The 72,089-nt window shown below is 37.0% G+C and overlaps 1 protein-coding gene and 1 long non-coding RNA gene across 6 annotated transcripts in view; both read left to right on the forward strand.

Annotated features, from left to right (window-relative positions):
• The window catches only part of LOC135773203 (uncharacterized), a 16,954-nt gene extending 8,920 nt beyond the window's left edge, over window positions 1–8,034 (forward strand). The window contains exons 2-3 of one of the 2 annotated variants that reach the window (XR_010543470.2): window positions 4,530–4,724; window positions 7,798–8,034. This is a non-coding gene — a long non-coding RNA (uncharacterized lncRNA). Of the gene's footprint in view, window positions 1–4,529; window positions 4,725–7,556; window positions 7,671–7,797 lie in introns of those variants that run through there. The other variant, XR_010543469.2, reaches the window with a different exon arrangement.
• Window positions 8,035–27,971: 19,937 nt separating this feature from the next.
• nr2f2 (nuclear receptor subfamily 2, group F, member 2) lies at window positions 27,972–52,488 on the forward strand. 4 transcript variants are annotated; one of them, XM_065279095.2, is made up of 4 exons: window positions 27,972–27,996; window positions 28,361–28,453; window positions 47,668–48,195; window positions 49,995–52,488. In XM_065279095.2, the coding sequence occupies exons 2-4, from the start codon at window positions 28,387–28,389 to the stop codon at window positions 50,267–50,269; spliced, it is 870 nt and encodes a 289-aa protein (XP_065135167.1). In that variant the 5' UTR covers window positions 27,972–27,996; window positions 28,361–28,386; the 3' UTR covers window positions 50,270–52,488. The 4 variants fall into 4 exon arrangements, with proteins under 4 accessions (XP_065135167.1, XP_065135168.1, XP_065135165.1 ...); XM_065279096.2 differs by lacking the exons at window positions 27,972–27,996; window positions 28,361–28,453 and adding an exon at window positions 38,032–42,887; XM_065279093.2 differs by lacking the exons at window positions 27,972–27,996; window positions 28,361–28,453 and adding an exon at window positions 45,334–46,605 and having other exon boundaries at window positions 47,650–48,195.
• The last annotated feature ends 19,601 nt before the right edge of the window (window positions 52,489–72,089 follow it).

Raw genomic sequence — 72,089 nt, forward strand, 5'->3', positions numbered from 1 at the left:
AGCCTGGGGGTAAATTCGGCAGATTGTATCAAAGCTCTGGTGCAGAGGAGAGGGTGGAAGCAGGTGGGGGGAACGGACAGATTCGGGGTCTGGACACCGGCCATGTGGCTTTCCCACATTACCACACAACATGCTCGCTACAAACATGTGGTCAAACGCAGATTAGATGCTGTGTCTCTAGGCTGAGTGATATGTTGCGGTGGTAAAATACCAATGCAACGTGTCGTATGGTATGCATATTCACTGCTTTTTAAACCCTCTAAGATAGGTACAAAGGTTGTCACTTGGGCGGTACCTTTTCAAAAGTACACATTTGTACCTAAAAGTTGCAAATTGGTACCTCAAAGGTACATTAGAGGTACATACAGTTCTGGTAACTCTAAATGGTACATATTAGGACCTCTTTAAAAGGTACTGTCCCAGTGACGACTTTTGTATGTGTGTTGAGATTTTTACATTTACATAACATTGGCACATTTGTCAGGTGCTGTTATCCAAAGCAACTTTTTTCATTGCATAGTACCCCACGGTTTGGGTTGGGTCACCTTACTTTTGGGGGCTTTTCCACTGGGTGCAGTACGTAGCACCCAATTTTTTTTAGTACCACCTCAGTCGGGGTTCCAAGCGACCCAAGCTGATAACAAAACATTATGCTGAAACACTGTAGATCACTGATTGGTCTGAGAGAATCAACACTACCAGCGTCATCGCTATAATGTAAAAGATTTGCTTTACCTTCATGCTAGCTTGCGCTGTCTCGAGTAAACCTGTTGTCATCTGTGCTCTGCTATAAGTTCCCAAACTCCCTTTTAGGGATGAAAAACATCCACAGGTTGAGAATCAGGAACACCATAACAGTTTTTTTCCAGACTTGCAGTTTGTGGCGCACGTCCGCATATATGCTTAAATGCAACTTAAATGAGGCTCAGCGGAGCGCGTCGATTGACGCCCAGGTGTCATGTGAGACAGAGGTAGTGATAATTGTGATGTGCAAACATCTATTTGTGGTGATTAATTTTAATTTTGTGGCAAACTGAGAAATAAATAAATGTATGGGGATGTACAACGACGCTCTCACTTGTATGATGTCACAGCAGTAGGCAGCGCAAATATAACGACACGCCTATAATCCCTCCCACTCTGAAGTGTTACTAAACTCGATGGAAAAGCTAACCAAGCCAAGTGAGTTGAGCTGATCCGACCTGACCCAAACCAAACCGTGGGGTACTATGCAATGGAAAAGCGCCATTACAGTGCATTCAAGCTTTTGTGCTGCTAATGCAATGCTCAGCTGAGTTACAAAAATGGTATGCGATTGAGATATTAGGATATTTAGTAATTATAAGTAACTCAAAATAGACTATTGATCCAATTTATGTCAACCCTAAAGGTGTAAGACGTACTGCTCTCTTGGGAGTGTCTTAGGAGGAGTAGATGATTTCCCAAAAGATTCATTATATCCTTAATAAGTCTTTTAAGGTTTTAGACTGTATTATTTTCCACTGTATTGATAGGTGCTAAAACTCAGGGGATAAGCACTGCCGCTAAGGAAGCCCCTCTCTCTACACACACACACACACACACACACACACACCTTTTACGTCCCATCTCTTCTTGAGGAATTAGAGACGAGACAAAAGGCTGAACATTCTTTAAGTCCCGTTGGGCGGTGAATAGGAGCGTTTCACGTGTCAGCGGAGTGGTGTTTCCTATAGATTCATTAGCCTCTTCAATCCCCCCTCACCACCCTCCATCTCCCCCTTCCTTGCTGGGCCCCTTTCACTTTCTGTCACTTTTCTCTCTCACCCTCTCGCTCCCCCAGCTTTTTCTTTTTGTTTGCCGTCTACAAGTGGGGTTTTAGCACAAGCAGTGTTTGTAATTAGCTCCTAGTGCTGTGCCGGAGCATGTTGAGGTGGGTGTTTATACGATGAGCAGGTCCTTTTTCTCACAGCGACTGTGAAGCTAAAACAAAGGTCTGCCTTTTTTCTTGGACAGGGTGAGGAAGAAATGCAGTGTTACACTATGTCACAAGGGGCCCTGGAAAATATTACTAAAAGGTTATGTGAAAGCAAGCAGAGTTTGCTACCTAATTGGAACTTATGTAGTAATGAATAGCAAGCTCTCGAAACTTTCCGAGGCATCGTGGTAATGTTAAAAATCTTTGTTATCTCCCATATCAAATTTACTTGCGTAATGCTTTTTTTGTATCATATATAAGATTTCCCACACAATATACTTTATACAATGTGCCACTTCCTAACGTATGGTCTGTCTTTGTTTTGTTGCAGACACATTTAACAAATTTCCATCATCCCTCTTTAGGTCATAGTTCACTCTCCCTGGGAAAGCTGTGGGCGTCATTCTCAAACCCTTTTTTAAAATCCACTGTTTTTTCTTCCTACTTTTTGTCTTCTTCCTTTTTCACAAGCATTGCATTTACCACAGCGTTGCCGGAGCAATCCATTATTGTGTCATGGTTCTTGCTCCGTTGCGGCCCAGCAGCATGGCATTACAGCTTGTTTCAATTTTAGCCGGGGAAAGCCAGGACCAGCGCTTCAGTCCCCCGCTTCTCCAGATGTGCCTTGATCAAGGGAAGTTGACTAAGCGCTTTGTGTCCTTTAAGACACTAATGTGATTATGTCACATATTTGCAGCTGATTCCCATCGCTATTGGACTTTGTGTGGGGTCTCCTGCTCAATGGTCTCTATCAGGCCTGCAAGCGGGGAGATTTTTCTCTTTGCAAAGTCTGGTTCCTAGCCAACCTGCGTAAATCGAGGGAGAACGTGCGCATGTGCGTTAGCGCGTGTGAGTTAATGTGGATTGTTTCGTAGGCAAAAGTTTCTTTTTTAGATCGTAGTTGTGTGCATAACATTTTATTAAATATGTAACTAAAATGATTTACGTCAAATTTTTAAATCTCAAAAAATGTCATTTGTAGTCAATACTTGAGGTTAATGATAAGCCAGTTTCAAGCTAAACCTAACTAATTACCACCTGGGTGTGCAGCCGTGTTTATTTACATTGCAGTGCAGTGTGGGTGTCAAGTATCTGTTGGGACAAGGATGTTTATGAAAAACAAGAGCCTCCAGCGGTCGCCCCGGAAACCATGTGAAACATTAAGTGAAGGTCTGAGAGTGGGGAGATGAGTGACCCATCCTGTTACATCAAAATCTCTGGAGATAACACAAATTACATTCCACAAATTAATGTCTTTGTTACTAAGTATTTGTGTCTCGCTTTTCAGTATAAATAAAAAAAAATACTTTAATCGAGATATATTTACTTAAATATACCCTCCCCCAACCTAAAAAATGCACTTTTAAATGTGTTTCCATCAGAAAATGAGTCGCCTGTGTGTGTGCAGAAACATCCTGTTATTATACAAATCCATCTATTCTTCTTTGTGTAATCTCCTTTAAACCGCAACAGTCACACAAAACAGGCTGTTGGGGATCCCCTATCAATGTGATGTCACATTGATTATGCCCCAAGCATAACCGCTCACAAACTCCGCCTATGAGAGCATAGTTCAACCTTTTGTCAGAGACACGTTTTGATGTAGTCCAAAGCTCTACCCCCTACTTTGCAAATGGGTAGAGGAACAGAAGCTTTCTTTGCATTTAAAGAGACACACACAAAAACAGCAAATGTTTCATTGCAGCCACAAATGGCCGTGTTCAACATCGTATAATGAAACATATGTGGTGTATTTTGAGCGGAAACTTTACAGACACATTCTGGGGATACCAAAGATTATTTTAATAATGCTGAAAACACCTAGGTTAGGGGCCCTTAAAGGTATAGCAGAAGATTTTCTTTTTCCGGGTGGATCATCAAGACTATTGGTCATCCCAGTTGTCAATCATTCTGGTGATATGTTGACGTAAGGCTGTCGTACGTGCTCGTCCCTAGGATCGCTTTCTGCACGTGCACACTTTCAGGTGTATAGGTGTGGTGGGCTACGGTTTCAGCCTTTCATTGAAGCTTGCGTTCTCATCGTGTTTTTTCAAAATGTCTGGTCGCAAGAGAAAGTGTCTACGAATTGTATGACAAGTAGAGATAGGCCTCTGAAGAAAGAAACAAGACCAGAGTGTTTTTGGGAGACTATTTCACATGCTGGGGTGCGCTAAAAGCACAGTTTGGGCTTCCCACGCAAAGTTTCTACTCGACAGGTAAAGTTGCTATTTGGAGAAATCTATTTAAAATCACTACTAGTAAAAGCAGTAAAAAGTTGATGTAAGCTATGATTAGCGATGCTAGCCCTGGCACAACTAGGCTCGTGCATGCTCTCTCTCTCTCTCTCGTGCACGCGTTTAATAGGCGTTCCCTCTCTGGAGCAGGTAGAGTGTTGCGCATGTACATTTTTTTTAAAAAGTGGAGGGGTGGTTCTTTTTAAAAATTCTGGAAAATCTTCCACTATACCTTTAAAGAGCCACTATGATGGTTTATGGTTCAAAAAACACATTATTTTCTGAGAAAGCATGGTGTGTTCTGATTGGCCAGCTATTCATTGTGTTGTGATTGGCAGATTACCTCAAGCTTGTTCTGGAAATGATGCTCCTTGCCATATTTGGAAGATCAGCTCACAAAAGGAGATAATATCGTCTTTACCACCTTATCAATACGAGCCCAAATCTGATGTCGAAAATGCAGATGACCAAGCTGATCAATCAACATTGCCCTACTCAATCATCTCTTGCATAGAACGTAACAGATTTATAAGGTAAGGATACTAAAGCATAAAACCATATCTGCATTTCTGATCGTAGAAAAGACAAACAACAAGCTTTACTCTACACAACAAGAACCCAAAACTTGTGTTTGAATAGTAAGTAGCAAATTCTTTAAATTTGAATATAGGCTACTTACAGGCTGTGAGTCAGAATTACGATAATGTGCATCGAGTCCATGTCAACTCACTGCATAAGTAAACTGTTGCCTACAATCCTTGAGTTTATTGTAGTCCAAGAAAAGAGATTTACTTTGGAGATGATAACTCGCGTCATTGTAGACTTTGGGATTTGTAACTTTGCAAATCATTAACATGTACTAACAAACACTTAAGTCTAGGGTTGGGAATCGAATTTCGATTTCGATTCTGGAATCAGATCCATAAGAACGTAATCGGATCCTTTTTAAAAACAATTACATTTCGATTCCACTTATCGATTCCGGACCACACAGTCACATTATTTTACATTATCTGCCAGGACCTGAGTCACATGACCTATAGCAATCTGTGCACAGTGCACAGGACCATTCGCTCAAAAATTTAGTGAGCTCGCAAAAGGACCGTGGTGAAGGGCACTTTAGAGTGTGGCTGCAAAATCAGAAAAGTGTCATTTTTTTGTGACAAACTATTATGTTGCAAGATGGGTGTCACCAGCAATATGGCAAAGCATCTGCGGTTGGTTCATCATATCGAATAAAAAAGCACCCTGTTTAATGCGTTGCCCATCCAGAGTGCCGACTCTGCCGAGTGCTCTTCATTAGTCGCCGCCAACAGTAGTGCGGCTGCAGCGCTGGCACATGCTACACATAAGACCCCTTCTCCCTCGCTTTGAAGTAAGGCACACACAGGAAAAAAAACTGAGGAGTGTGACAGATAGCAAATCACAACATTTATAGTGAAAGGGCTGCATGCATTTTTCTGTTGTTGAGTCGCCGTCATTTAGATAGGTGTTACGTTACTTATTTTGAGTAGCCTAGCCATGTTTATGTTTTGTAGCTCCTAAATAAGTTTTTATGTAGCTTTCTTTATTGTGTTCAGCTGTAGTGGCACAAAATAAATTTTGATCTATAAAGGCTTGACTGTTATTGCTTTTCACCTCTTTGGGATTGAAACCAAGAATCGTTAGGAATCAGATTCAAAAAGCGGAATTGATCAATTTGAAACGATACCCAACCCTACTTAAGTCCAATTTATAGTTGGGCATAAGGTCTACACTTAAGGTTATTCGTAGCCTCTGCGTAGCTTGACGTGCACCTCACCAAATTTTTAACAGCGTGTCAGTTCTACGCGGACCGCAAGCTCTGTGATTGGTCCGCTAGAACCCCTCTCATCAGGTTAAAAAACTGTGTCATCATAGGTATTTCCGTTTGCGACAGTGAGAACAAAGATGGGCAAAGTTGAGGGGTGATTTAACTGAAACTGCAACATTAGTCGCTGTTTATTTACTTCCATCATTGCTGGTCATCTCAAAACATACACAAGTTGCTGTTTCTTCTTTGCTTGTGGGTTAAACTTTCCAAGCTGCTTCTTCACTGCATAGATATGTACACTAGATGTCGCCTTGGCTACGGCAGTTCATTGGACCAAATGCGTCAAATAGAGCCGCCATCTTGAAACTGGAACCCGGCATTAGCGTCATTGTAGGCAATGGTGTAACAGAAATAAAATCACCATATATCGTCATGAATGTGATTTTCTTGGTTTTCTTTTGGTTTGTTTCAACAGTCAGACATGTATTTAGCATTGAGTCCAGAAAAAAAATTAAGTTTTGATATTTGACGCATGCTTAGAACCCCAAGGCGACACCTAGTGTATATGAAGGTCGTGCTGCTAATGCAGTAACACGTGGATACTGCCTACCAGTGGTCTGCATGTGTGTTTGCACGTCGACCCGGATGACGACATAAAAGTATAAATGAAAACCGAAACCTAAGCTATGAGATCGCAGGTACACCATAGGGCCTACGCACAACTATAACAAGCCCTTTACACACCAAAAGAAATGTTAAATCATGAAATGGAAAATAGGGGCTTTTTAAGAGTTTAAGGGCGACAAAGGCGGCGACAAAGTGTTTCTTGCTAGTTTCAGTCTGATGCAGTTATAATTTTTTACGTCCAGGCGGTCCAGCACCACTTTGTTTGAAGAGCCAGTGCACTTGCACCCATCTGTTCGCCTATAGGCGAAAATGCTGGTCTGAAAGTGAGGTGTGTTCAGGCACATTGTTTTTATTTAGTTAAAGGCCACGTTAGTAATCTAGGCGAGTGCACAACATGCGCGCACTCTGTTCATTACAAACACAGGCATGCACAACAGCACACAAACATATCAAATCTTCAAAATGAAAGAACTACAATGTAAAAGATTATTATGGTGTACGTAAAGATAAAAATTGCCTACATGTCATAATTTGATAGTCATTGCATCTGTCAGAGTGACCTATTTTCTGTAATTACGAATTAAATTGATTTTCTCTCTGAAGAAGGATTCAGTCATTGTTCTTGAAAATTCTGCCCTGTTAATAGCAAATTTGCCATGGTGCAAGTGCAACTGGGAATGGGAGATGAGACTCTGATTGGTTTATGATAGGTACATCCCTTTGGATCATGTGCCTGGCATGCCTTTTTTCGTTGTTAAACTATAGCAAAACTATAACATGCCGTAAGGGCACTTGTGGCATGTAGTTTAGACCATGTGCTGAGATTGTTACAATAGGGTCCAAAGCCTTTTTTTTTCGTAAACAGAGAAAAGAAAAATAATAAATATTATGATTCAAACTGGTACTAGAAGAATCTGCCTATTTAAGCATTGCTTTAATTTTGCAGGTTTATCATTAGTCTGAACAGAACATTCTGACATGCTTGTCAATGGGAACGTAAGCTTTCTGTTTTTAAGATTAGTTGAGTGTCTGAAACCTAAGATCAATTAGTCACAACAAGGATATGCATTTGAGTACTCTCATACATTTCAGTAAGTGTCTTGGCTTGATTATGAAAATCAATAATAAATAATAAATTTAATGTATTAATGCATTTTAAACACACAGCTGTTTATTGTTGTTTATAGACATGGCTGAAATGATCAAGGTCACTGATGAAAAAGCATGCGAACAAAGATATGTGCACTGCAAGACAGACTCTGGATCTGACCAGTGCCAGAAGAAAGTGCATCTGGAGTGACTCATACATCATAAAACAGTTCAGTTTAATGCAGATAAGAATGGGGCCACCAACAAAGGTAACCATTACAGGTTTACTACAAGATTTTCCTCTTCCGTTCTGTCTATATAATTATTTACTTTTTGGAAATTCTACTGGCACAAAGGAATTGCTTAATAAATGACTCTTACGGGATAAAGAAAAATCTAAATGTATTATTTTAAACATGGGTGCTTGAATTTTAGAGGGAGATGTGTTGTACATTTTAAATGAAGCAAGTTAATGGCATTTTGACCTGTCTGAGCTTTTAAATATTTAAAGGTGTCAGGTCACCATTCTCAAAATGATGGGACTGATCCCTAATGTGGTGTTTTTTTGTTTAAATGTGATATGTGTAGGAGTGCAGCTCACTACATTTATGCAAACAGTGAGGACCCATAGCTTTAAAAAAACGAAACCTTACAGTTTAAAGGTCTTTTTCTCAAATAAAAGCTATTGAGCAGTTCCTGAACCATTCCCCCGTCACACATACACTTTGGCTCATCCATTAGGTTGGATGGGGGGTGCTCTCAATAGCATCCACCAATGAATATTAGTGCATAACACTTCAGAAATGAAATACAGAAATGAATACCGCAGTTGCAGGATTACGTGTCCATTTACAACAAGATACCTCGCATTTTAAGACGAATCCCTCATTGTATGAAGTAAGTGTCTTCCTCTCAAGGTTGTTTTTTGTATAACCCGAATTGTTCTTCAGACATCTCGTAAATAGGTACAGAACAGATCCACGCAAGCAACCTCTCTCTACATCAATTCATTTGTTGAATTAAAATACATTTCTAAGTGTGTCATCATTCTATAAATTCAACTAAAAATGTAAGTGCAAAGGGTAATTTATCAGGTCTTTTTTTTTCAAAAAAAGAAAGTATTCTCTCGTGGCCTTCGTTTATTTTTTCACGTGTTCAAGCATTGTACACTCTGCACAGTCATCATAGGTTAAGGTTCATGTTGCTGTACATAAGAGAACAGCAGTTCGATATTTTGGTCACATATGATTTACCATACCAGCGCTTCTGTGAAGAATTGTACATGTTTGCAGCGAATAAGCTCTTAGATATTGGTTTGCGACTGAGAGGAGAGGTCAGTGGGGATTTGCGTTGTGCGTGACAGAAGTGTGCTAGCTCTGTGTTTCTGTCATTAGAACAGAGGGATAAAGTGATCAGTGCCTGTGTCACAGACTGGGGGGAATGAACATGGATGAATGGATAAACACAATTCTTCGGGCCATGCTTGTGCTTATTGAGTGCAAGGCACCCGGCACGTGTGTCATCGAGACATTGGGATTACAGCTGCTGCATTCTGAACTTTGCATCGCCGCAAACTGGATAATCCATCCGTGGACAGTTTGTTAACCGCAAGAGCCACTTTCCGGGTTCATCAGTGTTGGGAACAGATTAGCGCTGGGTAGTGGATCTCATATGCCCTGGTCAGAGGCCATCCCTGAAGGGCTTAAGGGATTACGGCACAATGAATTTTCTCTCTCGCTCATTCCAATTCCAGCTGATATTTAGTCAAACTAAGACCTTACGGGATGAAAAATCGGAATATAGGAAAGGTTTTATTGAGTACAGTCGTTTTAAAATTAAGGTAGCCCTGGTCTTGTCTGTGGAGGCAGGTGTCCATAAGAAAATAAATTACAGATTCGCATATTCTGTATTAGATATCCACTAACACCACAGCCATCATACCTCCAGCATCGTGGCTGATTTCCAGTCAGAGCAGTTGTCCAGCTGGACTCCTCCCTGTTTGACTACCTCCGGTAGTTTCCCTACTCCGATCATATAGAGTTGGAGGAGTGGTGGTTGGGGTCGGAGGCTAAGTCTCTGTTTAAAGACAGCACGAGCTCGCTGCATCAACAGACAGGCCATTTGAGCGGAGGGCCTGGGATGAGATGTAATTTCCCATCTGCTTTATGGGCAGTTTTGATCCCTGGGCTCTTGTCAGCGAAGCCCTCGGTAAAGATATCATCAGTAATATAAGGAGGACTCTGGCAATACTCAGGGCCTTAAAAGGCACTTTGCTTTTGCCGGCTCTCTTGAATGGCTTAAGGAAAGAGAGAGCACAGGTCATGAGTAAACGGTTTGCAAACACTATATCGGATTGCACACATTAAGTGGCTTAAAAGAGAGCTCAGACATTCAACTACAAATATGTGACTTCCGTTTGAAGTGCTCGAAATATTACGCTGCCCTTAATTATTTCCTGAAACGCGACGAGTCGGTACGGAGACCGTTCCGGCCAGATTGAGGTTTATGGGATGGTACAAATGTGTCTTTTTAGACAGATGAAGCGTTCATTGCTCATCACCTTTTGAAACACTCTGAGTCCTTCCTGAAGTCCTTCATGAAGTTTTCAAACAGGGAGCCCTGTGTGTACTATAAATGTCAGTCGAGAATATACAGTCATCCTTTGAATCAAGTCCATTAAAATACTAGCAAATCAATTCTTAAAGGCAGCAGTTGATGAAAATCCTTGGATTTGTAAAGCCGGTGCACCCTGTAATAGATTTTGAAATGTTTACGAGTTGGAATATTTGGAAAGAGCTCCTGCAATTGTCGTCTATAAGCGGAGCGCTTTTTTTTGCTCGAGACTGGTCTTTTTTGTTTCGCTCATTACTGACCAGCAGAACTTTGGCATGTGTAATGACTTATGAATACCTTGTTAAGTAAAGTACGTACTAAACAGCATGGGTTCTGGCCTGGCAAGTGGTGCGGGAGCTCTATAATATAAAACATTAACTTGGCTGAACCGCAGCATCACAACACATGTAATTGTTTGTTGCCAAACGGCTCTTTAATTGAGAACAACAGTAAATCTGAGGTAGAGTAATTGGCAGACTAGTTGGGAACATGTGTTCACATCCCATGTTTAAGTTTGCATGGGTTGGTTTTCGTATTGCCTCTGATGCTATTTGGGGCTTCATTTTGAACTACTGGAGGAAACGTTACAGCAAACATGCTGTGCAGAATAAGTCAACAAACGTATTGTCCCAATTTATGTTATTTTTATAGGTGGTCATAGTTTGTTGGTCCTGAGAGGTCATACTTGTTGGGGTAGCAATTGCTGCTTGTCTGGCATTGGGAAAACTGAGGATGTGCACATGATTTCTCTGCGGTTTAGCGGTTGTGTTTGTTTTCCTGAACCCAGGCCTCTTCCTGAGAGCTCTGACCAAGATAGATAAAACGTGGAACTGTCATAAGATTATTCCACAATGAGTAAATATGAGCATTATTTGCACAGGTGACTTCATTTTCTGGCTTTCAGATGTCTTCCTGGAATTTGCTTCCATCCCGTTTCAGTTCATCTCATCTCACAAATCAGAGCCATGCATCCCTTTTCCTGCCTCTCTCACATTACATTTCCGCTTATTTTGGCGACTATCTCTCTCGTTTGTTTTCCTAAACCGCCAACACTCCCCCTCCCTTCACGCTGTTGCAATGTTTCATTATTAGTTCTTCATAATCTCTCCTCCTTGGCCCTGATCTTGATCTTGTCCATCTTGGTTTTCCACTGCTTTTTTTACTCACTTGTTTCATGGCTCTCTTCCCAGCAACTTCTCTTGAGTTTATATTCCTCCTTCATATTCTCTAAAGAAAGCCATCCCTCTCTCCCGTCATCCTTACCAGTCGTTCTGCTTAGGAAACCCAGCTGTTTCCTGCTGTCCTCTGAATCTTACTCTCTCCCTCTCGCTCTCTGGCTCGCTTTCAAATGGGAGGATTGCACTTAGAGCAATAAAAAATCTTTTGGAGCTAGATGACTCTTTGTGTGAGTGCATACCCAGATGTGTCTTCTCAGCCATGATACATTTCTTGTGTAAAACATTCTCATTAGTTACTCAACACTCCTCATTCCGGGCCGACAAGGGTTTTCTGATGACAGTTTCCCCACCCTTTCCACTCTCCAACGAACCTCCCACCATGAGCCGTGATTTCTCTCTTCTCTCTCTCTTTCTTTTCTATTGCTCTCTGTCCCCCAGCACCCCTCTGTATGGCAACCGTAATGGCCCAGCTCCTGCCATCACCCAAGGAAACAGAAACATGTTGGTTAGGTCCTTCGTATGCAGTTAGCCAAGTCAATTTAGTTGGGAGCCTTAAAGATAGATTTAGACTATAATCCTCTTTGAGTTTCACTATGCTATTGACATCATGGAAAAAGGTCCGCAAAGCCAATGGCATCATTTGATGTTGCTTAACTGTTTCACTGACACTTTGGATACCAGCGTAATGATTTGAAACCTGGTCAAAGCACTTATTTTTCCATGCACTATGGTAGAAAGTGCTTTTGCACCATTCAGGAAGATAATATTGGCAGATAATATTGCCTATTTAACCTTCTAAGACCCGAGCTTTAGTTTGACTTTTTTTCAGCTATTTTGGGGTTAGGAAGAACTAATAAATATAATAACCAAATACTTTTCTTTGAAAATGAAGCAGTGTAATGTCCACGTTTTTGTACAACAGGTTCCAGTTACACCGAATTAAGTATTATGGTGCAAACGACAAAAAATGTGTTGTCCGCGTATGTGGACGCACCAGGTCTTAGGAGGTTAAGTTATTATTTAGTTAGAACGACTTTTTGCATCGTTTCAACATCAGCATATTTAAAAGTGTGCAAATACTAAAATGGAAATCCTTTATTTAATGTATGCAAAACAATGAGAATTTGCAATAAACATATAACGTTCCTCCCAATTAAAACAGTTTGTTTTTAATTAAAATTAAAAGTTTTTTTTAGTTTCTTGTAGTCAAGGTATCAACCCAATCTAAGTCTAGCTGATGAGATCTCAAAAGGGTGGCCTGTCCTTCTATATGACATTGAATAAGTCCAGGACAGAGGTACGATACATCACAGGCTGCCTGCCAACCATAAACTATGATTAGATGACTCCCCTCAACCTCCAATATTGTGTGTCCTCTGAACTTTGACAGTGGGTTTCAAATCTGTGCTTTTCTTGAGACTGCAAAACGAACAAGTAAAAGTTAAGTATTGGTTTGTATTTCTCCACCACTCATTCTTTATTATTTATTAGATTGCTCCCTACTTCTTGATAGTACTTCTAGATAGATTTCTTGATAGGGCTTTAAAAACATTTCGACGGCACCTCAACCAAAGACTCTTTGCTTTGTAATTTATGCGGCATCTTTCATACTGTGCGCAAACTCTTCTGATTTTTATCCACTTTTGATGGTGCGCTGGACTGTGCGCAGAGGTCTCCCCACCCCACCGCCGTCGCAAGATCCATTTCAGGAATGCAAATGCCTAGGGCTCTGACAGCCCGTGATTTATCTTCTCATCTATCCTTGCACACATCTGCCTTTGCCCTTGTGTCTGCCTGTTGCTCATTCCACCCTCCTTCTTCTCTGCTCTCCCTCTCTCTCTCCCTCCTTCTTTGCTCCCTCCCTCTCCCAGGAGGCCAGGGACTCCCCTGCTTGCCCTCCGAGTTCGCCCAGGGCAGCGTTACTGACCCCGCCACCCACCGCTCCTCGCCCGCCGTCCTGCCAGGGTCAGACGGTGCAGTGGCAGGATGGAAAGGTCTCTTTTCCCAGTGGAGAGGTGCCCTGAACCGCCACGGCTCTGGTGTGAGTCTGGACACCACAGCCGACTGTAGCCGCTAAGTGCTTTACAGTACAGCATGAAAACACAAGTGACCTAATATCCACACTCGCTCTCTGTCAACAAGGATTACGCTCTGCCCAGAGTGAAAGGAGGCTGCTGGCGGCCAGGCAGCCGGTGCTGTTTGTGTGCCTGTGTGTGTGTGTGGACAAACAGAGAGCGTGTGATGAAGACGATACTGGTTAGTTTTCGTCCTGCAGGAGAGCATCAAAGCGGCAGAACGGCCATGGCCAACCTGCCGTCGACCCTCCCGACGGATCATGCTCGAAAGCTTTAAACAACTGCTTGCAATTCCACCACGTCTGCTCTGATCCTCGCTCAACAGGCAGTGCAAGCAAGGACGTCCAATGTTTGTCTCATCTTCGTGCCCTCTGGCCTCACACAAACACATACACACACATACGCTTCTCAAAAACAGAGCCCCCTCGCACCTCACGCACCACCGCTGCCTACCCCATCCTGATTTCTCATTTACTAGTCCACACTTGTGCACGGACTGCTGAGAAATGGGCGCCTGGTGTGAGGTCAGGTGTTATTCATCACGCCGCGTCTGGGCGAAGCGTTGACATTCGTAAAGGCACTCGCTCTGCTGCCATTGTAATTGAGTCTCCTTGTCTTTTCTAGGACACAAGCAAATATAACTATGTCAGGACGCCTCACAGCTATATATTACCCAGCTCAGTAAGAGAGACAAAGGGCGAGTTATCATTTGGACGGCAGCTAAAGAGAGGGAGGGAGAGACATGTGGACATGTGCAAGGTGGAGTTTTGAACACTGGGGTTGGGGGGCGGGCTGTTTTTTAAAGTGGGGTCGATGTAATAAATGAAGCTCAAGTTCAAACGAAACTCAAACGTTGGGAAGATATAGAAGAATGCATTTTAGATAGACTCGTGTGTATTGTTAGTCACTGTAGCATTGGGGTTTAAAAGTCTTAAAATAAAGCCAGTAAATACTAAAGAAATAAGCCATGAGAGGATGTCCATACAAGGCATTCTTAGTAACGTGAAGCTGAGTTGAGTCGCTTATTGCTTTTATAAAACAGCAGCAACTGCATTGTGATTAAGTTTAATATGCAGTTCAATTTATTATTAATAATATTATGAATAAACAATTCATCCGCCGAGTAATATACTTTGCTGTTTGCGGTTGCTAGGCAACATGGGATCTTGGTGCATTAATACAGAATGCGCTTGTACTAGTTGTGCATTTATAGAAAATTTTACAACAGCTTAAAGCTGGGCTCCGATCTGAATTCAGCATCAGAGTTATCCATTTAAAAAAAAAAAGAAAGATAAACCGTAAATGTCTTTCCCTTATCATGTTTACATTTGTGCAGCATTTTTGCTTTTCAGAGGTTGACCCTCGGTTTGACTGCAAAGTAATTTTGTGCTGTTTTCAAACTTCCATCAGAGTTTTTTCAAGGCAAAAAAATGTGGCCTTGCTAGGTCAAGACCACAGCTGGGTCATGAAGTGAAAAAGAAAAAAGTAAGGGAGAATGAAATCAAGCCTGTGTTGACATTCACGGGGCAAAGGGCCTGTGCACATTTGCAGAGGTCATCGGAAAGTAAACACCTATTAATGGTTACCTGCTTGACGAACAGATAAGCGGGTCGCGGTAATGATTAAGCCACAGCTTGCTGGGTTACAGGCCATGTGTGTACAAAAGCATGTTAGGCGAATTCAGGTCCGCGAGGGTGCTAAAGAAACAAATAGTAATCGCTATAGGACAACAACCTGTGAGCTGTTCTGAATCCAACCACCAGTTCTGTAGGAGAGACACACACCTGTGTTAGTCCAGTAAACCACACTTGTCAACAGCCATTAGCACATTCATGCAGGTACTGCACTGTACTGTGGGTGGCTTGTTGACTGTACAATGCAGGTTAGAGCGAGCGAGAGAGAGAGAGGGGCAGAGAGACATAGAATGAACGAAGGAAAAGAAAAAAAAACACTGAAGTTCACAAGGTCATTTCCAGCCCAGGGATAAAGTAAACTGAGCGAAACTGCACAAGCTGCAACTTATCAGCCCGCCTGCATGCCAGAGCTTTCTCTTCTGTGAGTGTGTGTGTGTGTGTGTGAGCGTTTCAGAAAACAAAACAGAACAAGCTGATAGTTTTTGGTTCAAGTACTTGTATCTTCCTCTGCTCAGAAACTGCAATCATGAACTTTCTCACGATTCAAACTATTATTAATGGAAATTTAAATCTGTTTGACTTAACCAAGTACTGTTGTAGATATTCGTGAAATGTAATTAGAAATTAGACTTCATAACCTCCACTATTAGGAATAAATCTTAAACTATGTCCTTGAAGGAAGCAAACATTCACTTTGGGTTTTTTTTTTAAGGGAATTGTTGTTTTGGTGCATTCATCAAATCGTGTGATGTGATCAAACATTTTCAGCGTGTCTTAATGAACGCGATCTTAGTCGTAATGAAAGAGATTCAAGGCTACTTTAAAGCTCTTCACTTAGTAATGGGAAACAGACAATTCCTCTTCACACTAAGTTTATTTTTTATTAATCTTGTCCTTGGCAGTCTTTAAGGGTTAATCAAAAGCATCATGAAAAAGGGTTTTATATAAGGAAATATGTTGAGCATTTACGCTGGTGTAACTGAGATATTTATGAATTAATTCTTTTCTAAACAATTTTTTAAAGAATTTAAAGAGATACCATTTGACCTTTCTTCATCAATTACTTTGAGGTGTTTGAGCTGTGGACATTCAGAAATTCCAGACAATGACAGTAACAGCTTATATATTAACACTGCAGCATTTAAACTAGTGCTTTTAATATTACAGAAGCATGCGCCGCACTTTTAAACACATAAGAATAAATTCAAAACGTTGTTAACATTTCTCTCTTACTGGTGGAATTTAATTGTTTGTTTTCCCCAACACTTTTCTAGAGGTCACTTATTGTAATATGGCTTTCATACTTTGTAGTGCTTGTAATTCAGGGTCTACTACTTAAATCTTCTGCCATTCAGTTAAAGCCTGTGTTTCTCAAGAGTGCTTTAAGTAAATCTGTGCTATTTGCTATCTATTGCTGTGCTTATTCCAAAGGTCAGGGGTAACCTTAGCAACTCAGGTCGATGTTAATTAAGAAATGATTTTATTGTTCACCATCCCTAAAGCTCCATTACAATCCCGAAACCTCCCTCAAACAAATATCCGATAGATACTTCTGCTGAAGTGAGGAAATCCAACAGCCAAAAACCTAGGAGTGGGAGAGCTGTCTATCTCACCTCCCAAAAAATAGTTTCTTAAAAAAAATGGAGAGAAACGAATGGTCATCTGGTTTCCATTAGAAAGATAAAATGGTTCACTTGGAGCCTTTTACCAGCCTCTTTGTTTCTGGGAGGCGTCCATGCTTCTCTCTCCATCATCAACCGGTTGACACAACATTAAAGGCTTCAAACGGCCAAGCGGTCCCCTTAATCAAAAACTAATTGTAATAGATATCAGAGGAGTCCTAACACTCTGACCGCTTGGGCTGGTATCAGTGGTCCAAAGCTTGAGATGCCATTAAACACAACACAGACCTGATAGCTGCCACAGGCTAAACGAGGGAGGGGGGAAAACGTGCTAAGTGCTACATGTGGCTGAAAAGACACATGCACTGTGAAACCACACTCCTTAAGATAAGTTCACCACCGTCCTGTCAAGCTGTGTTAGTTAGCAACAAAAAAGGAATTTGAAAACAAAACATGAAAGTGGTCCTATCGAGGCGGTTGGGAATGAGGCTGAAAGGCCGAGAGAAAATGTCAGTTTGGACGAAAAAAATCTTAAAGGCCTGAGAGTCTTATCAGTCCCAGGAGGGGCACTGCATATTCTTTTACTCTAAATATTTCTGAAGAAGTCCCGGGAGAGCATACCATGACACATTTCTTTGTATTTTTAATGTGTAAATGATCTAAAAATGGATACGTATGTATTTTTGTGAACTTTCGAAATGTGATTCAGCTTTAGTTCTCATATTATTTTATGCAAAACGTATTTTTGTAAAAACACAGTGAATTCAATGATCACAGTAAAAGTTTTTTTTTTCTCATTTTATCTTGTGTGGGTTACTGTATATGAATAAATGAATTCATGAGAAAGTTTATGCTACAGTTTTTTTTGTATTACTTAATGTAGGTTCTGTGTTTTTGCTTAAAAATGCAATGTGTTTAAATTAGACTATCCTGAAACACAACTTTAATATTATAGATAGATAGATAGATAGATAGATAGATAGATAGATAGATAGATAGATAGATAGATAGATAGATAGATAGATAGATAGATAGATAGATAGATAGATAGATAGATATACACTCTTAGAAAGGATTTACACATATTTGTGCATTAAGCTTTTAACACATTATGTGTAATTTTGTGTTGATTTTGCATAAAAATATAACCCAAGGTGTGTTAAAAGTAACACAAAATGTGTTGTTTCAATAATAACACAGAGATGGGTGGATTCTGGGACAACACATTTAGGGCCCTATTTTAACGATCTGAAACGATCTTGGGCGCTGTTGCTATTTTCCCGGCGGGAGAAATAACTCTTGCGCCGGGTGCAAATCAATAAGGGGTTGGTCTGAAGTAGGTTCATTATTCATAGGTGTGGTTTGGGCGTAACGTCAAATAAACCAATCAGAACGCTATCCAACATTCCCTTTAAACGCAAGGGCGCAAGTTCCATGGCGGGTTGCTATTATTATGACGGATTTACCAGGAGTAAGCCAGGAGTGGTTCACAGCTGAGGAGACCGACGTTCTTGTTAGAGCAGTCAAAGACAGATGAGTTGTTTTGTGTGGGGATGGGAGAAACCTGCCCAAATCAGCGTCGGTTAAACAGGCGTGAGAGGAAATAGCCACAATCTCATCAGCTGGCATCCCCATCGTTGCGCCAAGCGCTACAATGATGTCAGGAGACGGGGGAATCCCAAGCTAGCATAAATCGGGCACGCCGTGTAACGGGAGGTGGATCTGCCTCTACACAGACGCCAGCAGAGGACACCCTGTGTCCACGCTGTGTCCACCCTCACCGCTGAAAGGGTTTGGGGGCTTTGAAATCGGACCCAAGAAACGCAAGCAAGGTCCAACCCCAAAAAGAAAACTTACAAATCAAGTTCATATACATTAAGGTTTCTTATGAAAACATTTTAATTATTATTTACATAAAATAAACGTAATACAGCCACACAACAAACTTATGAAAATATGATTCCCCTTATCTCGTGTATTAATATTTTTAAGTGTAACAATTTATGATTTGCAAAAATAACTGTTGCATCTGTGTAGATTAGATGCAAAGTGTATGCGCGTTGTGCACGCTATACATTATGGTCAAGCATGCGCTTTTAAAATAGCATAATGAACAACGCGCAACGCGCCACTGACTTTAAACTTTTTTTTTCTGGTCAGTGGCGCAATTGTTTTTTGAAACTGCAAAATAGCATCAGGGATGGTTTGCGCCGGAACACGCCTCTTTTTTTGCGCTGAACCGCCCAGGGAGCGCAAGTTCATTCCCTAGTTTGCCGACGTGGGTCTGTGGAGGGAAAAACCCGCTGTGCGCCGGTGCAAAATACGAATGATACATGCGTCACTGACAAAGTCAATTGCGCTGGCTGCAAGATAGGGCCCTTAGTGTGTTGTCCCAGAATCAACACTAATGTGTTGTTTTTAACACATTCGCTCTAAGAGTGTAAAGACGGTTTCAGCAGGAACAACATAAACAAGCGGCTGTCGTGGCCCATAGGTAGCTAAGAATAAATAACAACAAAGTCCTTTAAACGTAGTTTATTAATATGACAAGGAAAAAACAACACATAGATTACCTAGGAATCCAAAACATTTGTTATTTTCAATAAGGCATTTGTTCAAGAGATCAGTTTAGCAACTAGTCAGACCATTAAAAAAAACGAAACTGGAGGTAAAGTTCGGATCCAGACGTGTATCGTGTCAGCGCACATGCATTCGATGAAACCTATATATATATATATATATATATATACCTTCTATATATATATGAAGAGTCTGGTTCCAAAACACGATAAAAGTCAAAATTAGTATTGTATCAGGTCAGTATTAAAAAGGAAATTCTTAATTCTACACAAAATCCGATATCCGGCATGTTATTTTGTCATCTTTTCTCCCTTTTTTCAAACCGCGACAATCGCCACTCTTTCTTCTCTGCAGAATGCAATATATCCGCTCAACCAATCACAGCACACCATTCCACGCTTTGTAAACAATGATGGCGGTGCTTTGAATACACACGGAATCCTAGTTTTCCTCATCTACTTTGTACTTCGTGATCAACAAACAAAAAGGCTAAATAATACTTTTGATGGCATTGATATATCTGTGGTGTTATTCTGTGGCGGGGAAAAAACCGTAAACCATCAAAATCGAGTACTAGTCAATAATGAAAATCGAGCAGGACCAAAACATTTTACTGCTGATTGCTGTCAAAAAAGTTAGTGATGACTTCCCAAGGATGACAGCAGCAATGACAGTGTTCTTAATACGACAAACTGTGTTTTAATTAATGCTATTCATGTTTTTTTTTATCAGTGTATACCACTAGTCAACTAAATGAATATAACATGGCAAAGATTATGCACATTTATATATTGATTCAATAGATTTATAGCATTTTGAAAAAGAAAATTATTGCATTTAATCAGTTTTTTGAAATAAATCTTTAAAAATCAAATTATGGATTTGAATTTTTTATGTTATTATAACCAAAAGATGCTATGTGAAAGTTTGTAACATAAAATATTGGTTTTCATCTTCTAATTTTTTTGGTATAGAAAACATATTTTTACTTAAATTAGTCAAAATGGATTTATTGCGTTTTGGAACCAAACTCTTCATTTATATTAATGATCTTTTTCAATATGTCATACACAATCATACATTAGTTTTGATTGTTTGAACAGTATTTCTACCAGTATAATTTTGCCTGGTCTGGTGTGCATATGCCTGTGTTGTATGTTTGTGTGTGTGATTGAGAATTACTCGGTGACCTTTAACATTGGAAGTCAGTATGTGTTGCCAGATTTAATTAAACTAATTGATTCCTTTGCATTTTTATTAGCAATGCTCATTAGAATATCTAGACTTTCAGACAGGCAAGACAGATAGGAACTTTAAGGAGCTCTTTCTCATGTATATTAACCTCTCTGACACTCTACTGCTTAGCATATTGGAATCTCTGTCGAAATTCGTGTCCAAGACTGGGGCGGTCTGTCTTGTCAGAATGATCCATAATGCAATTCACATCGCGAGCAGATGATTGAGTTAAGAATTAGGACTTCAGATACACTTGTCTTCCCTGCACTTGCCTTGACTAAGGGCAAGGCCCATTCCTCAGCAGTTAGTTAGGCAATCTCTTAATAAATCACACTGGTGAAAAGTAACTGTGAAGTTATCCCAGATCAAATTGAGATTGGTGGGCTCTATAGAAGTGATGCTAAGAATGCATTAAGAATTTGATAATGTTATCTGTGTAAATTGGATCGAGAATGATGGTAGAAAATATGTCATGGGACATGCCATGTGAAACTATTAAAAACACTAATGTCTAACACTAAGCTTATTCTATCTTATATAAGACAAAGCTCTGCCACTAATTTAGAGTTGTAGAATTTTCTTTGGTCCTGTCAGTCAGCTGTCTTTAATAATAATCTAGCCGTGGGTCTCATAGTGTCTGTGTGTTTACAAATGGCATTCTCACTCTGTCGCAGGGTCACACAGAGTGACATTTCAATAGCTCAGAGTTGAAGGGCCAGTAAACCCCAAAATAAACACTAATTAGGTGCTTGTGTCACCTGACCAAAGAACTTGAGTCTCTCCCCAATTATTGCTTGTCATATTGAATTATCATGTTGACTGCTGGAGGCATTACATTTTGTAAAAGCACTTCATGTAACAATATGACTAATAAGCAAGTTTAATTGTGGTCAATAATACGTTTCACACTAGTATTTCAGCTCTTGGTCTACTGAAATGTGCAGGTCACAGGTTGTTTTGATTATATTGTAAAGAACCTTTCATGCACTCTTAAAAGTAAAGGTGCTGTACAAATTGCCTGTGTGATTTCATAAAAAAACTGTAACAAATGCCATCTTGTTGCACAAAAGGTACACTGTAAAAAATACTTTGCTGCCTTTAAAATTTTTGTTAAATCATCTCAGATTTACACGTCATGTCAATTTACTATTATTTATCTTGACGAGACATGAAGTTGACTTTTTCAACTATATTTTATAAGTTATAGCAACTCACCTGTAGTTGTAACAACTCATCTGTAGTCAAGATAAATAATAGTAAGTTGAAATGACTTGTAAATCTGAGTTGATTCAACAAAAAATTAAGGCAGCAAAGTATTTTTACAGTGCAAAGCCTAAAATGCTAAAATCTAAAATGCTAAAGAATGTTTAACTTTATTTTTAATTTCATTAAATGTTGTCATTTCATTTTAATATATATTTATGTAGAAAATGCAACATTTTTGTCAAATCAACATATATTTTTATGTTACTTTAACTTAAAAAATTAACTTGTTTACATAATAGTATGTTGAACTGACTTGCAAAAGCAAGTTGATTTAACTTCATGCTGCATTTTACAGTGTATCTTCTACCCTATACCTATAAAACTAATTCATACACAATACATTGTAAAAAGTGAAAGCTGCTAAACTTACTTCAATTGGTAACAACTAAAAATTTTAATTTAAACTTGAAAACTTTGAGTGAAAAATTTAAGGTGAAAAAACTTTAAAATGTTACTTCAACTGGTAACACCTAAAATATTTAAACATTTTCAACTTAAAATGTTCATACTTTTTAAGTGAAACTTAAATATTTTGGGAGTTACCAGTTGAAGTATTTTTTTTTACTTTTATTTTTTACAGTGTATGTTTGCAGTGTTTGATTTATAATACAATTTATGTGGTAATTTGACATTTTATTAATATTGAGTTTTGAGCACGATTTACTGTATTTTTGGTACATTTTTAAAGATTTGCCCTATAGTAAAACCTTTACTGAAAAAATATCGTCAAAATATGTACCTCAGCTCACTGGGGCAGTACCCTTTAAAAAGGTCCTAATATGTACCATTTGGTATAGATATGTATACATTTGGTGGAAATATGTACTTTTGAGATACCAATATGTACCTCTAAGGTAATAATATGAACTCTTTAGGTGCAAAGTTGTACTTTTTGAAAGGGTACGGCCCCAGTGACAGCTAGGGTAAACACAAAATTCCCTTTTCAGATTCAAAACCTCTTGTAATTTTCGCTTCCATCCTGCACCCAAATAAATGCTTAATAATGTAATTGTTTGGCAAATGCATGGCGCTCTCACCCAACATTGTCTGGCCCTGGGTACATCACTCCCCTGTGGATAACAAATGGACCTTTTCTCCCAGAATTTGAGGCTAAACGATGGTTTCGCTTAGAGAGCAAAGTGACTGTCCATCTTCATAACAGTGCTCTCCATCAAAGAGCAATGAGTCCCATCCCATACGACTGGCCCTGATTAAACACAGGCAATGGATATCCCCCTCCAACCCCCACTTTTCTCTGCCAAGACAGAGGAAAGCCAGTCCTGCTATGTCAGCCCTAGCACCTGCAGCTATCAGCTTCTTTTCTCTTGTAATAAAACACCACTCACATCTGGAGCACTGAGATGCTCGTAGCTCCCGCCACTGCCTGTGAGTAACGTCTCACGACACACTTTCATTTGATTCAAATTACCAAATGAATTGTACGTTGAAGAGGTCATACAGAAGGGTTCACAGGTTACAAAGAGCAATGGTTATGGGCAGTCAACCTTTTCTTGCATTACTGAGCTTTTTTCTAAATCACCTTTACTTGAATTAGCCTATAAAAGTAAAACAAGGCTGTGTAGAAGTACTAACATGTGCCTGTTTTTCTTTGTTGGAGAGTTTTGCATTATAATTGTTTGAAATAATAGTAGCCATCAAAACTATAGACAAACACAAATTTAACTTAAAGAATTATGCAGTGGCCTAAAATGTTTTCTTATATTTTTTCTTATATCTCTCCATCATCTTTATGAAATTAATGAAGTTTCTAGTAAAAAGTGAAATTAAGTGGATTAACTTAAAAAATATATTTCAATTGGTAACAACTAAAAAACTGCTTTTTTTAAAAAAGCTTATACATTTCTTTAGGTGCTACCAACTGAAGTAATTTTTTACTTTAAAATTTCTCACTTTAACTGAAATATCTAAGTTGAAAAAGCTATCATTTCTTTAAGTGTTACCAATTTAAGTAATTTGTTTAAGTAAGTATAACTTCTTACAGTGTATATTTACATTATACTGAATATTTTTATTTGTTAATTTTAAAAATAAATAATGTATAATTAATTTAGTAGACACTATTATCCAAACTTACAAATAAGGGAGAATTAACATTTGTGCTTTAAACATGCTGGCTTCATATTTTTTTTCAGTACTGTTTTTTCATAGATTTTTATTAACATTTAAGTTTTGAAAAGAGTCATAATGTGTAAGAGTGTACAAAATACATTTTTTAATGTAAATCATACATTTTTGATTAAAAGGTTTTTATGATAATAAAAAATTTGGAGGAATTAATAAGAAATTTGAACAAGTGTGTCTTGACTTCTAATGCACTTTTCTGCTTTATTTAAAGGGGTAAATAATAGATTATATGAACCGTTGGAGTGATAAGTATGAGGCAGTTCACTGACTTTTATGACTTGTCGCCTGCTGTTCAGATGACATATTTTCATGTTGTAGTCTTGCTGAAAACTTTTTCTAGCCATGTCTAGAAGGGCTATCGAGGTTACCACGATTACATTGACGAAGTAATGGTGTGTAAAATTTTTGCTGAAAGGCTTGTAATAAAAAAATTACTAACTAAGCAGCACAGTATCATAAAGTAGTTTACTGTCTTTTAAATATTTATCTCTATATTTATATAACTGATTTCTAATTCTAAGTGTCTGTTTTAATGCTTAATTTCTCATGTTTTTATAGTTTGTTACTAGCTATTTGTTTTTAGTGTGATTTTACAGCGCATGTTTAATTCATATTATTTGTAAAACTGATTAATTGTTCTTATTTAGTAAGTATACAAAACTTGTCTGTTATTTAAGCGATCACAAAAGCTTTTGGTATCATATAATCTCACTCGCTGGCACAAGAGCAGAGTTTTCGGAGAAAGTCAGCAAAGTAAGCGGACTCTACAATCTTGATATGCTTGTCTTGTTTTAGGGTTGGGTTTCCATCAATTTCAAGGGGGTAAAATCTTACACCACTGAGGCTGCAGGCACAAAGCATTGCAGAGCTATCACAGGATGAGAGCTTGAAGCTCTTAGGAACATTAGCCTGAAAGAAAACAAACATGGGTCAACCGAATTAACCCAACTCCACACTGCCAACCAAGGGAAACTCCCAACAAAGAGCCTGTCATCTCTTACTGACAAGGACCAATCTGTACACATTGACCTGAAGTGTCCTGCAGACCACAGGAAACTCTCCTACTTACAGTATATTTAGCCAAATACATAAAGTAGCAAACCATTAACTTAAAAGAAGCATTACTTTAAGGAGCTCTGAACATTTTTTTTTTCTATACGCTGGATTTACTTAAAAATATAGTGCATCATTTTTGCATCCATTTTATGCAATTGCTTAAAATTTCAAGTAAAACTTACTTAGAAAAGTGAATGCAAAAATGATGCACTCTATATATTTAAGCAAATCCAGCGTATTATTTTTTACAATGTACTAAAGTGGTAAAGTTTATAAGTCAAAACGACATATTGTTTTATAAGGTTTTCAGAATATCATAATACTTTGCATGTAGCATGCGTGCATTATCTTTAAAGTCATACTGTAGATTGCGGTTTAATCAAACATTACACTTTACACTTATTGGATCTGAACCATGCTAGTGCAACATGAGGTTGTGTGTATCTCTGTGTGCTACACACAGCATTACTGTAACAGCGAGACATTAGCTAATGTCATTATCTCTTCCGTGTGGTCAAAAGGCTTAATCTTGTGTTATAGGATTTATACGGCAGGAGCGATCTTACTGGAAAAAGAATTGGCTTTTTGTCAAGGTCTTGGATAACGGGTTCAGATGCCCAGCTAGTGTGGTATTGTAGTATCAGTGTACACACTTTTAGTAAAGCACACTGCAGGTAAATACAGACATGAAGTGTTATGCTTTTGGATTCATAAAGAAAATTACTTAATGTATGTTGACACATATACAGTAGATATATTTGCCATCTTTATTGCATGATGAACAATTGGGCAAAGCACATAAATGGTGTATGCGACTTACAACACTTATTTCTGTACGCAGGTGCACAGCAATGGAATATATCTACCTTTCTCTGCACAGCAGATACATAAAACATATATATGTTAAGCAATTATCCATAGTGAGGAGAAAATACATGATAAATGCCTTGAGATTGATTTAGCATTCGATAATGCCACAAAGGCTTGTATAAAACATATTAGTCCCACTACGCCTAGTCCTCTATTTGTCCACATGCCGAGTGGCTTGGCAAACAGGTGTCCGTTCTGAATGACTCTCCACCTCCCATTATGAAGTGCTATCTTTACTAACAGCCCTGTATTAAACTGTCATTAGCTACACTCTTGTCTTATGCAGAAAAATGAATGCTATGCCTATAATTCTTTTCATTTTTTTCCTCAGCTGAGTATAAATGTCAACGTCCTATTGTGTGCATTACAGGCATTCCCACATCAGTGCTGATTGTTCAATGTGTAGTGGTGGGAGCAGAATAGAGCATTTGATTTCAGATAATATACAACCAGACAAAATGCCACTGGACTTGGCAGGACCTCTATTGTCTAAGCTGGCAGGCTGAGCCAGAGACCTCAATCTGAGACAAGACAACTCCGGGGACTGCAGGAAAAACACCCTGTGGTTTGGATTTTATTGACAATTTGCCAGGTTTTGTGATGTCACTGACAGCTGGAATTCATAACCTTAACCTTTTCAGGTTCTGTGCCATGTAAATCTTACTTACTAAGAGTACGATGCCCACACAAGTAGTGACATGCATGCACAAACTTAAGCATATATGTCACCCTGTGTGTAACAAAAAAAAACAAGATAAAGTTTCAAAATCTAATTATGAGATTAGTAGCATACAGTTTGATTTCACATTGATTTTAATCTTTGACATGACATGACCTTTACAGAATGTTTTTTACATTATGTGAGATAATTGTATGTAGAAAACAGTAAATCATAAAAATGACTTTAGCTTGGTATTTATAGACCACATCTATATGTCACATCTAACAGGTTCAAATGGTGATAAGCCTGGACTTTATTGATCCCTGTTTGTCAATAACTGTCTTGTATGTGTCTGTGTGAATGTGCTATTATGGACATACACTGAGAAAAGAGATGACTCTTCTTCAGTCTATGTGATATAAGCACCAATAAATTTATTTCAAGAAATTATACTATTGTAAATAGTTTTGCTATTATTATTACTTAATAGGTCAAGTAACATCCGCAACAGAGGACAATGGATTGTCAGAAATGTATATATTCTACATGCACATACTTTTATTAGTGGTATTATTTAGTAGACTAAATGCTGATAAATTGTTTATTAAATCAACTAACTGAAATAAAAAAAACTTTCTGATAGGTCATGATTGTCAGTAGTTTTTTAAAAAGGGGTCATATCATGAAAATATGACTTTTTCCATGTTTATGTGCTATAATTGTGTCCCCAGTGTTTCTATCAGCCTAGAAATTTTGAAAAATATCAACCCAGTAACTTAGTTTTGGTAAACCATTCTCTGCAAGGATGTGAAAAAATAAGTAATTGAAATCTGGCTCCCCTTGTGATGTCAGAAATGGATAATACCGCCCCTTAATCTGCACTATTCAACCAGGGCACTGCAATTTCAGAGATCAGCTCATTTTGCATTTTAAAGAACACACCCAAAAACTGCACACACCTTTGTTCACACCTACAAAGTGGCAATTTTAACATGCTATAATAAATTATCTTTATGATATTTTGAGCTAAAACTTAACATACATACTTTGGGGACACCAAAGATTTATTTGACATCTTAAAAAAGTTTTGTGAAATGTCCCATTTAATAACTTTCAGCATTAAAAGATATTTGATCATTTTTATTGGACTAAACTTTCATAATATAATTACATATACATTTTTTTATGCTACCTTGCTTTATATCTTCATATTTTTATGTTAATATTATTTTGTTGGTATTCAATTTATGTGTTTTTCATTCTGATATTCTTTGTAATTGAAATAAAAAACAGCTCCTAAATGACATCATCATCCAGGAAGTTACATCATTTGGAAGAAAGCAACATCACAAACACCATCAGTAAGTTAGTGGTTTTATGTATGCTGTGAGGTTTTGTAGTTGGCATAACTTACTAAAACATTTCATATTTAATCAAATGACAAGAATTGGTAAGATTATGTCACTTGCTACCTCACTGAGCAATAGCTTCAATCTCTGTGCAATGTGTTAGGTTGAATTCTTTTATACAGCCTGATAATTTTTCTGTAAGTGTTGTTAATGTCAACCTGTAAAGTTTTTAAATTTCTGAACTTGATCAAACCATATATCTGAATGTATGGTATATTTTTTTTTATAAATACTAATATGTGTACTCTTTTAGTTTGTTATTGTTTATTTGTTGTCTTGAGAAATGACTCAAATACATAATTGTTTTACATCACAGAGTACAACAGAAGCTGCAGGTGTGTCATGTACACCAGTTGCCCTGCATACTTCGGTTTCATCACCAGTGACCTGGAGACGGCAGGCAACAAAGGTAATAACAGTTCGTACAGTTCACTGTAAGGTCACACCCATGCTTTCCCGTTTCTTTTGAATATCTAGATGTAGTTCCCACAAACACAGCACCAAATATGCTTCATAACGTGAGTTTTCATGTGTCTGGTCCAATAAGTTGTTGGATAATTGATACATTGATTGGTTATGTCATCATGTGTTGGTATAAAAGCTGTCATGTGGCAGGCGGAACAATCCACGGCCCCATTGTTCATTCATCAGCGTCCCTGATCGGATCCATGTCTTGGTAAGCTGCAGGCCAAGCAGATAAGGATCAGTAGATGATTGGGCGCACACATTCTTAACATGGCTGACCCGTGACATCTCGGGGGCAGTCGAGGAGTCTGTCATTATGTGTACAATGCGCTGCTTTCTTCCTTCTTATCTTTGCCGATGACATTGAGAGTTTTCGCATTAACTCATTAACGACAAGACTCATTATTATAGGGATCGAGTGGAGGGGGGGCGAGGGGCAGGGTGTTTCACCGAATGGGTGACACTTGGCATGGAGGAATGTAAGCTCTCTCTCTCTCTCTCTCTGATATAAGTCTTACTGATTGAGAGATGTGCCGGTCAAGTCCAAGGCTTAGATAAACATAATATGAAAACAGCTTCTTTTTTTAGTACACAAGCCAATACTGAATAAATGAAACATAAATGAGAACTCGCAGTTGCTAACTACCAGCGTTCACCCTGACCGTAGAAAATGTTACTCTGTATGACACGTAAGTTCAGAGAACGATTTCTTAAGCTCCAGAGGTCTTTCACTCGAGGGCTTTTTGCTGCCAGGAGCTTATGAAGGCCAGGGTGTTTGGCCTTTGCTCGTAGCTAACAGTGCCAAGGCCTTGACTCTTGTGGTTTGCCTCTGTCAGACATTGGATTTCTGAGCATGGCTCTGTGAAAAAACTCTGCTATTCTGTCCTGTTTCTTGATCCATTACCACTTTCAACACAGTTGTTTGGAGTGGAGGGAAAAAATGGGATGGGAGCGACAAAAAAACTGTCTGGAAAAGATTGATAGCTTTGCTCTATGGTTCAATTGTAAATTAGAATGCAACTCCCTCTGGGATACAAGGGCTCTATTTGTGATTAAGAATAAAGGCTCGGTAACTGAGAGATAGAGGAAAAAGTTTGCTCTCTCATACACACAGGCAATTAGCTTGATGAAATGGCCCTCACTGTTTTTTGCCCTGGATATGTAAACTGATATTATAATAATGGAGCTGGCTGCTTGTTCTATTATTGTCACCTTGAGTCGAACGGGAGGAGGCGTTGTGGTGTACACAAAGCCTTGTATAACACCACAAAAACTAGACCCACGGCGCGTCCAAAACCGCAAATGCAATGCAAACCGAGATGACACGAGAAACAAAGCAGGCTCTCATATGTAAGGAAGGTACAGGAGTGAGCTTAGTACGCCGGTTGCCAGCTTGACAAAGTGATAAAGAACTTTTATATGCCTCATAGAAATAATGGCGACGTGAGCTCGGAGTCTTGGCGCTCTACCTGCCCACAGCAGGAGTCTCACCTACCTCAATTTTTTATTTTCTCTCATGTAAGGCAGGGGTGATCCATTAAATTTTATGATCTTGTTTTTATATGGTAACACAAGTTTTTTTTTTATCAGGGATTGTGTGTGTTTTGTCTCTTAACTGTCTTCACAGCGTTCCTGTAGCTCAATCGATGAGCAAAGCCCAAAGGTCATGGGTTTGAATCCCACACTCATATGGAAAAAACATATATACTTTTTAATGTCACTATTGTCTGCCAAATGTGTAAAGGTAGTAAGTTGGAAAACCCATTTGATTTAATTCTGGCATGAATAACACCGATCTGGATGTTTGATTAAAAACAAAAAACAAATGCAAAATAGAAGCACCAGCATTTCGAGTCAATATCGATTTAACCAACCTGTAAAAGTGAGAACACTTTGTTTGATGAGTAATTGTTTTAACATAGTTTGAAACGTGGCCACCTCACTTCATACCGGACCCCCTGGGCCCCTATAAACAAAGAAAAGATGAGAAATGATGGGTGGAAGGTTTAGCTTCTGCGTCTCAAATCGATTCGGCAGGCATAAGGAAGGGGCAGCCCTGCGCAATTGTTTTGAAGGGACGTGCAGCCAAGCGGAATTCTGTGGCAATGCGAGTGTAACATAAGTGCATTGCTAACACATGGCTGTATTCCTGGAGATGTCAGAGGGGATCTGCTTTCATAAAAGGGAGTGAGAGAGGGATCTAATGTGGAAGTAATTACATGTGAGAGAGTCACTGTGATGGAATGCAATACAATGTTTTCCATTTGCAGGTCAATGCCCAGAGTTACATAGTGTTGCAGATATGCTAGCATCTTGTTTTATAAGATTTCCTTGTGACTTTGCACATTCATTCAATAAAATACGGCTGGATCGCGTCGTAGATTTTGACGGGCAAGCGTACTATTGTAAATTCGCTCTTCCTGTGAAACCGTCACAGATGAGGGAACTTAAATTGTAGAGATCTGCGTGATAGCAAACTACTGTCCTGCCTGTAGGCTGTATTTCACGTATGCACTTAACAAGTAGATTATATTAGCGAATGACACATCGGTTCATTATTCAGGCTGAGGCAAAGTATAAACAGATGTTATTCATGTAAAATGCAAACCCAGCAGGCTAATAAGGTCATTTTACCAGTTTATCTTTAAAGAGATTGCTGACTTCCTGTGTGTTCATTATTTCATTAAAAGTCAACCGTACCTGGGCTGTTGTTAGTTAAAGGGGGGTTGGCGAGTTCTTCTGCAGCTTTGAGCTATATATGTATGTGTCAATCTAAACACTTGAGTAGCGTGATGCCAGACATGGGAGACATGAGAGAAACCTGGTTCTCCGTAACAACCACACCCATGTCAGCAGTGTTCCCTCTGCTTATGTTTCATTTCCAAAGAAATGTCTAGACTGGCTTGGGTCAAACACTCATATCAGCTGACACTCTATACTCGATTATACAAACTCAAAAAAGGATGAAACAGGAAAAGCTTCAGACATAAATTACGTAAGGGATTATAATTTTTTGTCTGTACGGTTGAGTGAGACAAAAGATGTGTAATCTGGCCCTCCTCGTGTGTCTGCTGGTGTCCACGGTTTCAGATAGGAGCATCAGGCATGCCGAAGGAGAGATTAGCCGGTTCGTGACCTGACGTGTTAGGATGTTCAAGAGCAGTAAATAAAAGTGCCACTGATCACTTAGTGTTTTGGGTCAGACTCCAATGTCTAAACTGATCATTCCCGTCTAATGAGCTTTGGTGACTTTGATGTAATAGTCCAGCTAATTCAGCGCAATAGCTGCACCACAAGGTCATGTTGATTTTTAGGATCTTACTAGACAGTCCAATAGGTACTTTTTTGGATTTTGAGAGGATAGATTCTGTAAAAAGTTTAATGAGCGTTTGGTAGTTTTAATAAGAGATTTAATTCCTTTAGACTTACCTAATATTCATCTATTTGAACATTCTGAATGAGCAAATACATTTTTTCTAGGGCTGTCAAAAGATTAATCGCGATTAATCGTATACAAAATAAAAGTTTGTTTTTGCAAAATATATGCGTGTCCACTGTGTGTAATTATTTTTTATATATATAAATTCACACACATGCATGTATGTATTTAAGAAACATTTGTATGTATTTATATATTTATTTAGATATATTTTATATTATATATAAATAAAAAACATAAATATTTTTTTTCTTAAATGTATACATGTATGTGTGTATTTATATATACATAATAATTACTACACACTATAGACACAGAAATATAATATGTAAACACAAACTTTTATTTTGTATGTGATTAATCGCGATTAATATTTTGACAGCCCTAATTTATTCAAGTTTTATCTTTATTGTCAGTCTCTTATTGTTAAATGGTTTGCAGCTTATAATTGCAAGTATTTCTGCCAGAATTGGTAACATGTGTAGGTAGATGTAACATAGTCGATTTCCTCTAAAATTAATGGGTTATTTCCAACCCAGTGTTGGGTCAAAAAGCGATGAACCTAATCTATTAGGTTGTAATTTAAAATTCTGTCATCATTTTCTCATCCGCATGTTGTTCTAAATCTGTTTGAATTACTTTTTTCTGATGAACACAAAAGAAGATATTTGGATAAATGATGGTAAGCACACAACTGATTGTAACCATTGACTTCCATAGTAGGAAAAACAAATACGATGGAATTCAATGGGTACCGTCAACTGTGTGCTTAGCATCATTTATCAAAATATTTTCTTTATTATTTATCACAATACTTCCAAAATATTTTTTTCCTACTATGGAAGTCGATGGTAACAATCAACTGTGTGCTTAAAGGAAAACACCACCGTTTTTCCAATATTTGACTATGTTCTTACCTCAACTTAGACAAATTAATACATACCTATCTTTTTTCAATTTGTACATTTAATCTTTCTACACGTGTCGTGACTGTGTTAGCATTTAGCCTAGCCCCATTCATTCCTTAGGATCCAAACAGGGATGAATTTAGAAGCCACCAAACACTTCCATGTTTTCCCTATTTAAAGACTGTTACATGAGTAGTTACACGAGTAAGTATGGTGGCACAAAATAAAACATGGTGATTTTTTTAAGCTGATTTAAAATGAGAACTATATTGTATGGCGGAAGAGCACTTAGTTTGCAGCACTTTGACCTCAGGCGCAGTAACATCATCACTCTTAACTACTCCCCCCTCGCTCTAACTTGCTTCAAAATTACTGCGCCCGAGGTCGAAGTACATAAATATTGAAAAACGGTGGTGTTTTCCTTTTAACATAATTTATCAAAATGTCTTCATTTGTGTTCATCTGGAAAAAAAAGAGGTTTAGAACAACATGAGGATGAGAAAATGACGACAGAATTTTCTCAACCCAAAATACTGGTTTGTTCTAAACCATTGTTGGGTCAAATATAATTTTTTCTGGGTTAGTTTAACCTAACGGCTAAGTTTGTCCCTTTGTGACCCAACAGTGGGTTAAAAATAACCAAGCATTTTTAGAGGGTCTACGGACTATGTCACATCTATCTACATCTGGGAACAATTCTGGCAAAAATACTTGCAATTATAAGATGCTAACCATTTCAAGGGATTTAACAATAAGAGACTAACAAGAAAATATAGAGTGTAGCTTGAAAATGATGTAGTTTGTATGTACATTTCATAGTCAGTACCACTATTATACCTGCATATAAAAAATAAACAAATCATTTGGAGGTTAATTCTTATTTTAAGACTCAATGTAGTGTTCAAATCCATGTTATAATTGCACACCAAGCTATAATTCAGTCAGGAGATGACTTAATGGTGTTTATGGTGCATTTGCATGTATATTAATTGACACCAAATGTGCTGGGTGAACAATTTTTAGTGGTTAATCAAAGAGTGTTAACCTGTGTGGTTTGTTTGAAATGGCAAGCTAATGTCTACTATATACTATAAAGAATAAATGCATGTGCACATTCAAAAACCCCAGGTATTAGTGTCTTTTGTAAAGGATGACATCCTGACTTTTATATAAGAATGTTGTTCATTTTATCTCAACATTCCATGCTGAATGTTGTTCATTTATTATCATTCTTTCTAGAATGGTTTTCTAAGTATCCCAAATTGTCTATGCTGTACTTCCATTATATAATGAGACACTGAGAAAACATAGGAAACCTATGGAACCATAACATTTACTCTTTGAATAGGACAGTCCACACTGCACTGCTTTGGGGTGAACCGCAGATTTAATTTTCTGAAACCAAAGAAACATATATTACATTATGTGCAACAACATTCAACTGTTGCCTGGAGAGCTATCATTTATCCTTGTAAAGATTTACCGCTCGCTATCTCTGTCTGTAGACTGCCACAGTACATTGTATTATGTGGATATCGCAGCTGATGTTTTTGTACATTATAAATAAAATGACAGGCATATCACTCTTGTGAAACTTTGGGTTAAATTACGACTGGAAATATATTACAGTGCTTGCTGTAAAAAAGTGAACAAAACCAGCGTGCCTGGTTTGTTTTTAAGTTAGTGTCAAACAACAAAGGAGAGCTGATTTTCATACATTCGACCAAATCCTCCACCATGGAGTGGTTTTGCCGTCCTGGAATACAACAGTCTTTGACATGTTGTAAGCATTGACCCGGTGCCCCGTCTCACTGACATTCACACCTCTTACTCTCTCTGAATGGAATGCAGATGCTTTTGTTTGTAACTTACCATATGGGCCGACACACAGCGAGGCCATAAGTCTCTGAGCTCTGTATAAAAGGTTGCCCTGAGAACCTAACTTTCATCAAATAGCGAAGGATGTCAAAAGGTGTTTTTTTAAAAGAAAATACAAAGACCATTTGGCACTGTTTTGATGCAAGCAACAAGTTTGTAGTTTCATGTGTGAAGCGTGTAGTTTATTTCATGTGTTACCTTTCTTTTTTTTTGTTTTTGCTTTTCCTCAATTGCTTAAAAGGCGGGAGCTGGCAGCTGCTGTACATAGTCAGACCTTTTAAACCAAGGTTAAAGACTGTGATTGATACCATTAACACACATGGCTAAAGACAGATTAAGCTCTTGTGTGTTTACAATGTCTAAATAGGCAACCTAAAAGAAGCACAGCCCCTGTATTCTTTGAATATGTTATTGAATACATGTTTTAAAATACAGATTTTTTTTATAACAGATCCCTTACAAAGTGACAATTGAACAAGACCGGACATATGGAAACTATAACCTCTGCAAAATTAATAATAAAAAAAACACTGAGGCAAAATTTTGATAATCTCCAAGAACTTACTCTTTACCCAGTATACTGTACTTTTTATTAAACAATACATAGCTGAAACAAAGTAGTGCTCTGTACTTTCAGTCCGCTTCTTGAGGGCATGAGAGAGCAGAGCAGTACTACAAGGTTGTGACTAAACAGCCCCTACTGAAGGTGACAAAACGTAAGTCCTTAGAGAGGACTTCAAGAGCCAGTTACATGAGCACTTCAGGGCCTGCAGCTGAAGTTTCCCCGGACACTGCCTCTTTCAGGGGGTTCGCGTAAACATTACACTCTCCGTCTGGGTAATTGATCCCAAATCTTGTTTGACAACGTTTTTTCATTGCAGACACTTCACATGCTTCCTGAACATAGCTGAGCTTTTTTGGCCGCGTTGCAAATACCACAACAACTCAGCACTCATTAAATCTTGTGCTGAGTGTTCTTTGCCCTTCCACTGCCAGTGTGTGGTTTAGTTCATTTTTGCACCCCCGCTCCCTTCGCTATCTTGCTTATTTTTTCTTTTAATTGAAGGACCATTTGTGTGTGTATTTTTGTGTGTTTAAAGTGTGTAAGTTTATTATGAATACACACACACACATATGTATTTCCACACCAAATGCTCTTTCATTCAAAAGAAAAAAAATAGTAATCGTTTGTGTGCATGTGTCTAATTTTTATGGTAACGCTTTACAATGAAGTTAACATTAGGTAATGCATTAACATGAGCTAAAATCTAGCATTTATTTGTAATTTGTAAACTGTTGTAATTGTTATGCGGAAGAAACATGATTTATTATATTCGCGATATTGAACATAAACAAAGATTAATAAAAACTATATTGCTCATTGTTAGTTGCCAGTAACTTACTGTAGATTTTACATTTATGTTATTTACTGGCAACAGTTTGATCCAAGTTAATTGAACATTACACATTTTAGTCTTTATCTTCTACAGTAAGTTACTGGCAACCAGCTGCATAATTACAAAAAATTTTTTACAATGCATTTACAAAGGTTGTATGTTGAAACAAGCAAATGCTAAACTACGTTATACTATATCAATTGCTACTGTTATTGTTAGCATTAGTTAATGCAAAATATAATTGGATAATTGCATTGGCAATATTGAACTTTTTCTAAAGATGGATAAAACTTTATTGCTCATGTTAGCTAATGCATTTACAAATGTTGTATGTTGAAAAGAGCAAATGCTAAACCACATTATACTATATAAGTTGCTATTTGAGAGTGGCTGTTAGCTATTCAGCCTTGTTGTTTTATTGTATGTATTACTTTCCAAAAATCGCAGATGTGGTAAAGCACACTGTATGCTTAAGGACTCGTGCACCTGAATGGAAGACTGGGCACATGCTAACCACAAACAAGTGTTTACCATCACTTTGTGGCTTGTCTGTAGACTTTAACAGTTAAAACTATTATTAATCTGTAAGTTTCTTTTGTCCCCCTTTGATATAAAGACAGTAGTGCTCATAATATGTTCTGAAGGATGCAGGTTATGTGCAAAAACAAACTGAAATCTTTTAGCATTGTCACCCAGCAGTCTTCAATTGAGAACAAGCTGCTTTTAATTACAGTTAGTATATTTTTTAAATATCTCTTTCCCTCTCTCTCTCTCTCTCTCATTTACTTTTCGGTGCTTCAGCTCTTCGATCACTTCTGAAAATATTTATATTTCCTAATAACTTGGGTTAAGTTTTGTGGGCAATGATTAAATCCAGACTGGTATAGTAAATGCAAAAAGAGTGTATGTGGAAAATAATATCTGTCTATTTTTCATAGCAGTTAAGACTTGGAAACCCAGCAATTTTCACAATAAAAATGTCAGTTACAGCTCCACATTAAATGAAGATTTAGTGCTTTCCTGTAACTAATGTTTAATTTTACATTTGGATTTTACACTATAACTTTATATTTGGATTTGGAGTGCTGTAGACTTCATAAGAAAAAAATGCAAGGGAGGATAATGATCAATCCCTCGTGCCTCTTTATTGTGATATATAAAGGGTTCTTATTTAATAATAATAACACACAATAATTATTTATATGCATATTTATTTAATTCTTGATTGCTGTACAGTTAATTATCAATTCAGTTTATGTTATTATTATTATTATTGTTAATGTCATAAAAGATCATCATTCTTTCATTGCATTATTCAGAAAAAGAAGTTATTAGCTTCCTATAGTTCAGTCGCTATAAACTATCAAGTCTAAATTCGGTTCTACATCATGTTAATACATACAAAATGTACAACTATACAAACCATTGTTGGTTTCAGTCACCTGGTTGTCAACTGAGCCGTGGATCCATTCACCTATAAAAGAATCTATCACATGTTAGTTTTCAGGCAGATAAAAAATACATTAACAACCTGATCCCAAAGCTTACCTTCCCTGCTTTGTCATTGTCGGATCTTCGTGCATAGTTCCTCCTCCCATCATGCATTTGGTGTGGATGTCACCACCGAGCATTCTTTGGTCACCACAGTGTCCTCTGCCCTTTTCACATGCAGATGTCTGAGACAGCGAACATCTAGTCTGCCAGAACACATTCATTCATATCTGCCTATAGGTTTAGACAGGACCAATGACAAATGATCATTTATGTATCAATAGTGGCAATTATAACGTGTTCTTATACCATTCACTTTAGTGAAAAACTTGTATGGTGCAGAAACAACATGTTTACCATTACATCTATATTGTGTGTTATCTAGCGTGTTTTTCGTTTATATTGGGAGCCTGAATGTAAAAACACAGCAAAATAAATACAAATGAATATACATTTTACAATACTGTCAAGAGGCTTACCACTGAAAGTGTACATTAAATGTATATTGTCAATTTCATAGAGATAAACATTAATATTTTGCGTAAGTGAAATGATGCAAATTGTTTGTTGTGATGATAAACTTCCCCTTTTGTTACGCAAAGTTATTGCCCTGAAGTGATGAAAGGTAAAAGGAAAGAAGTTGGCATTCGGTCTAAGAAGAGATTATTATAACAAATTAAGCGTTTGCTGTTTAAATTGACACCTTAATCCATCATTAGAGAATCAAACTCTGTGATCTGTCATGATTCTGCCGGCTTCTTTTAGATTGGCCCTGGGGCAAACAGAAATAGACAGGAAGAGGGTAACCTGCACCGGTGAAGGAATCAATCACACATAATAAACACCACTGGCACATTTTCTTTTAAGAATTTAGTTGTCCGCAGTATATTCAAATTATTGTAATGTTTTGCAAATACAGTCCAATTAAACATTTTCAGAAGTATAATTATTATTTATAGACAAATAAGCATAAGTCGAAATAACTTATCATTTTAAAACATTCTTATTATAATATGTATTATAAAAATAACAATAAAAATTATATGCAGTGTCTACTTGTTTACACATTTCTTCACATTTTATGGCTTTTATACAAACATATTTGACAAATTGTATGTAGTTTGCTTAAAAGTTTCCATATGTACAGTAAGAACTTTCTAAGACTCTTATCTGAAATACACAGGCGCATCTGCATCAACTTCAGGAAACACTGCATTTGTTACACAGAAATCTGACAAAGGGATTCGAGTGGAAATTACTTACAGTTGTAAACACTTTAGCACTTCAAAACAATAGAGTAATCGTGTTTAAGATATTGTGAGCTAATGTCACATTGCCAAACATAATTGACTTTAATTGAATTTTAAAGCCAACCACAAAAGAAAAGCAATAATCACTTTAAAATCATCATTTAGAATCAAATGCTGCCTGTTAAAGCTACTCTTCTGAAGTACTATGGATGCATTATATCAGATTAATGACAGCAGAGCAAAACACAGTTTTAAATTATTTTATTGCACCAAAAGTCTATTGAGTTGCAATATGACCTTTCACCTGTAGAGCTACATTGTAATGTTTACAGCCTATTTTATCACTATTATAATTGCTTCGAAAACTATCACAATGATTTGGTAGTACAATTCATTCAACCATGCCACTTTGTGTAACAGGTTGTATGAGTTTATTCTAGCTGTCGTCTGGTATTATTACTAGAATGAAGGAAATAAATTAGAAAAGAATATTTGGAGGTCGAAGGTATAATATATGATTGCCGTTACTTCCACAAAATCTTTTTGCATGGACTGTGGCAACAAATGGTTGTCTTAGAGAGTGAGATACCCAGTGAGAACTTTTCCTCTGAAGAAGCTAGAAGTTTTCTGAATTCCCAGGGCTATGATGTTGTTTTAAGACTAAAGGTAATGCTGAACAAATTACACCATATTTGGGCACAGAGCCAGGCTTCTGTACAGAATAAAACCATAATCCTATTCAATTTGCCCGTAACCGATATGAGATTTTCTTGAATGAGTTTAAAGACTATGTCAAGGGGAGTCTATTTAAATGACACACAATAAAAAAAGGCTCGGTTGCGTGAGAAAATGCTTCAAATTTTGCTATATTTTATATGTATTAAGTACCATCACCCTTGAAACAAGCATTTTTTTTTTTACTTTTTAGTAGTAAAATAACCACATGCACAGGTGAGATATAAACTATGGCCAGTAAGAATAATAAGTGTTTTCTTAAATTAAAAATAAGACACAATCCATATTAACAACATTGGTAGCTGGTTAATTCACATTAGTAGCTTGTTCATTAAAACACTTCATACTAAAGTAGCAGTCAAGTGTAATTTCATTGACCAAATCTTTTTACAGACTTTAAGAGACTGATGCACTAAACACCTTCACAATCATGCTATTTCCATCTCATTTGCTTATATAATCTAAGTTATTATTTTGTATATTACAACTTATGTTAATTAATGTTATTTAAACAAACTTTGACAAAGAAATGCTTATCAGAAATGCACATGCATGTTTACGAATGGGTAATCAGTCTTACAGATATTTTTAATATGTAGAAAAAATATAGTAGACTTTTTACTGTTATTACTATATTGGTTCCCACACTTATATTCGCTTATTGCTGAAAAATATCTGAAAATTCTTCACTGTCACAACAGATGTGCTGTATAGACTGCAAACATACCAGCTGACAGGTCTATTACGTGCTCGTTTAGACACGTTTTAATCTACTTCGTCTGATCAAACCCAACAACAAAGCCATGCGAATGTCAGTATACGATGAGTAATACTAATGTCATTATTATCATTATTATTATTAGCCTATAATTATTAAATTCAATTAACTGTTAAAAATTAAATAGTTCAGATCAGTGTAATGCGATGGTAGCCACAGCATGATTTGAATCCTATATTTATAATTACATTAATGGCTAATATTTATAAAAAATAGCAAGGTGCGGTTTATTTCTTTTTGTCTTATTTTCTGTATCAATTGTGTTTAGCCCATTTCAAAGCTTAAATATGTATTTATGCATTTCTGAGTTCTGATCATTCAGCTTAATCAGTCTCCTCTTGTTGATTAGCCTGGTTAACCTTTGCTCCATACTGGGTCTGCAAGGGTTAATCAGGCCGGGATCTGAATGACCTGAGGGTCAGATTCCCTCTATCTCTTGCTTGAAGGATACGGTGGAGTCATCGATAAGATTAGTTAGGGTGAACTTTCCTCGTCCAACCCATCAAAGCGCAACAGACACCTGCACTATAACCTAACCTGTGCGCGCGGTGCTTTGAGAATTTACGACCTTGTTAATAAACTGCGCATTAATTATAGCTGTGAATTAGCTAAAAAAAACTATTGGATATTTTTGTATGTTATGTTTTATATATTTTGTATTATATAATTTAAACAGATTTTATATATTTTAATTTGTACCATCTAATATAGTCGGCTGATCTCTTCACGTTGAAAGATTTGTTGTTGCGGGTTGATTTGACTTGTTTATTTAAAGTCTATTGATTAATTCTAGTATAACTGCTTTTAAAGGAGTCGCATCTTATACACCCGTGTCCCAGAGTGCATACTTTACTTTACAAACAATAATAAAGTGATTTACCCTTTTCTTCGCGTCCCAGCCATGGAAAATCGTTAAAGATCCTGCTATTTGTGTGTGATCAGTAAATATTTAGTGTAGTGTCTCGTCCTAATCGATGAAGGTCCCTATGGGGGTGCGCTATTGTGTGTGTGGATGCTTGCTGAGCTCTCTGTGTGTGTAAGGACTCTTTCTTGTGCAGTCCGTTTTACAATGATAAATGTACCCGGACGACTCAGGATACACTTTACTGATCAAAATCAAGTTGCTAGAAAACGGTTGTTCGAAGGCTTTCATGCAGCTTTACTTAACAAGAACCGACGATTGTATAATTTATGCACAAAGTGATGAATTTCTTCGGGGTTGACAATGGCGTTTGCTTGTTCATTTACAGATTAAACAATTAGCATATAGTGGGAAATCTTTGTTGTTGGCATGTTAAAATAAAATAGTATTTATTTAACAAGGTATTTATGTGGAATCTGACAATTGAGACAGATATATTAAGGATGTGTACTAATTTAATTAAAGGCGGGTTTGGCGTTGCGCTGCAAGTAGAGGACTTAATACACTTAAAAGTTATTTCGTGAATTAAGTTTTCGAAATAAACACAGGCTGTGTGATATTGTTATGATATTTTCTCATGGGCTTTTCTTTAATTCTACAACCTAGTAGTTTTAGCTAGTTGTCTAGTTTTTATTATGGATTAAATGTTTATACGTTCAGTAATAGTTTACACTGCAATACAGTCACGAACTTTGACTTGATAGTGTAGTTGGCGCGGCAGCAATTAAAGCGCCTTTTAACGATGCCTATAGCTAGGCTCTTAAAAGCTATCAGGCCTACACTGAATTACTACGACCATAATTGAGGACTGTGGCAATTTGACGTCACTTGAGAATGCAGTTGTCTATCTAGACAGTCCGCTGCCTGCAGGCTGTTATTGTTTTCGTTTAGTGCTATTAGCTGTAGTTTTATCCAAACACCGTTATTCTTAAAACATCAAACCCCCGTGACAGCTGTATGTGCTCACTTGCATTCTTATTATTATGTATTTCGTGACACCTATGCATTTAAGGATTTATTAAAGCCAGTTTATTGCGTCAGTGATCGAAGTTGATCTGTTAAAGTCCTGGCCTTGGACTTAACCATTGAAAAAGCAACTACGGCATATCACTGTTAATAGTTTGCACATAAACAGACAGGTGTCTCTCCTGACTTCACCCCCTCCCTCTCCCAATCACACAGTCCACACAAAGCAGCCGCACTAAGAGGGTTTTACCTTTCTGTGGAAAAGAAAAAGACGCACAGGAGCATCTTCTGACATTTTGCAAAAAAAAGACAAAATCTTCAAAGTCTTCAATATGACTTTGTGAGGATATGAGGAAAGGCATTAAATATTAACATGTGATTCAAGCGTCGCAAAAAAGTTTGACTGATTTCGCTTGTCGGTTTGTGTTTTTATCCCTCTCTAAAGTTTTAGTAATCATTCAAATACATACAGAGACTAATTTTTGTGTATAAACCCGTCACTGGAAACGGAATAAACAGACCGGTAATTCGCACAGAAAGAGAAGACTAAGTACATTTTCTCATATAGGAGAGGATGCACCACGGGGAAGACGAATCGACATCATATGCATTTGGTATGTTTGGGCTATAATTGTTAAAAATTAAAGTCTCGCTTAGCATGTACATATAGATTTTACAGTGAACCTGGTTGTCTCTTGTGTTGTGAATTCATCCTCAATATATTTTAAAATTATTTAAAGATTTGCATTGCAGCCACAACAAACGCAACATTAAACACTTTTTTCCATTCATTATTATTATTCAGTGTTGGTAAATATTTGCTTTAATTGCCTTTGCTTTTTTCATTCGTGTTTAATAACTGCTATTGTATGTTTATCTGTGCCTTATAAGTCTACAACCAGTCTTATTTACCAGTTGTATTCTGGCATTTGAGCAGAAACCATAATAGCAGACATCCGTGTTTTCGTCAAATAAATTGTGAAAATATTAACACTTACCTTGATCTGGAGGTAAAATCCAAACGGAATCGGAAGGTTATAATTTACTTCTGCGGTATTGCTTTCGGCTGCGTTGTTCACACACATTGCATTGAATGGTCGGAGATGAGGAGCGGTGCTCATTTTTTAACGTTTCAATAAATTTGCCAAAATTAACCGAAACGCAGCAATACTCCCGTGCGCGAAAAACACTCTGGAGAAATTATGTGGCGGAGACCTACAAACGCACCACTGCAACGTCCAAGTCAATTACAAGGAAATCTCAAAAGCATTAATCAGATTAAAATAGGCGCATGTTACTTTGGTGTATGTGAGAGGCGAGCGACCGATGTAGTTTCCATTTAAGATGGCTCTTCCACCTTAAAGCGAGATTTTAGGCAGAAATAATCTATACGCTAGGGGGCGCCCATATACTGTTGTACCTCTAGTCTTCTGCATTTTCCTCTTGGGCAGCATATGCTATGATTTAGCACTGTACATTTTTCAGTGGACTCAGCTCTGACAGCCCCTGGTGCTACAGAAAGTAGACTTGAACAGGCGAGCTTTAAAATTTTTTGCTTTGACTTATAATCCTAAAATCGAAATGGGAGACACCTTGTTTGACCACACCGAGGCTCACAAGCGAACATCTTTGTTCATTAATATCAGACATCTAAGCTTTTGTTCCTCAGTGAACATCAGAGTTTTTGTTTGCATGAATTATAATTTTTATTTATCTATTTATTTATATTTTTAATACAGCGGTCCTTTTAGAGGACATTTGACCTTAACGTCATTAAGATGTATGTGTTATTTTAAGGCCCCAAAATACTAGTAACCTTCAAACTCATCTTCTGTAATATAACACGCTTTAAAATTACTGTTACTGGGGGAATGCCACGCTGTATGAAAAATGTTTTGTCCTTCAAACTGCATTTAATATTATGATGATAAATTAATAAAAATAAAAATAATAAAAAATACAATTAATGTCTAAACTGCTTTACGGTAATGTTAGTGGTCATGTGAACGAAAGCTACACCGTATGTGGCAATTGGTGCTGGTCATAGTAGGTAGATTTAAACAGTAATAAATTTATTTATGGATAAAGGTATAAAAGTTAGCTATTAAGAACTTATTTCAGATTTTTTTATTTTTTTTTATAATTTGTATATATTTATATTAGTGGATTAATTTTGATACCAGAGTAAATATGTAGCCTACTCATATTCATAGAGGGTTTTAAGCATAATGTACTGTTCATAGAATTCTAATGGTGTCTAATGAAAAAGCTTGCGCGAAATCTAACTCTTGCGGCTTTTGATTTATTGTTGTTTTTTTCTGTTTGGATTTTACATTTACAAAGTAGGAGAGTTTAGTCATATATCTTGATCGTTTGTCATAAAGACCTTCACTGGTTATAGCTTAAGGTTCTCGAACTTACAGCAATATTGTTCGCAAGTGTTGCTTGTTTCTTTGTGGATTGTCTCAGTTTTAAATGTATTTATCACTGCATTATAGTCTGTTGGTAAATGAGTTGCAGTTTTATGATCTACAAGCAGCCGTCGTGTTGATAAATGGAATAATAGAACTGACCAAATTACGCAATTTGCAGCCAGTTTATAGAATGGATGTAACAAAATGGCATGTAACATACTAAAAAGAAGTAAGATTAAAGAAGTATCATTCTCACGGCCCTAATTGCTTATATTTTCCTTTGTGTATTTATCAGATTACGGGGTATGTATTATTTAAAATATTCACATTTGCATGCAACTGATTTCGGAAAGGCTCTGACCAATATACTGCGGAAACCCTCTTCGAAATGTATGATAATGTTGGATTTTATTTTAAATGAATGAAATGATGCGCACATGGATTGCGATCATTTTCCTCTAAATGATGTACTACTCTCTTTAGGACCAAGCGGCAACTCGACCCTTATTCCTGGCTTTGGCAAAGAACCAAGTAGCACAAGTGCCGACTAGCCAATAGAGTTCAGGGGGAGGTCCGTGAGCTCTGACCAGTCAAACACAGTCACTTTCCATATATGGCAACTCATCTCCATGGTAACGTGTGCTAAGTTGCAGCAGTCGTGTCAAAGTTCACTATATAGAGAGCTCAGTGAGCTGATCAGAGAGAAAGCATTCTGCCAGCCCAGCGCCTGCAAATCGCAGTCACTTCCTAACCTCCCCCTTTTTAACATATTTGATCACTTTGATTATCTGTTCTCTCTCTTATTATTTTTACGCGCATGAAGGAGGTTCTATAGGTTGTGATCTTTTTGTTTTATTATCGGTCCTGCTTGCCGGAGAGTTGACTTCATATTTGACTCGAGCACAGGCTACAACTGCGCGCGGCTGCTAGCGCTACCTCATCTGAAGAAAAGGAAGAAGCGGCAGTATTTTTTGGCCAGTTGGTTTTCTTCAAGACTTTACGCTGGAACTTCTTGCGCGTCGCAAGTATCCTTGAAAGCGGTGCGTTTCTGTGCGTGCGAACATCGCTGCAAGCGTGAAGTTATCTGTCCGTCTCTGTTAATATCTTCCTCCGCCGTGTTTATTTTCCATTTTTCCTTGATGGGTTTACTGGATGGATGACTGCAAGTGCCCCTGGACTTGGCCTCTAAGAGCAAGGCTGCTATTCGGCTTGTCTTTGCTTCAGTTTTAACCGCATGCCTAGGTAACGCTGTTTCAGTCAAGAAATAGGCTACTGTTCGGTGACATCGGTGCGCAACTTTCAACGGACAATCAGACTCTAGCCGACCGTATCGATCTTGAATTATTTATTTAACCGTCCTAAGTGATTAAGGCACCGTGCTGCGTTTGATTTATAAAACAAAGCATTCCGAAACCAAAAACGGAGGACAAAAAGTTTTTTTAACGTTGACTGATAGATATGGCAATGGTAGTGTGGAGAGGCTCCCAGGACGATGTGGCCGAGACCCAGGGCACCCTTTCATCGCAAGCCCAAGGAGGACTATCTCTTCCGACCCCTCAGCCAGGCCAGCTGGGTCTGACGGCCTCGCAGGTTGCCCCTCCGACCCCTCAGACACCCGTTCAAGGACCCCCGAACAACAACACACAGTCGACCCCGACGAACCAGACGACGCAGAATCAGTCGGAAAAACAGCAGCCACAGCACATAGAGTGCGTGGTTTGCGGGGACAAATCCAGTGGCAAACACTACGGCCAGTTCACTTGCGAGGGGTGTAAAAGCTTTTTCAAACGGAGCGTACGAAGGAACCTCACTTACACATGCCGTGCCAACAGGAATTGTCCCATTGACCAGCACCATCGCAATCAGTGTCAGTACTGTCGCCTCAAAAAATGCCTCAAAGTTGGCATGAGACGGGAAGGTATTCGGATTTTTGTTGTTTTACTGCTGTCTTTGTCCTTTGTGTTTAGTGTACGATACCCTTCCCTATGTTTTATCCCCGGCTCTTCTGCCGTAAGCTGCCCGTCCACAGCATGCGAAGGAACCGCCTTTAATGCTCGAGATTGAGCGTTATCGCGGCGCTCTTAAATGCTAGAATAATGAACGCCCTCTCTAAAGCGAATATTTCACATTGTACATTGTAAATTGCATATCGCTTTTATTTAGCGAAGAAAAGGGGGAACGCGTCTGGATTTTAATAATATCGCTGCAGATATGCCGCGCGGTTATGGCGAGGGAGAATGGGGAGACAGCGTCAAAATCACATACACACACACTCTCTCTCACACACACTCGTACACACACTAGGCTAGTCTCCAAATCGCCCGCCTTATACATCGCTGTTCGCGGGTAGAAAAGTGAATAATAATTACCGCTAATCTTTCATATAGTTTATTTGATCAAATAGTCCACAAGAAACGCATTTCACCCGCAAATTCTCAATAGACAGCAGAACTGACTCTCTCGCTAGCTAAGTAGGTTAAGGGTTAGCATTCATGTCTTTCTTTGTGCATGTATTCACTGGACTCATGTTGACTGCTTTAAAACGTGAAATACTATTTGAGAAGTATACATAAAATCTAATTATATAGCAACACTTTGGTAAAGCGTAAACTATAGACGATAATATTTATATTAAGTAAAACATAGGGGTTGGCTTTGTAAATTATGTTGTGGATTTGCAGTGCACTGTACATAACGTTTGTCTGAACATATGTGAATCTAATTTGATTTATTTAAATTTAGCCAAGCATCAGCAGAATCACTAAGGCCATTTTGATAGTTTATAAACTTCTGTAAGTGTCAAGTGGCATTATAATTGATTGTACCAATGTAATGTTTACGTTAAGAATGTTGTGGCCATGTTGAACACTAAGAACAATTGTGTGGAAACATCACATAGTGAAATAGACGTAAGGTCAAGCTATGTTTTGTGTTTGTAGAATTCAAGCATCAATATCTACAGTTTCTCTTTTTACTGCAGCAGTGCAAAGAGGACGGATGCCACCCACACAGCCTCACCATGGCCAGTTCGCCTTGACAAATGGGGACCCACTGCACTGCCATTCCTACTTATCCGGATATATCTCTCTACTACTACGAGCGGAGCCCTACCCAACTTCTCGGTATGGCAGTCAATGCATGCAGCCCAACAACATCATGGGCATCGAGAACATTTGTGAACTGGCAGCTAGGATGCTGTTTAGTGCTGTGGAGTGGGCTAGGAATATTCCTTTCTTCCCAGACCTCCAAATCACCGACCAGGTTGCCCTTTTGAGGTTGACCTGGAGTGAGTTGTTTGTGCTCAACGCTGCTCAATGCTCCATGCCGCTCCATGTGGCTCCACTTCTGGCGGCGGCTGGGCTCCATGCCTCCCCCATGTCTGCGGACAGAGTGGTCGCCTTTATGGACCACATTAGGATCTTCCAAGAACAAGTAGAAAAGCTCAAAGCTTTACACGTTGACTCTGCTGAATACAGCTGTTTAAAGGCCATCGTTTTATTCACTTCAGGTAAGTTTTCATTTTTAAGCATTTATGCTTTTAATCAGATGAATTATATTATAGTCTTTAAAGAGTAAATCAACATGGCGTATTTTCATTGTCATGAAACAATAAAGTGTGCCCAATTTAGCGTGCATTGTAAAAATATAAAAGTCTAAATAGACACGTAAATATTCTGCAGAGGTTAACGTCAGTAAAACAGGTAGATTTGAGAAAATAATTTTGTCTATGGCCTAATGTTTTTTTCAAGCATAAATGCAGCATCAATAGCGTAAAACACTTCTGTTTAACACTTGATGGATGCGATAAAAGTTAGATGGTAAATCTAGTTAATAATTTGTGACAGCCAGGAAAACATTAAAACGTAGCCTATTTATATTGAGAAAAATGAATTGCAGTTCTAAGTGTTATTAAGCGTTTATTACGAACAGTTATCCTGGTAAAATAATAATAATGTAAATAATGTCAGACAATGAGCACCTTAAAAACACGAAGCCTATAAATGTTATATTTATAAAATAGTTGTACTAGTTTTACAGTACATTCATAAAAAACGATGTAGAAGGGCAATCAATTATTTTGTATTTATTTGGAATGACAGATATTAAGGATGTCATGCTGGGGGGAGGGGGTGTGGGGAGGCGTTAGGCTCGTAGCAAAGGGAAGAAAGGCCTAATGCTCCATTTACACGTATTAAAGAACCGATAGTATAAATGGATAGATCTATCAAGTCTTGATAAATACAAATGGCCTGTTTTGTTTAATAGAGCTTTATTACGACGGTCGGGGAAATTCTGTGCGTTGTTAGGAGGATCGCAGTTTCTTCCTTGTTTTGTTAGGATGATCTAGGGATCTAAGACACACGCTGGACTCGTTCCAGAACTGGGTCATGACCCTGACTTCCTTACTTTATTTGTGCATAACAGAGCAAAAGCGAAAAAGTTTTAAAGATGTAAAACTTGATAACAAATATTTTCTCTTCGGATATTCGTGACTGGAAAAGCTTTACTGCCATTTGCAAAAATAAAATGGCTCTCTCACAATACACATCTAACTATGCGGTTTTCGTACAGATAATAATATGTACAACGTTTAAATAGATGCAAATCAAAACCCAAATAATAAATATCGAATTAATAGTATATCGGGCATCTTTTGTAGACGTATTAAAAGTTAATGTCATATAGGTCAGCATTTCGCAATCACCATATTGAGATGAAGTGTTCGGGTTGCTTAGTTTCTGCTCTTGTATAGGTTGTTGTCGTTCTTTACCAGAAGACAACTACTTGGTTTAAGCAACATAGGAGTCTTGTTTTAAAACTTAGGCCTGAAGAGAGTTTTGATCAGATATTTTGTAATTTTATTTCTAGACGTACCTTTAAAAAAGACTATTCTAAAGGGCATTATGCGTGCTTTTTTGCAATGATATTATGACCCACATGCTGTTAAATTTGCCCCTTTATGGAGATTGCAAGAACCAAAATTCGCAGGAATTATAACAATTTGTTACGACTATATTGGATTGCTCGCTTTCTCGGCAGTTTGTTATACAAATACGAATAACATAACCAGAGGGTGTATTTGATACTATAGGCTATATTTGAAAGCAAAAAAAAAATTTAGCCATGGGGCTAATTTTTGCAAATCACGAATGTTTAGTGCTTTAGTTATATATTTTTCCCATGCAGTGTGCACACATTGCAAATTGAAATTAATTGTTATTATATAGTATGCCATATTTTAATTCGCCAGTGTGCATATATTTTTCATGTACTAATAAACATTTGGCCACTCTTCATCCCTTATAGATGCTTGTGGCCTGTCAGATGTGGCCCATGTGGAAAGTTTGCAAGAGAAGTCCCAGTGCGCTCTGGAGGAGTACGTTCGGAGCCAGTATCCCAACCAGCCAACTCGATTTGGGAAGTTATTACTTCGCTTGCCCTCTCTTCGTACAGTATCGTCTTCGGTCATAGAGCAATTATTTTTCGTCCGATTGGTAGGTAAAACCCCAATTGAAACCCTCATCAGGGATATGTTGCTGTCGGGGAGCAGTTTTAACTGGCCTTACATGTCGATTCAGTAGGCAGAAGGAATGATCAAAGGGGCTGTGACTACAGTAGTTAGCGCTTCTTTTGTAGAAGGAAACGGCTGTTACACGAGTTTACTTTCACGAAGAAAGACTTTCATAAATGACTGTGAATTTTAAAATTGAGACATTCAGTGAACCCTCAAAATCCAGAGATTACTCTCAGTGTCATTCTAAACAGTTTGTTCCAATGTTTTTTGTTGTTGTTGTTGTTGTGTTTTTTTTTTTTTTTTGTAAAAAAAATAAAATATAATAAAAACAAAATGAAGAAAGAAACAACCCACTAAAATTAACACAAAAGAAAAAAACAAAAGAAAAATAATTAAAGGATTTTGATAATCCTTTCTTGGAAAGAAACACTATAAAGTGCATTGAAGCGACAATTTGGAAGATACAGGAGAGAAGAAAAAATCTTTTTTCCAATTACTATATTGTCCTGTGTCCATGTATCTATAGCTGTTTTTTGTAATTTTTTGTTCCTCCTTTCTGGTTCCAAACCGGCCTATGTGATTCTGTAGTATGCAGTTCTTGTTTATTTTTTTTATTTTTTTTTAAATAACCATGACAATTGAGTAATGTAAAGACGTTCTTCGAGAATTAAAACTAAACCCACAGCAATATAGGCAATGCTTAATGCTGCAAGCGCACTTACTCTATTGATGTCCCTAAACGAACATGAGTAGGGATTATTTTAATGATCAACCAATATTCACATAGTGTCAGAGTACTCGTAATGCAACAGTGTGTTACATTTCATGCCATTCTTCTACCTATAACATAGAAAGCACGAATCATTCCCCAAAATGGATGCAGGAGCAATACTTTATCGTTCAGATACGCGTCTCAACAGTGTTTGCAAGATGTAATCGTACATTTATTTCAGAATTATGACCTGTCTCCATGGATTTTTATTTAGTTTCGTGGATGGTCGTCAGGTTTTAATGCAACCAATAGAACAAAGTGTTTTAGAGTTAAGGAGAACCCAACAAATATATATATTTTTTTCAAATGTATTGCAGTACCCCACCTTGGGTAGCGCCCATGCGAATTCTCGCTCAAGTGTTTTGCCACAGTAAACTGTATTTTGAAGGTGGGGAAATGATGGGTCATCGTTATTTTAATAATAAAGCAGCAGTATTAATAAGACGTCCGTATAAATGTCCCTTAACACTTAAAGCATTAAAGTGCCTGTACAGCGCAAATGTGTTATTAACGATTACTGAAGTCTATAGGCCTACACCATGGGGAACACGCTTAGAATTTACAAAGTCTTATAATTGTTCATTTCACGTGAGAAAAAAGTAGAAGCAGTATTCTTGTAAATATAGGTCAATTCATTTCAAGGACTTTTTCTTTATACAACGTATATGTGATTAAGAATAAAACTGTGGTTGCCAATTTTTTCGGTAATACAAATGTCTTCAAATGAGTGACAGACTTAGCTAGTAGCACTGAAAGTTCTGTTTGTAATGTATATACATATTAAGACAAATGTTTTTTTTTCTTCTTTTCTTTTTCATGTATTTAGACTGTGAATGCATGGCCACAGGTCGCTAACCTATTTTACCTTTGATATATATATATATATATATATAAATGTAAATGTTTTTGACTGTATAGATATAATCTGTGCATTCAGTACACTAGCCCTTGTATTTAAAAAAATGGAAAAAATTGACAAAAAAAAAACGTTCGACGATAGGTTGACACTTAACAGGGTGAGCTGGTTTTGAAGGGGTGGCTATTTTGACTTGGTGTTCTGCTCCTTTTCGGTCTGTAACAGATGCCTTGTGTGTGTATGTGTGAAAGCTTGCAATTTTGTCCTTGTTTTGAGGCTTTTCTTCAACACACAAGACACCATGTTGTGATTGGATAAAAAGGGATCATATTGTGTAGTTGATTGAACAGTTGTTTTGGGCTGTTCTCATGCCACATATGGACCAGTGAATGATACATGATTGTAATTATAAACAGTTTAAACTGACCCACGTTTTTATATAAATATATAAAATATATTACTGCAGGGTATTGATAACGTATAGATACTTTTTTATTATTGATTATTATTATTAATTGCAAGTGATATACGTGAGTGTGTGTGGAAGTTTATAGTTGAAAACAATTCTTGTTTGTTTGTGTTAGCTTATTGTAAACAAGCATTCTGCTGTAAATTTGTTCTTGGTATTAAATTATAATTTATGAATTTGAAATCAAAAGGCTTTCAATGTTTTCTTATTCATTATTAGCGGTGAAATCTGTCTGTTCTATCATGCACTTAATGCTCTGTTTTAAGCTGCTAAATGTTGGGTTTTCATGTGTGTGTGTGTGTGTGTGTGTGTGTGTGTGTGTGTGTGTGTGTGTGTGTGTGTGTGTGTGTGTGTGTGTGTTTAAGAGAGAGAGAGATAAGAGAGAGAGAGAGAGAGAGAGACTACGACCAAGATAGTAGGATGAGTGCAAGGGTGACTCCGAGGTTTGGCCTGGGAAATTGCCCAGGTTATGTCTAAATATGGCTTTTATAATATTAGTGCAAAGTCGAAAAGCGTAAAATGAGTAAATGCACTCTCTTGATTTACTTTCTAACTCATGATTTTTGCAAGTTAACGTTCATCCATCTTTGATAGCACAATAAGGAAATACCATGTATCATGTCACCTTTACTGACCTCGGTATAGGTGTATTCTTGCTCCTTGTCTTGCTGGGTATCGCTTTCTATTTAAATTAAAAAAAGAGCAGACTGGCACGTTCCATGTCGTGATAAAATACAACATTAGACATTCAATACATAAATACGTGTCAAATGAAATGTCATTTCGTTGTAAACGTGACATATGACATAAAATGCAAAACACTGTTGGTTCTTTGCTCGCTGCTCTTTATGAGTATCCTAAAAGCAATTCTATAAATGCCGCATTTGGGGCTATCAGTTAGAGTACACCAAGCGTGTGAAGTTATCCCGTAAACCATGCTTTCAACTTGGTGTCCTATTAGTTGAGTCAATATGGCGTCTTGCAATCCAAAGCAAGCTACGGCTCCCCGGAGCAAAGCCAGCGTGTCTTGTAATAGAAACCACATTGCTGGGAGAAAAAGGCTCAATCGACACCGAGGGCCGAAAAGGTACAGACAGCAAGCGTGTTAAACTTTTGTCAGGAGTCCTAAAAATCAATGAGATGTGATTGATGTTTTCAGCGTCACTGTAATTAAAACGTAGGTTTTTCTAGTCCAAGTTAACAAGACCACTGCTGTCTCCAAATGTTTCCTATTATCTCCAGATAACTTTTTATAAAAACTGTTACAAAGTAACTTTAAGGAAATAATAGCATTATGACCGAAAGTGAAACTTTATTATACAATAGAAATAAGAAATCGTGTCAGGCGGATTGAAATACTGTAATTGAAGGCCGTAAAACACACTGCAAATTTCTTGCGATAAACTTTAATGGCAGACGACTCACACAAATTTTGTTGTTCAACTGTATTGTTATTATTATTATTATTAATGTAATTATTATTATTATTATTATTATTATTATTATTATTATTATTAACAACAACAAAAATAAGGCAATTTCTTTTAAATTATATAAAGCTCAAATAGTCTCCATTATTTTATTTCTTTATTGATTTTATTTATTTTCTGTCGGCTAGTATTTGGGGAGGAAATGCTAGATAATACTAGTTTGTTTGTTTCGGGGCTATTGGTAAAAGTCTGTTTAGAAGACCGAAAATTATTGATGGATGTTTTTTATTCTTTTAAACTTGGTCCAGGATGCAGGTTTAATGGGACCGCTAATGCTCGTAGCAGAGGAAGGCTTGTAATTATGACACTGCGACCAGACCCATTTACCACCCCAGACAGTATTTGAATTGCCATTGGGTGCTTTCAAATAAAAACAAAATTCCTGTATGTGATTCTTGCAACAAATTTGATTGTTAGTACATTTGCTTTAAATTCACCTTTGCTTTGATAGGCTTACCAGTGCAGGTTAGTAGTAATTTGGATCATGGCTTCACAGGCTTGATTTTAGTTGACACAGCGTGTGTTGAGGCTGAACTCTATAATTTGCACTTCTGTTCTTTTATTAGCGTTGGACAACGAACTAATGAGGTCTCCCTCAGTACAATGTCACTTTTATTTATTCTTCATGGAAAAAGTACTGTGGGATATGGCTGGCCAGCCGAGCCATCAGATTTCTAAGTGTTTCAAAGCTGATTAACAATATATCTATAACAATTTATAACTTGGCGAATAAAACACGTATATATCCGTGCAGGTGCGATGGCTTTGTTTCATGAAGGCTATATCGGTTTTACATGGTAGATTCTGCAAAACTGCCAAAACAAATGAGTCAAAATGTAAAGTATTTACACCACGGACGGCGGAATTGACCGGTTTCCCGCCATCGAACATCGTCTTCACCTAATTGCTGATGTTGATAAAGATAATTTATATCAAAAGTAAGCACATAATTATATTCATTAGACCTACGATAGGCTATCTAACAAATTGCGTATTTTTCGGCTCAAATAAATTTTAAGTAAAGATACCGATGACCTCTAATGGCTTTCTCGAGCCTTACACTGCTTTTAGCTCAATGTGGTTGGAACGATCGGTCATACATCTGTTAGACTCCTTAGCAAAAGTCATCATAGCTTTCAGAAAGGCTATCGTATGCTCGCTTGTGTTGTTCGTATGATGAGCTCAACGAAGGAAGAGCCAGCAATTGGTTTCCATGGCGACCTCCAAAGAGCAGCGATAATAAGCAAAGCATGGACCCCCACTCCCATTAGAAAAAAAACACAATTTAACGTGTGTGTTGTTTCTCCACGTCACTAGAGTACCAATATATTTGTTTCATAAAATTTACGGATTCTCGTTAGACCTGATCATGAATGTAGACAGGGCATGTCCGTAAGTTCAGCACCCGTTAGATTTATATCCTTTTTTTGTGAGGAAAACTCTCGCCATGATGTTTAATAAGTAATTATAAGGTGCTTTGATAAACGTTTGCAGCACCTATCGGCTGTGTTGCAAATTATGTAAAAAAAAATGTATGTGGTCTGGTTCACCACACATAATGAATTGTATTTTCTAATTGTTTTGAGTAAACCTATTGTATTTTCGAAAATTTGTAGGCCTATATTAACGTTTTCTTACATAAATGCGCCAAATCGGTCGAATACCTGATGTGTTTCTTTTAAATTTTGCATCTGAATGAACCTACAAATGAAGCCGTACATACATTCGTACTGATAACTTAAAATGTACATACACGTAACATTTATTGCAACATGCATTTTGCCTGTCTGTCTTTATTTTGAATAAAGTGCTTTAAAATAGACTTGCTACACTCGGCTCGGTGGGCTCCTCTCTCTAAATGTTAGAAAATTGTGCCATCTACCCGCTATTCACAGAACTGTCACTTCCAGGACCTCCCGAGACCTTGAGCCAACTTTAACACAAAGGGAGAGACTGAGGGGGTTGGTGCGATGCCTCAATGTAGTCTGTTCATACTGGGCAAAATAAGCAGTAAATCAATAAAACGAAATATCTTAAGCTTGACATATTATTTTGATATAACTTACGATGAAGTGGTGTCGAGTAAATGTACTGCTAACAAGTCGGTGAGTGAAGGAAGGATTGGATCATTGCATAAGCAAACCGTTACGCACCGTTTATTGTTTAGAAACATTTATATCAAAATATACTTTGTTGCGTAATGCATACTAAAATGTGTCAAATCATACAGGACATAAAGTCTAAATTTTATTTATATTATTGCAAAATATATATTTTTAAAGTCTGTGAATAATCTTATTAATAGATATTGATAGATAAACGATATTAAAAGTAACACATAGCCTACATAACCTTGACACCAGGATTTCGAATGTCACTCATGCTGTTTTATAAAAAATCCGTTTATCAGACAGACACATTTCTTTAATGCAACATAGTCAGTAAAGAGTATGAAGTTTTTTTCCCTCCTCCCATCAGTTTGCTGGGAACAGACGAGCGGGTCACACATTGATCTTTTGCACAGTTTCAAATAGACGGGTTAATTCTTGTTCATTAGCATTCCCAGTACAGGGGTTCCCTCTTAGACATTTATCCCGTATACCACACGTCTTCACAACGACTCACTTTCAATGTTTCTTAGAAATATCACATTTCTCTTTGAATGCCACTAAATTTTGGTTACCATTTGCGCCAAAAAACAAAAACAAAAAAATGTAATTGTCTTTTTTTAGTGGTATAGCCTACATGGTATTATGGCTTCAAAATATTTTTTCTACATTTATTCTCCTAAGTTAAAAGTTAATTAACTTAAGTTAAACCCAGGATTTTAAACAGACAAACTATTTAAGAAGTAGGTTCATTGTATGCATGAAGAGTTTTTTTTTTTAAACACATTTGTGTGATAAGGTAGAGCAACTTGGTAATGCGCTTCATGGCCTAGACAACTTTGCTAACACCTTGAAACTAATAATTCTTTTGATTTGAGTCTATGAATTAAAAGAACCATCAATATAAAAAAAGAGAGTCAATAAAGAACAACTTTGACAAGATTACTGGCTTTAAAGTGAGAGCACATGCAGTGTCTGCCGCTATAGTTAAGCGCTAGTATGAATCTGTGAACTTGTTTTAGGCTACAGAACGTGAGGCAGGAACAAACAGGAACAGAGAGAGAGGTCTAAAGAGTAAAGTGAACAAAATAATAGTTTCGTTATAGCACACCCTTTAATATAATAACTGAAAGAAAAATAGTTTTCACAATTTAAGATTTTTACATTTAGATTTAATTTTTTTATTTTAAAATTAACATTTTCTACCAATCCACTTTTTTACGTATCATCCCATTTGTTTTCAAGCACTATTGAATTTAGGTTTGTCTTGTTCTGTTTGATTACACAAATCTTGATTGCCTTATTTATAGATTAAGGCACTTGGCATCTTAAGGTAGGCCTAATCATACAAACGTTATTTAATATGCACTATTATTATAATTGTTATTGTTATTATTATGATTATTATGATTATTATTTTATTATTGTAAATTGGCGTTGCTTTGTTTTTATGTTGTAATACTTAGTACTTGGATGGTGACAGTTTTAGAATTGTAAAATTTACCCCAAGAGCACAAGAAGAGTTACATTTCAATTACAAAGTTCCTAACAGTGCTTAGAGCAATAACGCGAAACGCTCGTCGTTAAAACTACTTGATGAAAAGTTTTTTTTCTTGATTTTTTTTATAAAAACAACACTGTAAAGAACATTGCTGAATAAGCAGCAACGATCATGTTTGATCTGACGTTACTTATTATTAGGGTGTATTAATAAATAAAATAGCATTGCGGATTTGATTTTATTATTTTACATTTACACAATTAATTGTCCTGTTGGTGTTGGCTGTAGGCATAGGCCTACATTTTGATAAGACGTTTAGCATAAGCAAATCGCACACATTCACGGGCGTAGGTTATAGCAACCCAACCATCTCCCTATCTAGCTCATCCAACTATTTGCGCGATGTAAAGACCAGTCTTTCTCAAATCATCAGTGAAAAAGGAAACAAAGAGACGGAGGCATTGGATATCTTTGTCCTCGACCGCTGACTGTCAGGATGTTGTTCTTCATCTTTCCGTCAAAAGCCATGTGTCTTTTAAAATGTGTTGGGTATATTTTTAAATCCTTTGCGCGATAACAGTGCTCTCACGATTTGATTTTATTGCATGATAAAATTAAGAACTGCGTAATTAGTTGGACACAAGTTACAATGAAATCAATTTTATTTATTTTTTGTTTGTTTATCAAAGGGTGTACTCGTGTATATGTTTATTCCACTTTTCCACTTAAAAAAACAAGGTTACCTTATTAGGTGTTTGGGGCGTAAAAAACATTACCAACTTGAATCCCCTGTACTTAAGTTCCTGTATTTTATTTTACATTGGCTTATGAATATTTGGGGTCAGCAATCTGAGATGTGTACCTAAATATCCGGACACCGAGTGCACAGTGATAGCCTACTTAGAAAGGCACAGACCCCGACACTCTCGCCATCGCTTTCATGATAGCGAGCGATGTCAGTTCTGGAGACACATGCTCCCTGTTTCTTTTTTTCAGGATCATTAGCGGCCCCCTCCAGCTACAATCCTTGCATGAATTGAACAATAAGACACGGGTGCATTAAATTCTCAAGCCCTGCTGCCAGTCATGCAGAGATAGGTAAGCATGTTGTCGACTTCAATGTGGGGATGCTTTAAAGAAGAAATTCAACTCCAGCTACTTGGAGCAAAATAAAGGGAAAATAGTTTCCAGTATAGAGTTCTGTCTGCATTTAAGGAGTTAGAACATAAGGATCAGAAAACAACTTATTTGATTAGATGTTTATTAATTTAGGTTAACAAATTGTAGATTCTATAAAGTGAGAAAAAAAGCTATGTTTTGTTGTGGGTATCATAAACACAAGCAACAGACATCTCATGCAGACTCACAAAGGATTTTCACTGAGCCTGTTGTTTCACATTTAAAAGCAAGATGGCGCTATTTAGTTCATCTTTAAAAAGAGAGGTTAAGTAATTCCTGCCCTCTGGGTTTTCTTTCACACATTTCCAAGTTACCACTGGCAGGTTATTTTTAAACGGGTTAATGATATATTAGGCAATTTATCAAAATGTTAGCATACTCTATCACATTTAATCTCACGATATTATACGTTGTGGCATTTATTTTATTACTGTTAATAATAATGTAATAATTAATATAATGATGTTGTTTGGTATTACCTTTTTGTGATCATGGCGTATAAAGATTTTAAATCCTTAATAAATCAATCAATCTTTATTTTGTTTTTACAGATTTTTTATGTTATTTGAAATGTTTAATATGCTTATATTTATTAAACGTTTGATATTAATATGATATTAAACGTTTTACAAAATTGCAAGGAAATGCAATAATGTGAATATGCAAATTCAGATACGTGTTACATTAGTAAAGTATTAAACTTAAAGACTGATTGTCATCCTTTACACGTGATTTTAGAAAATAAGGCAAGTGTTTATGTACAGTTTTACTTTACTAAAACATTGATTTATTTAATTAAAAATAAACAAAAACAAATTCTACAAATTCATCTTCGATCCATTGCATATGTTACTTATAATTTTGTTAATGTTTCTGGCTTTTGTTATATTATATGTATTATTAAAATTGCTACGATTATTATTCAAAATTCGTTAATGTTGCGTTTTTTTTTTCGTTATTTTTGTTGTTTTATTAGTATGGCTGTGTGATTTGCAGACCATTTCTGTGGAAGGTATACTCCATTTCTGGAGTATTATAATGATACAGTCAGTAACGCAATTTATAGAATCGAATGTTAATAATTTTATATTTCTCTCAGTATGTCGACATTTTATAAAAAATAAATATAAAAAATAAATACATAAATAAAATTGCAAGGCTGTGACTCAGATATTAAAATCATCATAAAAGAACGTCTGAGAAATATTAAAAAATAAACAAGAAACAACAAAAAATATTATTGATTTTATTACTAGAATTGCTCTTCCTGGTTTTACCAATTAATAAACTGTATCCGTCTTTTAAAATTGCTGTATTTGTTCTAAATAACTTTAAATTAAACGAATTGAGGTAACTTGGGTGTAGTTTAATGCTCAAATTTAGCATTTTCCTGTTTTTTCTTGTGTGGAGTGTCACTTGTTCAAAGCAAAAGTTTTTTTTAAATGTGTGTATTTTTTTAAGTTACTTGTACCACAAGACATATAATATAGGTGGTGACCACTGGGGCCATTTTAGTTCAATATGTTCACATCTAGTTTTTTTTTATGTAACTGCTCTCTTCTTTCTTTCTTTCTTTCTTTCTTTCTTTCTTTCTTTCTTTCTTTCTTTCTTTCTTTCTTTCTTTCTTTCTGTTTTTCAGCTGCCTTCCACTAAATAGTTTATGAAAAAAATATATATAAAAAATTTGTATAAATACAGTGCGTGTTACTTGAACAGTTTATTTATGAAATATAAAAAATCTATTCAAAAATGTTCTCTTATTGATTATTATTATTATTATTATTTGTTTTATAATATTATTATTTACAGTAGTACACTCAATAACTGCTTTCCCTTTATTCAGGCCAATGATGTTATCATTAAATAACACAATAGTCTGGTATAGCCACATCAGTCGTAAGAGATGATCTGAATTTGCGTTTACTGGTCTGCCTTCAGAAGACTTGTTAGATCGACTATGCAGTCTCCAATCCTTCCAAGTCTTGGCCAGTTCTGTGAACTTTATCATTAAATGTAAACAAGTTGTCAGTTTGGAAATAATCTTCTTTACTTTTTTATTAGAATGAAAATTCAATCTCCCAAGCTTAGATTAGGCAGATGAGATTTTTTCATTCCTTGTCACTGGTTGGACAAGACTCCGGAAGACAATAATGTGGCAATTGTGAATGTTATGTGACCCATAAAATTTGAGGGTGGCTATTCTGGCTTTGGTATATAATTATGCAAAACACTTTGTATAAAGACTTGCCATCCGATCTAATGATAGGGCCTACAGTCTCATTTCAAAAGAGGGATGGTCCCACAACATATTCACCCTAAAAAGAGGGAGGGGACCTGTTTTCAAATAATTCAAAGTATATTACAATTTAACAGTAATAGGTCTTTCTTTTTGTGTCGTTTATATAAATGTACAAATGCAGTTGTGTCATTAATAGTAACAACAGAAAGATAAACAGAAAACATGGGTTAAGATCATAGGCCCCATGAGAGAACAAGAGACAAAAAAATTTGCGTACTTTGCAACTGTATAGTAATAGAATGTAAGACAAAACCTTATCATTTAAAACTTTCTAAAACTTCTGAAACTCTAACTGTCTACTGGACAACGTTTATGAGGTACTGGGTTTCCCAATAACGCTGCAAACTGCACTTGACATCATCTTTATTAAACCTTACATTGTTTTAAAATCAAGTAATGACACTGTTTGATGCTAAAATCATCAAACGTTGTATAATAGCTAGAATTTTTATGGTTCAAATGAACTAAAACCTAAACTTTTATTTGTATGATTTGTATACTCTAAAGAAAATTGCATACTAAGTAACAACATCCCAGCATAGATTATTTATTACCAAGCGGTGTGTTCTGTTCTATATGCCATGGTTTAAAACAACCCAGCATTTTTTTAAAAACAGCTATAACGTATAGAAAAAAATAATAATTATGGATTTAATGTTGGGTTTATATGCTCAGATACATGCACTTGTCCCGTCGTCTAATGTAAAATCATTCCTCAGTTACTAAACCTATGGTGGCTCTATTATTTGGAAACTTAACGAGCAAAGATTGCAATGTCGGCCAGTCGCGTACACAGTTGACTGAATCATTACATATGTCCTTAGATGACACAAGGCACGTGGTATATTTACAACTCAGCTCAGACTGTGGTCTAAACAGTAATAGGTCTTTCTTTTTGTGTCGTTTATATGAATGTACAAATGCAGTTGTGTCATTAATACAGTGTAATCTGTGATGATAATTATGTAACACACAATGTTTATCTGGTTTTGGCTACTAAAGCTTAAGCATTCGATAGAAGAAAGTGAAGAAGATTAAATTAAATTCGCGCTTTTTCGGATATAGAGATTCAATTTTCAAGTTTCGTGTATTTTTATTTCAAGTATTTTTATTTATTTATTCATTCATTTAACTTTTAGTGTAGGCTTATATTTCTATTAGGTTGACTAGTTTTTATTATGAAAAACTGCCCACAATTCATAAGTTAAATTTTATCTTGGCATTTGTCTGCGTGTTGTGCATTGTTTTACTGACTGGAAATCTTTACGAAATGGACAGAAATATTTGGATTTTGGACGCTTTTAACGTCCAAACGTTTTAACGTTTTTTATGGCCTGCTTCTCAAACTGAAAGTTGGAGAATAACTTTTTGCGGATAGAAGCTTGGATCACAATTTTGGTAACCTGATTAGAATTTGTAATGCAAACTAGAAGAAAAATACATTCAAATTAATAGATATTGTTATTATTACACTTATATTTTGTGCACCATACTGGGCACAAATTATGTGTGTATGCACATTTAAACACGTGTGCTGCTGACCGACAGAGGTGTGAATCTGAGAGCTTTTCGACCAAATGAAGTGGCGGCAGAGAGAGAAATAAAGAGATGTGCAGCTGTCAGGGGTCAGGCGAACTGAGATTGCTTCCAGAGATCTTTTGAAAAAAATCACACGTTTGAAGGCTTAGTGCTGTGCTGCCTTCGCATTTCAAGCTCAGATCAGTGAAATAAAGGAAAGAAAAAGAGAGGGGGAGCGAAAGACAGAGATCCGCTAAAGAATTCATGATGAACCGAGGATTGGACAGAGACATTTGGCAAAACGAGAGAGAATCCGTGTTCGTCAACAGAAAGAGCACACAGATGATTTTTTAAAAAAACTATTACACGCATTGTGGCCTATAACACAATTAAAAGAAGGTTGTTTAATTATGTTCAGCATCAGTGAGTTTGTGTGGGTGTTTGAAGAGTGTGAAAAGTACAGCACAAAAATAAGCAATGAATTCTTTCTAATTAACTATAAATGACGAAATAATTTATCACGTGCACTTATACGCAACACTAGTCCGCTGGTGTTCATAATTGTGTCCACCCCTCCCAAAAAGTGCAGACTTTGCTTAATGATTTGCTTTTATTTGTTATTGTCAACCACACGGACTGTCACCGTACAAAAAATTCTAGGTTTGGTGGGTTATTAATTGTCCTTGATACCTGCCACACAGGTTCATTTGCAGGTATTTTGGATTGAACTCATTATATGGAATAAGAAAACATAAGAAACGAAACAAAGCAAATATGGAATTTAAAGCATGTAGTAAGTGAAAAGTTAGATTAATAAAGCCAAAGGAACGAATGAACCTTTCAGGTTTGATTTATGACTCTATTCTGGTGCTTGTACTGCTTCTATATCTATGGAATAAAACCATAAAACACCAGATCGAATTTAGAGAATATCCCCCACTCATTTTCTAAATGTAGTAATAATAATAATAATAATAATAATAAACAATATCCCAATGTCTTTGAACATATAACCCCAAAACAAAACAGAAATAAGATACCGGATTTAACTTTCATAATTTTTCACTAAATAAACTTTAGTTCGTTATTTTATTATCATCTTCGTTTAACATTTAATATTAGATAATTGCAAATAAAAATTGGAAGACAAATAATGTAAATATGTCGTAGCCTATATAAATATTTCGTAGTTTCGGTTGATGTTTCTTCATGCAAACTTTACAGTTCAACTTTGCAGTGATGCCAATTTCTATTTAGAACTAAAATAATAAATATTATATTATTAAATAATATTAATACTCTTATTTTTATTTTTAACGTTATATTTTTTGTGTGTGTGTTATCAATGACTTATGGCTCCTTTCCACATATGGTCGTCGCACAACATGCCACCAGTTTTGCTCTTTGGACTGTGCCATTGCTTGACAAGTCTATTAAGGGGATGACAGGCGAAGAAGCCCATTTTACACCGTAGGTCTCCTACCCAGACCTATCCTGACATACGTGAAGATGTAGACATGGACCTTGACCCCTGTCAAAGCTCCTGTGCACGACTTACTTTTGATATTTTGATAACATCAGAGAGCCTTCTACAGGGCCAGCGTGAGTATGTCTGCATCTTTTATACCGGTGTTGAATGGCTGGCTATGTTCTTCTGTTCTTGTCCTACAGATCAGCTCTAAGACACATCAGTGTACTGTGAATGATGTGAAATTGACACCTCTTGTTATTGTAGATGACAAAGCTGATATGAATATTCACTGCCTGTGAGGATATTTCTTTCTTTTCATTTTCCCACACAACCTCCCCCTTCTCAGCCTCAAGCAGTCTTTCCATATCTCCCATTAAACCAGTGACAGGTACCATTACTTTGTTTAATATATGTTTTTTTTTCTCTTCTGTGGTATGTTGGAGGTGTGGAACATGTAAATCATCTCATATTTGTAATCAATACCGTCTTTAGGCATTTACACATCCAGAGCCTACTGTATTAGGTTTCTGTCATGGGTCTTTGGCAAAACTGAAAGTATGTGTTATTTTGCAACATTGCATGACTGCTTTCTCTCCTTTTGGTTAAAACGCCAAATAAGCTACTGCAAGGCATTGCTTATAAGCACAACAGGTTTTAATGGACAGCTGCTAAGATTGACAGGTAGGTGCATGAAATGGAATAAAATTTGACAAAAGAATAAAATATTATATTTTGCATTAGATTGAAGAATAAAAGAACCCTTTGATGTGCAGGCATCTCATAAAATTATGTTATCACTGAATGCTAAGACATCGCTAATAAGCATATAACTCAAAGTACATATTAAATAGACTTATTAAATAATAAACCTCCCTCCTCTAATAAGGCGACAAGTCTCTTCCCAGACCTGTAATACTGACAGTTAAATGTAGAAGAAAAAGACCTTTCGATATTTAAACCTCAGTGCACCTGACCTTGTTAATCATCTGGGAGAAATAAGTGTTCACAGCAGAAAGATTCAGAATTATCTATCAGTTAGAAAGACTGCATGGTGTTTGGTCTTAAAGCTACAGACTAAATGCAAGCCTATACGCTCTTAAAAATAAAGGAAAATCACAATGCCAAAAAAGAACCCTTTTTGGCTGAATGGTTCCATAAAAAAACTAACATATCTGAAGAACGTTTCTGTTTCACAAACGTTTTTTTGCAGTAAATAAAGGATCTTTAGATTATAAAAGGAATAAAAAATGGTTCTTCTATGGCAATGCTGTGAAGAAATTTATTTTTAAGAGTGTACTTAATTTTACTTAATACAGTAATGCAAAAACATATGCAATGAAACAAAGTTAACAGAAATGAACTTGTGTATTTGTTCTAACAAATATATTGATATATCATGACATATGCAGACATTTTGGTTGAAAACAATAGAGGTCCATGCAATGTCCTTAATAGTACAGTGACAGAAACCTGTGTGTGAATTTGAAGAATGTAACATTCAGCAAAATAACTTTATGGGCCGATTTCCCAGACAGGGTGTAGGTTAATCCTGGACCAGGTCTAGTTATATAATGACATTTAAGTAGTTTTGACAAACATACCTTACAAAAAAACAACACTGGTGTGCATCTGGAGGCAAAACACTAATATGTGTTGAGATATGTCAGTACAAAGTGTTTTAAAATTAAGGCAGCTCAAACATGCATTTTAGTCCATAGGATAAGCCCTGTCTGGGAAATCGCCCCTAGAGGCATGTGATAATATTTTTCAGGAAAAAAAGAACTTAACAACCTTTTTATCACATAATCAGGGAATTACTGTTGAACCCTGAAGCGAGTGAGTCCTCTGTCCTTCCTTTGCCTCCTTCCTGGCCCTGTGATGTTCCAACAGCCAAAACATGGAGACCCCTTGCAGACAGTATGTGTTGTGCAGCTCTGATCTAAGCTATGACAGGGTACTCTAACAGTATTAGTCTGTCAAACATGCTGGCCAGGCTGCCACTTTCAATTTGCCCATGACCCCTTGGCCAAAAATTGGGGGAGAAGTGGCAGAATGCAGAACTGAAAGCTGGTATTATTGGTCTGACAGCTTCACTCATCTGGAAGTAATGCAAAATGCAATTCATATTTACACTCCATGACCTTGTGCTAGAGGAACAGTGCTATCTACATGCGGGCCAATGAGGCATAGGGGAGCAGAGTGCAGATCATTCCCCAAATGGAATTTGCCAAAATGTTCCTTTCCTTATCATTATCGCAAGCGAAAGTTATGTAGTGAGAGAACTGAGACTTATATGTCAGGTTGCTTGCAATTAAGTCAGTGCTGTCGTACAGTAGCTGCAAACGAAACTGAAATATTGTGATAGATTTTTGATACAACTGAAATGTATTTGAACTTTACTTTTTAAAGTATTTAACATGTTAAAGGCCATTAGGTTTCACATCAAATGCATTATATGCAAGTCACATCAAACATTAAGGACCATCATGTTTCAAGGTTAGTATTTTATTCATTTAAATAGAATTTTTAGCATCCCTTTAAGTACTTTGCTAATTCAAATTGTATTAAATACATATCAAGTGTTTTGTCATTCAAGATTTCTTTTCTATGGCACTCTACTGACAAATTCACCTCATGATGGGTTAGGACAAAAGGGTTAAAACATGCTTTCTATTTAATGTGTTAATTGAAAGAAGCTTAGCCTACTTTTAATCCTGTGTTTTTCATTCTAGCAGTACAAAAGTTTTACGTACAACACTGCAACACTTGAGGAAATTATAGGGAAGTGACATTACTGTAGGCTACATAATAGTGCATATGAATGCATATTGTTTTTTATTTATTTATTTTAAATATGGTAATGAAATAATAAAATACTTATTTAAATCCACAGGCCTTGTCCCCTGCCTGCCCTTATAATCCTCTGGCATGTGTTTATGACATCACATGGCTACCGGCTCCAAGTTCCAGTCCCTCTGCAACTGTTGTTAACTCTACGAACAAAATGAAAAATGACTAGGAGACTAGTTGGCTCCCACCAATGACCTTGGGTATTATTAGAATGACCTTTCTGTGGCTTGACCAAAAAACCTTTTGATATCATTGCTGGAAGTGCAAGAAATGGCCTTACCGCCGTTGGGGAAAGCAAAACGTACATGAAGGGGGAAGGGAGGGAAGGGAAGAAAAGACCGTCTTAGCGGTTCGTGTTGTGTAAAAGTATATCTCTATCTCCAGTTGCTTCCACATAAATACTTAATTAGGGGACACAACCTGAGTTATTGTGCTCACCGTAATCTTGACCCTCTTTAGCGACGACAAGCAATATTTTGGTTTTACATTGCAATGGGAAAAGAGGAAATGTTACAGAGCAAAGCGCTATCGCCGCTTGTGTCACAGTCGGTGGTTTGACAGTACCGGCACTGTATAACAGACAGGTGCAGCAGTGGGAGGATCATCTGTACACGGCGCCATGGCCCTGATCGAACTAAAGGAGGAGATGTGGTCGTGTTAGAATGACGGTGTCTAGAAAAGGCAAGCGATATGACAGGGCAGCCATTTCAGAGACGTTTCACAGCCTCTGTGTGGCGCAGGTCCAGGAGGAATCGCTGCAGGTCACTGACAGTGGGTGGGAGCCCTGCCCACGCAGCAACGCATGCACAGATGTTTTACACCCTTGTGATATAGAAGACATATCAAAACACGCATGTGTGTGCGCGCGTGATGGATGAAGAAAGAGAAAGATATGTAGCATTATGAGATTTGATGGTAATATTTCTGTTATTGTTTACTGTAAAGAAAAGAAAAAAGAAAGAATCAGTATCTTAGCAGGCGTCCTATAAAAAAAATGACATTATTATTAAGTGCGCGAAAAAAAAAAAACTTTATTTAACCTCCTACAACCATTTTTGTTGTTGTTGTTTGCACAATAATAATTCTGTTTAACTGGAACCTGTTGTACACAAATACGGACAATTACACTGATGCATGTTCAAAGAAAAATATTTGGTTATTATATTTATTGGTTCTATTGGTGAAAAGAAAGACAAACGAAAGCTCGGGTTTTAGGGGGTTAAGCAGGGTACAATTTGCTTCTCAAATCTTTAAAATACATGGGCAATATGTCACCCAATAAAGGCATAGGCTCTTTCTATTTCGATCAGTGTATTTAGTATTCATATTTTGCTTATGTTGTTAAATATTTATTTGTGAAAGTTAACTGAACAAAATGAAGTGCAAACTGTAAAAAAACCTGTGCTAACGGTGCTAAGGGTGGATGATTTTGTCTGTGAGGAGAAATGGTACCCATTGAGAGAGGGAGATATAGAAGCACCCGATATGTGAGGTTGTCCCTTGTCCTCCTTTCTGTCATTTGGAAATAAATCTGATGCCCTTTGGACTTTAACTCCGTACAAAAAGGGCAGTTTATTACAGGCTATGACGAACAGACGAGAGACAGGAGCATTGGGAAAATGACAAGTGGAATGAGAAACGCTGGATGTTTAGGAGAGAGACCGGAGAGGGCTAGAGATTACTTCAAATGATAGCTAAGCGTGAGGTTCTTTGATGTAATCAGTTCTCTAAGTCCAAGGGCTTTTCATCATCATCACAATCTTGAGGCACAGATTGGGAGATGTTGGGACCCCTATATCACATTTAGGAACTCGATTTTAGAAGCCCATCGCTCCTGATTCTTATATCGATCAAAAATGAGATATCCCAGTAGAATATTTTATGCTTGCAGGCACAACATACAAGTTTGAGATATCTGGTGGCTACAGATGTATTTCTCTTTAATCTCTGTGTAATGTTCTCTTTCGTGCAGTCAAACACAATTATGAAAGCAAAATCAATAGGCTACACCGGAGGTCTCAAGTCGAAGGCTGTTTTGTTTGGTTTATTTCAAGAGGGTCAAGGCATTTAAAATGACAATTAATCCATTACAGGGAGCAAATGAACTCCCTCTATCCTTAATAATGAGGTCACAATTGATTAACAGTGTCTATTTTTATATAGCCTAAATAAAAAATTACAATAAGGACAATATTCATCATACTTGATTCACATTGTGTGCACATTAAGAATATGTAATTATTTGTTAAAGAAGTTTGTATTTGGTCTATTTGCACATGGTTTATGTATTATTTTAGTGCAAAATAGAGAATCCAATGTAAAGAATTTTGTATCCCTTGAGGCAGCTTACATGTGTAAACAAACAAATATGAAAGCACTTTTTTGTTTTAATAAATGCAGCATCCATGCCATGTGATCTAACCAGATGCTAAATTCTAATGTTTGTCACGTGATCATCGCCGTACGATAGTCATTTAAGAAGGTTACGAGGTGACTATACAGAAGGCTACCTGTATTACAGGTGCATGAAATGGGACAAATTATCCTAACCTACATTAGAATTCAAAACTGAAACATTCATCTTTCGTCGGATCGGTATTTAATGTTTTTATGTTATGCACCTGACCTCTCGTTTTTAGCTTGCTTTATTAAGCCAACGTATTACAACAAAACAAACGTTGTCTTAACTAGTAACAACAACAATAACATTACCACATCGAATTAAATAATCATATGTATGATTTATTTTTGTGGGTGGCTTTTGTCGGACTGGGCTTAAATAGCGAAACGATGCACGTATGTGTTGGCACCTCTTTGCCTCGCTCTCTCCTTTATTCATGCTTCACAATTTGTCCTTTATTGAACCTTTGTCTTTAGTGCATCTGCTCGCAGTTAATTAAAATTTGAAGGGGTCGCTGTTCTGACTTCAGGCTGCTTGCTGCCCTCTTTCCAGCAGCTTTCACGTGAGCAAACTTCACAGGTGTAACACTGTGGCTAACAGCTGTTCAGGGACATTTACAGCACCTTTAAATACAAGTGAGGAACACTAATGCTTCCCTTTTCTTTGGCAACAATTCACACTGCCCTCAACCTCTGCCAGTATGACTAAAACTGTACTTCTTACTATTTCAAGATCTTTATGGCTTCTCGTGCAGGTTTAAAATGCGTTTTTGCACCACAAAATGTTTACAAAATAGATAGATGTTTAAATAATTCGAAAACATGCAAATAGTACACATCTAAAGTCTAAATATAATATTTTTAAAGAACGAAAATAATGTTTTGTATGAAGATGAACGGCATTTATTAACAGGACAGTAAATCAACAATGACACCTTGCAATTATATTAGTCATGTAGTCATCGTAATAATAATAATAATAATAACAACAATAACGGTAATAATAATAATAATAATAATAATGTGTAAATTATTCACACATATATTTATTCCCAATATTATTTATTATACTTAGTAAAAAACCTCCTAGATTCTATTGTGTTTAATTCTTAAAAATAAATATTAAAGTGGGTAATATTATCATTATTATTATTTTTATAAATCGCCCACATTTTTAAATGCGTCAGTTATAGTAACCTTTTTATGCAGACTTTCTCTTGTGGGTATTTTTCGATATTTAAATATCATTTTGATAATATTAATCAATGGTTTATAGTCAATTAGCCAATATTGTATGGTAAATGGCTGAGTTGATAAGCGCACTGAAGTGTTTTTAAATCACTGCATGTTTATACGTTTTCAATGGGGTTTTGCAGCTTCATTGACATAGAAACAGGCAGGGGTAGTGCCTGTGTTTGTGTGATGATTGACACAGTACTTAGTGAATTGGCGGGGTTTTTGACAGATGACAACCATGACTAAATCAAGCCAACTTTTTCATCCGCTCTTTAGATCTTTACCTGTTTGAGGAACGTCACGACGTCACAATTAGACATAAAAAAAAATAAAAGGACATATGTATGTTTCAATTATATAATTCATAATAAGCAATACCAACATAACCATCGTCATCATCACTGTTATCAACATCACTTCACCACATTATCATAATTATAATCAAAGCTCATCTGCTTTTAATCTGCGTCCTTATGTTTATTTCTTGCGATTATCTTTCTATTTATTAAATTTTATTACCTCATCAGGAGTCATTCAAATATATTATACTGATCTGAAACCCTTTGGACAGACAAAGATGTTGACTAGAGAGGGAGTGTTTAAAGTACCCTGGATGTGAGCATAGTCAAAATGATGGTGTGCTGCCTCCATGCCTAAACCATAGTAATTGAATCATCTCTCCAATCCTGTTTGATAGAGCAGGCAGAAATTGGTCTGGATAACAGAGGCAGCTTTGAAAGCAGTGATGGATACTATTGTCCAATTTTGACCCTCTATTAACACGACTTCTCAGCATCTGGATCTTTTCAACCCCTCCCACCACCAACAGAGAAAGGGCAACCAATTTCTGTCAACACACCCAATTTCCCTATTCTGATTCTTTTCAGCACCGCCATAAGCAGATGGAAAATACTTCAGATATCAAAACATCCATTCCTTATTCCTCATCTGCTGTTCTTCAGATTTATTTAACTATATTTTTACAATTTAATCCAGATTGCAGCTGATTTCCTCATCATAAATGCAGATTTAATCTTTTCCTAGTTTTAAAATGTCTTTGTGCGTAATTAGAAAAGTTAAGCATATTTTTAAATGGATGAAGAACAAAAATTCTTTATCCATGAAACAAATATTCTTTCCATCATTTAATTGGAGATGAAAGCTCTGTAAAGAGAATGAGTGGGGAGGGAGAAAAAAAATGGTGACCTTCTGGGTGACAGACATAGGTTGGAGGGTGGCATTTTATTGTGAGCCTCTCGCTGAAAAGGAAGAAAAGGAGAGGACCAGTCAATTTAACGCAAGGACCAAGAGAGCAAGAGGGTTGCTAAGAGACGGGAGATGCTGCACAACTTCCATCGGGAGGCAGGCTCTGACCTTATGCAAATGTGGCTCCCCAAATCTTTTGTGGCAAAGGCAGCAAATTCCCCTTGCCGTGTCACCAATACCTGGCATCAAGCCTTCTCTTTCAGACCATTCTCTCAGCAGAGAAAAGAGACCGGCACAGTTGAAAAAGAAGATGATGAGCCCCTCCGACGGACAGTAGGAAAACACGCTTTTGTGATATTTCGCTGTCGGTTTTTAATGTTGGAATACGGTGTGCATGGGAAATTTACAATGCATGCATACTTCACATTAGGCGCACGGCATATAAAGCTTTCACAATGAACACATGCCTCCAAATGTCAGCTAGCCCCTAAGCCCCAGTAAGCGACATGTCCAAGGCTAAAAGCACCCACTC

Source organism: Paramisgurnus dabryanus, chromosome 9 (assembly GCF_030506205.2).
Source record: "Paramisgurnus dabryanus chromosome 9, PD_genome_1.1, whole genome shotgun sequence".
NCBI classification, from domain to species: domain Eukaryota; kingdom Metazoa; phylum Chordata; class Actinopteri; order Cypriniformes; family Cobitidae; genus Paramisgurnus; species Paramisgurnus dabryanus.

Excerpts from the sequence above, each read along its gene's own strand:
- nr2f2 (XM_065279093.2), top strand. The coding sequence starts at position 46,146 with ATGGCAATGGTAGTGTGGAGAGGCTCCCAGGACGATGTGGCCGAGACC. Across the intron at positions 46,606-47,649 it reads AGTTGGCATGAGACGGGAAG|TTTCTCTTTTTACTGCAGCA; the intron begins GTATTCGGATTT and ends CAATATCTACAG. Across the intron at positions 48,196-49,994 it reads CATCGTTTTATTCACTTCAG|ATGCTTGTGGCCTGTCAGAT; the intron begins GTAAGTTTTCAT and ends CATCCCTTATAG.